Source organism: Podarcis liolepis (assembly GCF_965112155.1).
Source record: "Podarcis liolepis genome assembly, chromosome: 3".
In the NCBI taxonomy this organism is placed as follows: domain Eukaryota; kingdom Metazoa; phylum Chordata; class Lepidosauria; order Squamata; family Lacertidae; genus Podarcis; species Podarcis liolepis.
In genome coordinates, this window is record NC_139557.1 from 122,000,092 (window position 1) to 122,071,864 (window position 71,773).

The following is a 71,773-nucleotide window of genomic DNA, read 5'->3' on the forward strand; positions in this document are numbered from 1 at the left end:
TGAAACTGCTGATTGCTGAGTTACTTGAATCCGCTGATTTCAATTGGCCTGCTGTGAGCATGACTAGCATTGGATATCACCTAATGTTTCCTGGATCATTCCTTTCCATATGTTTATGAACACTCTCAAAGCACTCTAAAAAGTTAGCCAGCTACGACTTATCCTTGTGGAAGCCATGCTGCGTCTGTTTCAACAAGGCTTATTCTTCATATGCTTAGTGAGCGCTGTCTGTTAGGATATTTCCATTCCACCTTAAAAGGGAGCAGGCTTTGTGAGTCACAGAGTCTGCGTATTTCCTGTTCACAGGAAGTTTATGTTTTGTCTATTGCTTTCGTTTTGTCTCTCTGTGCCTGAGACATCAACGCAGGCAGTCATGTTTTTCTTTGTTCTGACCAACGCTGAATAAACTTGTAAATAATGCTCTCCTGAGTGCATCTTTCGCTGTGCACTATCTGCTGATAGAGCCTGCATCAGCTCTGGAATGTGGCAAGCTATTTCTGGAGCTCGTGTCGCTAATTGCTGATACTGTATCTACGGGAGATCGATGGACGTCCGGAGGCGACGTGGAGTCATGATGGACTTTGTTTCCCTGGCAGTATCCCAACACTGTCTTCCACCAGTTTTCCCAGAACAGAGAAGTTAACCTAATCAGCCTCTGATTTCCAGGATCCCTAACCAGCCTCTAATTTCCAGGATTTTAAAAATTGGCGTTAACATTGGCCACTTTCTAGTTTTCGGTGAAGAGGCTCAACTGAAGGACATTCGGGGTAACATTTTGGTCTGGGGGACACCAGTATTTTGCCAGTACAGTGGTACCTTGGGTTAAGTACTTAATTCGTTCTGGAGGTCTGTTCTTAACCTGAAACTGTTCTTAACCTGAAGCACCACTTTAGCTAATGGGACCTCCTGCTGCCGCTACGCCGTCGGAGCACGATTTCTGTTCTCATCCTGAAGCAAAGTTCTTAACCTGAAGCACTATTTCTGGGTTAGCGGAGTCTGTAACCTGAAGCGTATGTAACCTGAGGTACCACTGTACTAAATTACTCTTGGGGCCCAGTATGCCCTGACCCTTCCAGTTCTTGTGATCCTATATGGGAAATAAACAAGATGAGCTTGAGCTCTTGGTACAGCAAACTAAATATGACATAATAGGCATCACTGAAACCTGGTGGGATAAGTCCCACGATTGGAATGTAATAATGGAGGGATACAATCTATTTCAGAGAAACAGACCAGACAAGAAAGGAGGAGGAGTGGCGTTATATGTCAGGGATGTGTATATCTGTGAAGAGATCCAAGATTTAGACCCTCAAAGCCAAAGTGACAGCATTTGGGTCAAAATTAAGGGAGAGAAGAATAACAGAGACCTCATTGTGGGAGTTTACTATAGATCCCCAAGCCAAACGGAGGACATAGATGATGCCTTCCTGGAACAGATGGCCAAGCATGCAAAAGGAAGGGAGATAGTAGTAATGGGGGACTTCAATTACCCGGATATTTGTTGGATGTCAAACTCAGCCAAGAGCATAAGGTCAAACAGATTCCTCACTGGCCTTGCAGACAACTTCATTGTCCAGAAAGTGGGAGAAGCAACAAGAGGAACAGCCATTTTAGATCTGGTCCTAACCAATGTTGATGACCTGGTTAGTGGGGTAGAAGTGGAAGGATCATTAGGCGCTGTCAGGGGCTCAGGGACGGAGGCACAGGGGAGAGAGGAAATGGAGAGCGAAGGGGAAGAATCTGAGGGCAGCGTAGGGGAGTATGACAGTGATCTGAGAGATTCCATGAGTTTCTCCAGCGAATCAGGAGATTCCCAGAAGGAGGCGCTGATGGTCAGGGCAAGGGGGGTCCCAGGGGGGACACACCAGAAACAAGGGGCCAGCGGGGACTCCCAAAGCAGCAGCGGGAGATCAGGACCAGCTTCCCCACCAGAGCGTAGTGGGGGGGAAGAGTCCCATGTGTCAGGGCCAGCGTCTCCTCCAGCAGGGGGAGAAGAGGAGTCAGGACTGACCACGCCTCCATCGGAGAGTGGGGGAACGGAGGGGAGGTCAGGTCCAGCTAGCCCCCCCGAAGGGGGAAGCAGTGACAGGAGCAGTGTAACGGTCAGGAGGAAAGTTGCCGGCTGGGCGCGCGCGCCAAGTTCGAATGTACAGGCGCGTGGGACAGCAGAAAGCCCGGATCGGGAACCAGGTCCTAAAGCCCGCCGGAGGCAGGGGGAAGACTCAGGGGACTCAGCGTCAGAGGAGTCTAGGAAGGGCGAGACCCCAGCGGACAGGTGGAACCAGAGGAGGAAAGAGCAAAGGAAGAGGTGGAGCAAGGCTAGAGTCTTAAACTGGTGTCTGGGGGGAGGAGATTCAGACGGAGCTTCGGCGGTCTAGAGTTTCAGACGTAGAGCTGCACGCTACGGCTATGGAAGTGAAACTGAACTTCAATAAATACTTTTGTATAAAACAACGAACTGGCGTTGGTCCTTTGTGAGCTGGGACCTCGGGCAGCTCTGACAGGCGCGAATGATCATTCTCTTCTGAAGTTTACTATACAGCGGAAAGGAGCAGCCAAGCATACTAGGACTCAATTTCTTGACTTTAAGAAAGCTGACTTCATAAAACTTAGGGAAGTGCTGGGTGAGATCCCATGGACAGTAATACTAAAAGGAAAGGGAGTTCATGATAGCTGGGAGTTTGTTAAGAGGGACATAGTAAAAGCACAACTTCAGGCAATACCAATGAGACGGAAACATGGAAGGTGCCTAAAGAAGCCAGGGTGGCTATCTAAAGAACTTTTAACTGAGTTAAGATTTAAAAAGGATGTGTACAAAAAATGGAAAAGGGGGGAAACCACCAAAGAGGAATTCAAATTCGAAGCTGGTAAAATGCGGTCTTGACTATGCTAGCACTCAGTGGATTTGTAAGTGGCTGACTGACCGAACCCAAAGGGTGCTCATCAATGGTTCCTCTTCATCCTGGAGAAGAGTGACTAGTGGGGTGCCACAGGGTCCTGTCTTGGGCCCGGTCTTATTCAACATCTTTAACAACGACTTGGATGATGGACTCAAGGGCATCCTGATCAAATTTGCAGATGACACCAAACTGGGAAGGGTGGCTAACACCCCAGAGGACAGGATCACACTTCAAAACGACCTTGACAGATTAGAGAACTGGGCCAAAACAAGCAAGATGAACTTTAACAGGGAGAAATGTAAAGTATTGCACTTGGGCAAAAAAAATGAGAGGCAGAAATACAAGATGGGTGACACCTGGCTTGAGAGCAGTACATGTAAAAAGGATCTAGGAGTCTTGGTTGACCACAAACTTGACATGAGCCAACAGTGTGATGCGGCAGCTAAAAAAGCCAATGCAATTCTGGGCTGCATCAATAGGAGTATAGCATCTAGATCAAGGGAAGTAATAGTGCCACTGTATTCTGCTCTGGTCAAACCTCACCTGGAGTACTGTGTCCAGTTCTGGGCACCACAGTTCAAGAAGGACACTGACAAACTGGAACGTGTCCAGAGGAGGGCAACCAAAATGGTCAAAGGCCTGGAAACGATGCCTTATGAGGAACGGCTAAGGGAGCTGGGCATGTTTAGCCTGGAGAAGAGGAGGTTAAGGGGTGATATGATAGCCATGTTCAAATATATAAAAGGATGTCACATAGAGGAGGGAGAGAGGTTGTTTTCTGCTGCTCCAGAGAAGCGGACACGGAGCAATGGATCCAAACTACAAGAAAGAAGATTCCACCTAAACCTTAGGAAGAACTTCCTGACAGTAAGAGCTGTTCGACAGTGGAATTTGCTGCCAAGGAGTGTGGTGGAGTCTCCTTCTTTGGAGGTCTTTAAGCATAGGCTTGACAACCATATGTCAGGAGTGCTCTGATGGTGTTTCCTGCTTGGCAGGGGGTTGGACTCGATGGCCCTTGTGGTCTCTTCCAAATCTATGATTCTATGATTCTATGATCTGTGGAGGTAGAACCAGTCCCTTTGTCTAGGTAATAGTTTTGCCTAACTTGTTAAGCACCACAATTAGCATACCCAATAAAGTTGCTTTGTGCCGCAAAACAAATGGGTAGGTCTGTCACACCTCACCTAGCTGCCAATTAGGAGGAGATGTTTTGGGGTGTGAGCTAAGCTGAAAGCAGACTGGAAGCTGGAGACACAGAGACTTCCTTGCTCTGTGCTGGGTCCAAAGCTGTGGCTAATGGATAAACAAGATCTGTTGGGGTGTCATTGCTTGGAGCCCCTCCATCTTAGGCTGAGGTTGTAAAGGTAAAGGGACTCCTGACCTTTAGGTCCAGTCATGACTGACTCTGGGGTTGCGACGCTCATCTCGCTTTATTGGTCGAGGGAGCTGGCGTACAGCTTCCGGGTCATGTGGCCAGCATGACTAAGCCGCTTCTGGCGAACCAGAGCAGCGCACGGAAATACCGTTTACCTTCCCGCCGGAGCGGTACCTATTTATCTACTTGCACTTTGACGTGCTTTCAAACTGCTAGGTGGGCAGGAGCAGGGACCGAGCAATGGGAGCTCACCCTGTCACAGGGATTTGAACCGCTGACCTGATCGGCAAGTCCTAGGCTCTGTGGTTTAACCCACAGCGCCACCCGTGTCCCCAGGCTCAGGTTGTACATATGTGTAAATATAACCATATATCCTAAAGACACTGCAGTCTCCGCTGAGCTTCGTTCCTAGAAAGCTGAACTGTGGGCAAACTCTGGAGCCCCTGGGAGCTCTTAGAGATTGGGACAGAGAAAATTGTGTCCCACTGGCTCTTTCCATTCTGCTAGGGTTTGTCTATGCCATGGGTAGGCAAACCAAGGCCCAGGGGCCGGATCCGGCCCAATCGCCTTCTAAATCCAGCCCGCAGACGGACCGGGAATCAGTGTGTTTTTACATGAGTAGAATGTGCCCTTTCATTTAAAATGCATCTCTGGGTTATTTGTGGGGCCTGCCTGGAGTTTTTACATGAGTAGAATGTGTACTTTTATTTTAAATGCATCTCTGGGTTATTTGTGGGGCATAGGAATTTGTTCATTTCCCCCCCAAAAAATATAGTCCGGCCCACCACATGGTCTGAGGGACAGTGGACCGGCCCTCTGCTGAAAAAGTTTGTTGACCCCTGGCTTAGGGCCTGGGTAGGCAAACTAAGGGACGGAGGCTGGATCTGGCCCAATCGCCTTCTAAATCCGGCCCATGGACGGTCTGGGAATCAGCATGTTTTTACATGAGTAGAATGTGCCCTTTTATTTAAAATGCATCTCTGGGTTATTTGTGGGGCATAGGAATTCATTCATTTTTTTTTCTTTTTTCAAAATATAGTCCGGCCCCCCACAAGGGACAGTGGACCGGCCCCCTGCTGAAAAAGTTTGCTGATCCCTGGTCTATGCCCATCTTTAAATACTCCAGTTTGCCCACCTTAGCTCAGAGGCACCTGACATTATTGTATAAACACCTGTGCATGTTCTTCTTTTCAAATGTTTTTGGCACACACATTTTACCATCCTGGGCTTTGGCCTTTCTGACACCCCTCACTCGTGCCGAATTTAGTGTGCAAACACAAAGGGGCTGCAGAAACAACCCGTTAAGTCCCCTGTGCATGGAAAGCCATCCTAAATATTCCTTTGAAAGTTGGGGAGCGAGTTCGAGTGAGCCACGGGGTTGCAAGGTCTGCAACGCCAGGTCTGCGAGGCAGGCCTCTGACTCATATCTCTGCCCGAGACTTGAGCGTGTGGGGTGGCCAGGGCAGAGACAGGGGTGTGGGTGGAGAATACGCTCAGGTAGCACATTAGCGCCATGCTCATTGACGGTGTGCTGACCACAACGCTACAGTAGAAATAGAAAAGTAATTTATTAATCTTTTCTCTTTTTTTCTTTTTGCTATGTACAAGTTTAATGGAGGAATCTTGGCGTCTGCAACAATTAAAAAGAACAGGGTTTTGCGTCTCATTTCCCCTGTTTTTGAACATTCAATGGTTAACAGAAGGAGGTGCGCCCAGCTCTCGCTACATTGCTAATTTTCAGTCATGCGGTCTTTTCCGGAGACGATTGTTACCAGGCAGGGCAGAGGAAGGGGGCAACGGGAGTCTCATGGGCTCCTCACCCCTGTAATTACAAAAATACACCTTTGAAAGTGACAGCCCATAGACAGCGGCTTTGACAAAATGCATGCCATAGGGAGAGAGAGAAAGACGGAGAGGGGTGAGGAAGGGGGAACAAAATATCCACAAACACCACAGTACTGCCAATCCAAAGATGTCAACCTCGTTTGGGCAACATAATCCAGGATTTTGACTCAGTCCCAATTAAATTCTGGTGCTAAAATAAAACAAATATCAAAGTTGCAAGCCAGAAACCACAGCCTTTCTTCATTTCTAGCTATCGCAGGTGGTCAGGGATTCTTTAGTTGAGATTCTAGCACTGTAGGGGGTTGGTCTGGATGACCCCCCGGGGTCTCTTCCAACTTTACAGTTCTGTGATTCTATAAATATCCCAAGGGCGCTTGGATAGAAGTCAATAACTTGTCTACACAATCACAATGGCATTCCTAAATCTGGCGGCCCCCCCACCCCAATGTTTTAATTAATTAATTAATTACATTAAAATTATATACCGCTTGACTTAAAAATGAAATAAAACAGAAAGCAGTTTGCAAAAAAGAACAAAAACCTATTTTTTTAAAAAGGGGGAAAACAATTAAAACATTAAAAAAAATTAAAACCAGCAATAATTTTTCTTCTTCTTCTTCTTCTTAAAACAGCATTTTAGATAACCGGCAGGCTTGGCTCAACAAAAATGTTTTTAGCAGATACTGAAAAGAGTACTTTGAAGGCACCTGTTTGATCTCAATTGGCAGGGAGTTCCAAAGGTGTAGGTGCCAACACACTAAAATGTAGATTGCTTACAGATGTGGAAGGGGTGTTGTGGGTCACCTCTAACAGTGCTGGCTGGAGGTGATGGGACTCATAGACCAAAAACATCTGGAGTACAATCAATCAATCAATCAATCAATCAATCAATATAAAGCCCTACATGGCTTAGGTCCAGGCAACCTGACAGACCATATTCCCACATATGAACCTGCCCAGTCTCTGAGATCTTCAGGGGAGGCCTTTCTCTCGGTCCTGCCACCCTCACTGGCGTGCTTTGTGGGGATGTGGGACAGGGCCTTCTTGGTGGTGGCTCCTCCTCCTGGGCAACTTTGAAACTCCCACCCTAGTGAGGCTAGACAGGCTCCCTTCTCCCTGCTCTTCCACCTGCAGGTGAAGACCGTTTCATTCCAACAGGCCTTTGGGAAGTGTTTGTTCAAAAAAGGGCTTCTAATAGCACTTGGCTGTTTCCATCATCATCTCTTTCCATAGTCTTTTAATTCTGTTAGAGCTCAACTGCTTATCTCTCATATCTTTTTAGCTCTTCGCACTTTATCCACGCTGCGTATTTTCATTTGCAAGCAGGTCTGGGACGGCAAACGTGGGAACGACGATAAATAGAACGAGAACGGAAAGGGACTAAATCGGAAGCTACGGGGTTGACTTCTGAGGCTTTGGCAGACCTGAACCAATTCACTATAAGTTGGCGGTACGAGAAAAAAAACCGGAACGCCGGAAAAGGGGGGGGGAGTCCGTCCGCCTGCCTAGATCTCGTTCTGCTCTTTTGGGTCATCGGCTAGGCCATCGTACTCGACGGATCGCGGAGACATCCCCAGGTACTGCTTCAGGAACTCGCTAAACCGCTTCTGGTTGTGCCACTTCCGGGCCGATTTCCGGACCCCAATGAAGCCTCCAAACCGCTTCTGGAGCTCCTGGACTCCGGCTTCCCCTACCGGCTCGTAACCAAACGGCCCACTCAGAAAGCCGCTCACCCCTTTCGGTATGTCGAGCTGGGCCGGCAAGTCCCTCAGCAGACCTTGGACCCCGTCGCCATCTCCACCTTCCGCTTGCCGGAAGAGACCGCTCGTCTTGGACACCCCCTTCTCGCTCCCGGCCTTGTCCAGGTCCGCCGCCCGGGCCAGGCTGCCGAGGCGTTTCAGGCCCCCTCGGCTTGGCCGCAGGCCACCGTCCCACATCTCCAAGGGCCGGCTGGTGTCGTCTTCCGGGCTGTCGAGGGGCAAAGGAGCCTTGCCGCCGGTGGCTTTGCTGCACAGCCCCCAGGTGGCGCTGGAGAGCAGCTTCCCCTCGCACTCCATGACGCAGATCTGCAAGAAGGGAGGAAGGAAGAAACAATTTCAGGAGGAGCGTGTGTGTGTGCTTTTAGTTTCGGGAGTATTGCACCGGGCGTGACGTTAATCATCTTTCTCTTTGAAGGAAGAAAGCTGGGAAAGGGCTATTATTAAAAGAGCTGCAGGCTATTTTAAAATGAATCTCTCGCTTTTTAAACTTAAGAAGACTGTAAGCACTGTTACGGAAATAAAGGGGGGCACATCTTTAAAGTTGTTAAAGGTAAAGGTAAAGGGACCCCTGACCATTAGGTCCAGTCATGGCTGACTCTGGGGTTGCGGCGCTCATCTCGCTTTATTGGCCGAGGGAGCCGGCGTACAGCTTCCGGGTCATGTGGCCAGCATGACTAAGCCGCTTCTGGCGAACCAGAGCAGCACATGGAAACGCCGTTTACCTTCCCGCCAGAAGGTATTTACCTATTTATCTACTTGCACTTTGATGTGCTTTCGAACTGCTAGGTTGGCAGGAGCAGGGACAGAGCAACGGGAGCTCACCCCATCGCGGGGATTCGAACCGCCGACCTTCTGATCGGCAAGTCCCAGGCTCTGTGGTTTAACCCACAGTGCCACCCAACAATGCTACAAATATTATGACTGAATGCATCCTTTCAACGACAGCTAGATACTTAGCTTTATAAATTCGTAGAAAATCCATACTTTAACTGACTCTCCTCATTTCGATGCCATTTAACCCTTAAAGAAAGGTGAATTTGGGCTTCACCTCCCTGTGTACCTTTTTTTGCCTAGCCATGGTCTAATGCAAAGACTGGTCCCAGATAGCACGGGATGACAAGGTTGAATTGCTGGCATTGGGTCAAGTGGTGACACTTCGCTTGTATTTGAGGAGGTCCCAGTCTTGCATATATTAGCAGGTAGCCAGGAGATATTTTTCCCCCAGACCCCAAACTTTCTCTGTTCATCTCTTCTCACCCCATAACTAATTGATTGCAAACAGGTTCTTAGAGGGATCACTGACTTTCATCAGAAGTCAATTATAAGACAGTAACTTCCTTTCCCCCCTTTGCTGGAAAGGAATTGAATTCACAGCAAGGGGTCTTTGAATGCCAAGAGCGAAGAACCCAACTCTCTTTTCACGCTCAGGTTGCTAAACCGCTTACTTCTGCAATCAGGCTACTGTTTCCAAAGGCTTCCCTTCTCCACCCCCAACTTTCATTAGCAGGTGAACTGCTTGCATTTAATTCTACCCACAATATGTGTGTGTGTGTGTGTGTGTGTGTGTGTGTGTGTGTGTGTGTGTGTGTGGCGGCTTGTCTGTATTTTTTTAAAACGCTGCCCTGCAAAAGTTTAGCTGTCTATTTATTCTGCACTCAAGGAATAGCAAAGTGGGGAACTTGGACTAATTATAAGTTCTGAAGTTCCCTGGGTCTTCTGAGCAGAGAGTTCTACATTTTTTGTCCCGAATGGCTTCTTCATGCAGAAGGGAGGCCTTTTGAAATTGCTCTTGCTTTGGCAAACTCAGCCATAGCTGTCAACTTACAGATTTGAAAATAAGGGACCAGCAGCCTCGAAAATAAGGGATCAGCAGCCAAAATAAGGGATCAACAATTACTTTGATAAAATACATATTTTGTTGCGTGCAAATGGCTTTAGATACCTATTAGGACCATAAAGCATATATTCAACACAAAAAAAACAGCAACAATTTGTTGTTGACAAAGGACAGCTGGACATAGAAAGGGCCCCATTGCATTCAGTAGCTTATTTAAGGGACATCATCAATAAGGGACAGCAGCGGGACATGGCGCTCGGATAAGGGACTGTCCCGCCAAATAAGGGACACTTGACAGCTATGAACTGAGCTGAGATATTTGTTCAGCTCCGCCATGTGGCCTGACTCTACAGCTGCAAGAGACATTGCTGGTGACGGCTGATCTCATGTGGGGGCTGAACTGTGTGGGGAACCAGCATGCTGAGAGCTCACTGACCAGGCAAATTAATGCAGGGGGGAAGTTCCCAGGGCAGGGGTAGGCAAACTAAGGCTTTGGGGCCAGATGCAGCCCAATTGCCTTCTCAATCCGGCCTGTGGACGGTCTGGGAATCAGCGTGTTTTTACATGAGTAGAATGTGTGCTTTTATTTAAAATGCACCTCTGGGTTATTTGTAGGGCATAGAAAGTCGTTCATCTCCCCCCCCCCCCAAAAAAATATAGTCCAGCCCCCCACAAGGTCTGAGGGACAGTGGACTGGCCCCCTGCTGAAAAAGTTTGCTGACCCCTGCTCTAACCACTGCACCAGGCTAGCAGAGAACCTCTGCCTTCTGCAGTGCCCTTGGAGTGAGATTCAAGGTTGCACCCATTGCGTGTGTGTGTGTGTGGCTGGTGGCGAAATTGGCATTTCCCTGAAATGAGGCGGCTGACTAAATGAATCTTAATGACCTGTCCACTGCATTTTCTTAATGGGCAGGAGATTTGCCAGCACCATGCGGAGTCCAGCCGAGACAGCTGAAGCTGGCTTCGCTCCTTGGTTTGCTAATTCATTCATTCATTCATGCATGCTTTCATTCATTCATTCATTCCAATCCACAAACCGTCCAGCCATGACAGTATCAGCTGTGGAAAGGAAGCCCTCCAAGGTCAACGGCATAAGAGTCCATTGAACTTCCTATAATTTTGAGGCAAAGAATCCTGTCCATGCCTTAATTTCAGAGAAGCCCTCTTTGGTCGTTTGGCAACCAGAATGATCAAGGAGATGGAGGGACTCCTCTATGGGGGAATGAAAGATTGCAGCATTTGGGACTTTTTAATTTACATCATAGGAGTTTATAAAATCATGCATGACATTGAGAAAGTGGATAATTTTTTTCTCCCTTTCTCATAAAACTGGAAGTCGTGGACATTTGATGAAGAAGAAGAAGAAGAAGAAGAAGAAGAAGAAGAAGAAGAAGAAGAGTTTGGATTTGATATCCCGCCTTTCACTCCCTTTAAGGAGTCTCAAAGCGGCTAACATTCTCCTTTCCCTTCCTTCCCTACAACAAACACTCTGTGAGGTGAGTGGGGCTGAGAGACTTCAGATAAGTGTGACTGGCTCAAGGTCACCCAGCAACTGCATGTGGAGGAGCGGAGACGCGAACCCGGTTCCCCAGATTACGAGACTACCGCTCTTAACCACTATACCACACTGGCTCTCAAGTGGAATATTGGATGATTCATGACAGATACAGTAGAAGAAAGGACTTCTTTACAGAATCAGAGAATTATAGAATTGGATGGGTCCTCTAGAGTCATCTAGTCCAGCCCCCAAGGGCTGGCCTGGGGCACAGGACCACATAGCCCCAGGATATCTGGAAGGGACCAGATGAACAAAGACCTCTTCTGGATTCACTTTCTGTTTCAGAGATGCTTCACAGGAGTTTGGAGGGGGGGAATTATCCTAAAATAAGCTTATTGCGCAGGCAGGTGCGAATCGGCGAGACTGGAACACGCTTCCAAGGTGGGCTCAGAGGTGACCTAGATGAATGCAGACGGATGCCTTGGCGACGATCTTTCTTTAGGGCCCCACTCAATGAGAAATGGAGCCAGGGCAGGGAATGGCTGGGACATAAATTCTCATCAAATGGGAAGGAGGAAGTGCCAGAAGCGGGAGAGGGAGAGGGAAGGAGAAAAAGGCCATTGCAAAAAGTGTCACTGTTGATCAGCCGAGGAGGGAGGAAAAGCGTGGAGATGAGAACGGTGTTTAACTCTTCCTTTGAAACCTGGTGTTTGAGCTGCCAGGACTGGAGCTTGGAAGGCGGCCCAAAATCAATGCTGGCATATCAAGAACAGGCTGGCCCTAGCATTGGACAGAGTGAGGCAGGGGCCTCAGGTGGCCTGTCTTGAGGATAGGGGCAGGTGAATCTGTCAGTTTTGGTCCCTTTTTTCCAATCTTATGTTCAGTTCTCCACATTTCCACATGATGCTGTGAGGGTGGCACAGGGACGCAGGTGGCGCTGTGGGTTAAACCACAGAGCCTAGGACTTGCCGATCAGAAGGTAGGCAGTTTGAATCCCTGTGATGGGGTGAGCTCCCGTTGCTCTGTCCCTGCTCCTGCCCACCTAGCAGTTTGAAAGCACCTCAAAGTGCAAGTAGATAAAGAGGTACCACTCCGGCGGGAAGGTAAACGGCGTTTCCATGCGCTGCTCTGGTCCACCAGAAGTGGCTTAGTCATGCTGGCCACATGACCCGGAAGCTATACGCCGGTTCCCTTGGCCAGTAAAGCAAAATGAGCACCACAACCCCAGAGTCGGCCACAACTGGACCTAATGGTCCCTTTACCTTTACAGTGGTACCTTGGGTTACATATGCTTCAAGTTACATGCTCTTCAGGTTACACACTCTGCTAACCCAGAAATAGTGCTTCAGGTTAAGAACTTTGTTTCAGGATGAGAACAGAAATCGTGCTCCGGCGGCACGGCAGCAGTGGGAGTCCCCATTAGCTAAAGTGGTGCTTCAGGTTAAGAACAGTTTCAGGTTAAGAAAAGACCTCTGGAACGAATTAAGTACTTAACATGAGGTACCACTGTACCTTTACTAAAAAATCACCAGCACTTCAGTGCAAATGCATGCAATTCTGCCTAATAGACGTGTTTTTGCAAAGCAATCTCCCCTAATTTGTTCTTTGTTGCACTTCTGTACACACTACTTGGCTGGAAAACCTCATTGCAAAATTCAGAGAAGTGCAAATTTCAAAGGATGTGCATTGGTTCACAAATGATGGATCGGGTAGGTTTGCCTGGCAGTGGTAGCCATATGACCCAAGCCCGCCGCTGCTTGGACTACTCACCAGAAGGCTGAAGTCATCCTGCTGGTGGCTGTACAAATGTCTGTGGCAGTTCAGGCAGTCTCTCCGGCAGTCGCTGAGGGCGTAAGCAAGCAGGCAGAACGACAAGACGTTCCAAAGGAGGAGCCTCATGGTGTCAGCTCTCAAAAACCTGCAAAAAGGAACCGGGGAGAGTGGAATGGTCAAGAGAAGGAACTGTCCTTGCCCGTCCTCTGACTCGGGACCACCAGAAGTGGAAGAAAACTTCAACCCAGTAGGTTTTTGTGTCATTCTCACCAGTCCTGTGGTATTGCCTCCCCACAGAGGTTCATGCTTAATAATAATAATAATAATAATAATAATAATAATAATAATAAATTTTATTTATACCCCGCCGTCCCCAGCCAAGACTGGGCTCAGGGCGGCTAACACCAATATAAAAACAATTGATTGAAATACAGCTTAAAAAACAAGATTAAAATACAACATTAAAACATTAAAATGCAATCTCATTTCAGTGGACACTCAAATAAAAAACTTTGGGGGGGGGGGGGATAAAAACGTCAAGTCTTCACCAATGCTAACTATCCAGACTGGTCCTACGTGGGCCAGAAAAAAGCCAGGGAAGTCCCCAAACAGGAGTTCGATAACAGAAGGAGAAAGGAAAAAGGAAAGAGGGGGAGGGAATCAAGTTGATTCCAAGCCAAAGGCCAGGCAGAACAGCTCTGTCTTACAGGCCCTGTGGAAAGAAATCAGATCCTGCAGGGCCCTGGTCTCATGAGGCAGAGCGTTCCACCAGGCCGGGGCCAGTGTTGAAAAGGCCCTGGCTCTGGTTGAGGCTAATCTGTAAGCGGGCATATGCTTACAATCAAGGAGTATATAAATTCAAAGGATTTGCAGATAAGGGGGGTTCTGAAGAGGGATTTGAAGGACAATACAGGTGACAGCAGGGCCATGGGTGCAAGAAGATGCCCACTTCCTACTGAGCCAGGTTCAAGGCTTTTGCATTCATTTACAAATCCCTGAACAACTTAGGTCCAGGGTACCCCGGGGGTCACCTGAACCCTTACATCCCGGTAGCAGCAGAACATATGCCTGCACTGCCCAGGGCGGGCGCAGTCCCGAGGGGTGTGTGGCGTGGAGGGTGTGTTGATATTTTCACCCCTCCCATTGCAAGAATCTCCTGAGCTGCTGATTTGAGAAAGGAGGGGAACTGCTCTTCTACTCTTCCGCTCCTTCCTGACTGCCTGACTTTAGAAGAATTGATTTTAGAATGAATTGATTTTAGAATGTATTGTAATTAATTGATTGTGATTTTATGTAAACTGTTACTTTTACTGTTGTTAGCCGCTCTAAGCCCGGCTTTGGCTGGGGAGGGCGGGATATAAATAAATAATTATTATTACTATTATTATTATGATTAATATTTTTTTAAAGAGACACAGCAGTATGCAATTTTTTAAATGTAAACAAATAAACAAATGAAAAGGAAACACGGGCGGCTTTCACAAGTTGTGCAGAAAGGTCTCTTGCAGCTGACTTATCAAGGTGACGCCGAGTGCCATTTTTCTAGAAAAAGGGATGTCAGAGCAAAGCATGAACTTCTCCTTTGTTGTCTTAGAATGGCAATGGCGCCCACCTGAAAGGTGCCGGAACTGAGCTTCGGCTGGGGGGGGGGGAGCTCTGATGACGCCCTTCCCTCCATGCTGAAACAAACCCTAGCATTGCTCACTGGTGTGACAGCTCAAGCAGAACCTGTGACGGTGCAGTTACTCATTAAGTAAATTAAGAGAATCGGACCCCGAGGCAGGAGGGTACTCGAAGCCTGTCACACGGCGGCGAGTCAGGCCGAGCGCATTTTTCCACTTGTTTCCCCACCTCCTCCCTGCCTCTATTTGCGAAATTCCGGATCTGCGTTTCATCTCAGGCAGGGCGAGATAGCTCCTGACTGGCTCCAAGGTTTGCTGGCAGATGGAACAAAGAATTATGCTTCCTGGCTGGAGGGGAGCTCTATCTGTGACGCGCTTGCAACCCTCGCCTTACCTCGCCGGTGCCGGGAAAACGATGTGAGCATCGCGTACAGTTAGCATGCTTCGGAAAGCAATGTGGCTTGCTCACCCCAAGGAGGAAAGGAAAAGGAAAAGGAAAGGCCATCTCTGACCCTGGGGAGGCTAGAGATGGTGGTCGTTGGTAGATTAAATGTTGCAGCAGGTCTTGCAAAGCCACTTCCGCCCTTCGGAGGAGGTGCAGTTGCGGGCTTCACGACCCCACCATGCGAGCAGCGGCTGGAGCCCATCCCCCACGCGATTGGGGGAATCCCCGGCCGCGTCACACCCTGGCCAGCCAATTGGCTGGCTCTGGGGGCGTGGTCTGCCCTATTTAAGGCAGGCACAGACAGGGATCTCCCTCTTTCCCTGCCTGCCAGCTGTTCCTGCTTTTTCCCACCCTCCTGCCCAATAAGGTTTCCATTCCTTGACCTTGCTATGGACCTTGGTTGGCCACCGTTGAGGGGCCTGGCAGGAATTTTTCCACTTGGCAAATTGGCACCAGCCACTTGGTTTTCATCTACCTCGTAGCAAATCGTCACAACTTTGTAAAGGTTGGTGGTTAGGCATTGGAATATTGCTGGAGAAGAGGGGAGGGGAGGTAGCGCTATCACCTGCCCCACATATTGAAGGGTAGTCCGATAAAGGATTCCAGGGGGCGTGGCCCTGTCTGAAGCCTATGGAGGTGAGGGTCTAAGACACGCCCCCTATCTGTGACCCCGGGGGAGTTCCTAGTTGATGTGCATCAGCAGGACTCCCCTACTGGCGGTTAACCCTTCCTGGGCTTCTAGCGGACGGGCTGAAGTTGGATATAGTCGGTTAGGACCAATGCCTAAGCCAATACCAGTCATCACCTGTAACCAATAAAGTTGTGGCCTTTTTTAGCCCATTAACCTTAATAATTGTGTCATGTGTCTTTATTTCTACTGGGGGGACGGGACTCGCCACGCAAGCCCTCAAGTCCAAACACCCTGATTGATGCAAGAAATCAAGCTATGAGAAGATCTGCTGAGAGGGTTCAACTCTCAGGAACTTTCTTGACACGAGGGTCATACATGCTTCTGCTAGTCCAGCTGCTTTCTCCCGGGAAACTTTTCTGCTGGATCAGAACAAACATCAGTCGATTTTTCTGCGGGTTGACGTTTGTTCTGATTCAGCGGTAAACAGTGGCTTTTCCCAGAGAAAGCAGCGGGATGACTGGAAAACCTCTCAGATCTGTGCTTTCTAGACATGGAACAAGTGGAATGTGACCATAGGATGTTGAAACCTCAATTTCCCTCAAATGGAAAGTTTCCCAGAACTTGCGACTCCCTCCCTGGTATTAAATTATGTGGATTTTAACACTGTCTGAAAAAACAACAACTCGTAAGTTATGTGTTGGAGGATCATGAAAGATTCTGTTCTGTTTGACGGGATTTTATCTTCCATACAACAAATGCAGATATGCAGGACTCTCCCTCCACAACAGTACAAGGTGAAATCTGGTTTTGCTCGTGGTCTCAAGTACTCTACTTACCTGATTTAAGTATCTGCCTGATCTATTGTGCTGCTCTTTTGCTTTGTTTGGCTTCAATAAAACCATGATTCTATGAAAATAACATTTTTGGGAGGGGGGAATAAAGCAAGTGATAGAGTAGAGTGGGGAACTTCAGGCCTGGAGGCCAAGTGTGGCTCTCCAGACATCCCTATCTGGCCCTTGGACACCTCCCATGGCCTCACCCCTTTCCCAAGGCTACAGCTCTCTGTTCTCCTTGAGCTTTCTTGCCTGGCTCGGATGTGTACACAAGAACAGTTCTGCGGGGTCAAGACAATGACTCATCTACTGCAGCATTTGAGAATCACAGAATCAAAGAATTGTAGAGTTGGAAGAGATTGTCTTCCAAAACACTGTTTTAACAATGAGTCCGTAAGTGACTGTGGAGGCCAATTCTGGATCCACACGTCCTTCCACAGTGGGGACATTGGTTCCCGGGCAAGAGTTGATCACGGTGTGGATTTGCCAAGCGTGCCTTCCTCTTAGCATGTTTCTCCCTTGCATCCTGAGTTCGGGTGTCTTCAAATCCCTTGACACCTTTGGTAAAGGCTGTTCTCCAACTCTAGCGCTCGCAGGCCAGTGGTTCCCAATTGTCGGTGTTTATACTACATTTTTTTAGATTTGCCTTGAGACAGTCTTTAAACCTCTTTTGTTGACCACCAGCACTACGCTTTCCATTTTTAAGTTCGGAATAGAGTAGTTTCTTTGGGAGACGATAATTAGGCATCCGCACAACATGCCCAGTCCAACGAAGTTGATGTTGAAGAATCATTGCTTCAACACTGGTGATCTTTGCTTCTTCCAGTACACTGGCATTAGTTCGCCTGTCTTCCCAAGTGATGTGTAAAGTTTTTCAGAGACACCATTGATGGAATCTTTCGAGGAGCTGGAGATGGCGTTTATAAGTGGTCCATGTTTCACAAGAATATTGTAAGGTTGGTAGTAGAATAGCTTTGTAAACAAGCATTTTGGTTTCCCTGCGAATGTCCCGGTCCTCAAACACTCTGCACTTCAATCGGGAGAAAGCCGCACTCGCAGAGCTCAGGCAATGCTGGATTTTGGCATCAATGTTGGCCCTTGTGGAAAGAAGTACAGTGGTGCCTTGCAAGACAAAAAGAATCCGTTCTGTGATTCTCTTCATCTAGCGGTTTTTTTGTCTTGCGAAGCAAGCCCATTGACGGATTAGCGGATTAGCGCTATTAGAGGCTTTTAACGGCTTTTAGCGGCTTATCGGCTTATCAGATCAGCTGATATGCGGCTTAGCGGCTTAGCAAAAGGGGGGGAGGGAAAAAACCCGCAGGAACTCGCAAGACATTTTCGTCTTGCGAAGCAAGCCCATAGGAGATTCGTTTTGCGAAGCACCTCCAAAACGGAAAACTCTTTCGTCTAGCGAGTTTTCCGTCTTGCGAGGCATTCGTCTTGTGGGGCACCACTGTACTTTCTTGCCTCTGTCCTCTGCATGTTTCCTTAGAAGTAAGCTCCTCTTTACTCAACAAGCCTTACTCCCCACAGCGCACAAAAGTGTGCTTAGGGCTACAGCTGTATTTTTTTAAAAAAGAACTCCACCCTGCCTTTCAACAGACAACTCTCAAAGCAATTCACAGCTTGTTTTAAGAACCACCAATGGCAAAACAATTAAAACAGCAAAATAAAAAGGGGGAACAAAAGCAGTTCAGTAGCAACAAGGCCCCCAGGCCCTTTTAAATTCTACAAGCTGCTGAGAGGCACTAAAAAGCAGAGCCCTCAAACACTCATGACAGTAAAATGTTTTTACTAGGCACCTGAAGATCAGTTAGACTGGGTGCCATGGGAAGTACTGACTTTGAGGTTTCCCTGAAAGAGTAATGCTGGTGGTCAACAAAAGAGGTTCAAAGACTGTCTCAAGGCAAATCTAAAAGAATGTAGTATAAACACCGACAACTGGGAAACACTGGCCTGCGAGCGCTCCAGTTGGAGAACAGCCTTTACCAAAGGTGTCCTGCGCTTTGAAGACACTCGAATTCAGGACACAAGGGAGAAACGTGCTAAGAGGAAGGCACGCTTGGCAAATCCACACTGTGATCAACTCCCGCCCCTGGAAACCAATGTCCCCACTGTGAAAGGACGTGTGGGGCCAGAATTGGCCTCCACTGCCACTTACGGAGTCCCTGTTAAGACTGTGTTCATGGAAGACCATCTTACTTGGCTACAAGTGATCGCCAAAGAAGAAGAAGACATCACAGAGTTTTATTTTGTGTACTGTCCTTCATCCGAAGATCTCAGGGCAGTTCACAGAATAGTCCAGCATCCTGTTCTCACAGTGGCCAGCCAGAAGCCCATTACGGGGAACCCGCAAGCAGGATTTGAACACAGGAGCAACACTCTCTTCCCTCCTGTGGTTTCCAGGAACTGGGATTCAGATGTGTTGCTGCCTCCAATTGTGGCGGTGCAGAGCATAGCCAATGTGGCCCTTTCTGTGATGGCCTTGGACTCGGGCTCGGAACCAGAGGAGTCTCAGTCCACACCGGATCCTTTGCCTCAGGCAGCATCTGAACCAAGTCTGGGGTCTGATCCTGAAGAGTCCCAGTCTGCCCAGGTTTCCCTGCAACAAGCACCAGCTAGGCTGAGTCAGGGGCCTGAGCCTGCCCTGGCTCCAGATGCGGGGATGACCTCGTTGCCTCCAGCTGGGCCATAACTTACAGCTGCTCCACTACTGGTTGGGTCAGGGGAGGCTGAGGCGGCCCCTGGGTCTAGTAACCCACTGACGTCTCCTGAGCTGCAGAGACTCAGGTCTGAGAGAAAGAGAGACCTGAGTACTCGCAGGAGGAGTGCTCACCTTCGGGCGAGACAGGGAGGTGAGTCGCCAGGGGATCAGGAACGGCCGTTACCCCGACAGAGATAAAAGGCTGTCGGACCCTGCCCCAGGTTGCGGGAGCAATGTTGCTGTATGCTAGATCCTGCCTGAGATCCTGTACCTGTCCTTGCCTGGATTCCTGCCTCATGTCCTGCCTTGGCCCTGTCGGACTGACGCCTAGCGGAACGTTCGGATTCTGGACTGGACCTGGACCGCGTTTCTTGGGTTACCCTCAGCACACTCTCCTTGATGGACTTCTTAAGGAAGTGACACACCACCACCTTCTTCAAAGGGGACGGCACTTCATCCTCTTCCAGTGAAGCATTGCTTACTCTCTGGTTGCGCCCAATCCGGCCACTATGGCTAGCTCAAAGAAGCCATGATGGACAGAGGTCAAGCGAAGAGGTGGCCGGCTGCACTTCTTGACGCAGTTTGTCCACATCCTCAGACCACAATAATGGAAACTTATCCAATGTAGATGTGTTGCAGGGGGGTTGGACTAGATGACCCTCGGTTCCCTCTCCAGCTCTACAGTTCTATGATCCCATGGATCTGGAAATGCCCACGCCATCTGGAGAGAGCCAACTTGCAAAATTTCCTGCACAGACATATCTTTGCAGCCCCTTAGCAATCATTTAAGCAACTTCTGAGAAGAGGGCTTGTGGGAGACAAGTCAGAATAAAAGCCATTCCTCATGTCTGATTAGGAGTCAAGCACCATCAGTCCTTTAACGCCACTCAAGCATTTTCTTCTTTTCTCCCTTAAAAGCGACAACAAAGATACCGAGCTGTGTCATGAAAGGAAGGGCTAAAAATATCTCTCTGGTCAGAAATCTCTTAGCCAGAGTTGGGGGATTAATTTACAACTTGATTAGGGTGACGGGCGATGGGCAGATGATAGCAGGAGGAAGAGGGGGAGAAGCTGCCTTTGTTTTGGAGACGGGCTCAGGAGTTTATGGGAAGCGATGAGTCTGGGATGGATGCGATGTGCAATCAAAGAAGTGGGTGTGTGATTGAAGCGCTGATTCTCACATCAATCACCGCAGTGGGAATTTGGCCGGACTCAGAAATGATGAGGCGCTGTAAATGTCTCTTATCAAGCGCACAAGGCAAGCTCGCAAGGAGCCCATGTGGTCTGATACGGTGGTTTTTATGTGGAAAGCTCAGGGAGTCAATGGCACGGACTGCCAGCCAGCTACTGAGGTAAGTTCAAGGTGTTGGTTCAAAGAGATTCTAGACCTCCGTTTTGAAGGCTCCTTTTTCTGAAGACCTTCGCATCTCCCAAGACATCTGCCTTTCCCTTGCACCTGTTGTGAACAAAAATCTGCCCTTTTTTCCCTTATGGGGTATCCAAGAGCCCATATAGAGTCCTTACGTAGGTTCCCTATTGGTAGGAGAAAATAACAGAGGCCAACCAGAGCATATTGAGAAGCAAAGCAACTAGTAAGCCTGATCTTTATTGATCTGTTGCAATAGAGTGCTCTCCTCACACGCAGGAAAGGAGGAGGAACCCAGAACAAAGGTGTTCCTGCCCTATATAGAAATTTTAAATTCCCTGCCCTGGAGCTCAAGACCACCCCTCCATACATCATAACATCACAGAAGGGGTGTAACCTAAGACCACCCCCCAGATACATCATACCTACATCAAAGAAAAGGCGGTCTACAGCAAAAATCTGAGTGCGTTGTTTATCTCGTCTGACAGGCTACCTGTTTAATGGTCACTTGATTGGATTGCCTGGGGAGCCTGGCCAGTCTTTTGTAATGATGAATACTTAGTTCCTGAGCCAGGTCACAGGCTCACACCCTATTCATATCTTAAATGTGCCCTTAATACAGGATTTGTGGAGAAAAAGACAATATTCCCTCACACCCAGGGGTGTACAAAGGGGGGGGGCAGAGGGAGGGTGCCCCAGGACTGGTTGGGGGTAGTGACAAGATTGCCTGCTACCTCCCCCCAGCAGTAGAGCGGCGGAGGGCGCACACGCAGTGTGGGCACCGCTTGCGCCACGTCCACACGGCTGTCGCTCGAGTGGCGACCGTACCGGCTGCTGTGTGCGCGCAGTCTGTACTGGCTGCTGCGCATGCGCAGTCCGTACGGACGTTGCGCATGCATCACGAGGAGGTCAACCCTGCCCCCAGCATCCCACCCCAGGTGATGGAGAAGGTTCTTTCGCCGCTGCTCGCACCCTCACTGCTCCCGTATGAAACGTTCATATATCCTAAGGACATGAAGACATAGGGAGAGCCTGCAGGATCAGGCCAGTGGCCCAAATAGTCTAGCATCCTGTTCTCACAGTGGCAACTAGATGCCGCCATGGGAAACCTCTAATAATAATAATAATAATAATTTATTATTTGTAACCCGCCCATCTGGCTGGGTTTCCCCAGCCACTCTGGGTGGCTTCCAACAAAGATTAAAAATACATTAAAATGTCACACATTAAAAACTTCCCTGAACAGGGCTGCCTTCAGATGTCTTCTAAATGTCAGGTAGTTGTTTATTGACATCTGATGGGAGGGCGTTCCATGGGGAGGGTGCCACCACCGAGAAGGCCCTCTGCCTGGTTCCCTGTAGCTTTGCTTCTCGCAATGAGGGAACTGCCAGAAGGCCCTTGGCACTGGAACTTAGCGTCTGGGCAGAATGATGGATGTGGAGACGCTCCTTCAGGTATCCAACCAGGATCCGAGTGCAAGAACCCTCCCTCCTTTCCTGTGGTTTCTCGAAACTGGTGTTCATTGTTTCCTCTGATCGTGGAGGCAGGGCACAGCCATCATGCCTAGTAGTAGCCATTGATAGCCCTCCTCCTCCTCCATCCTCTTTTAAAGCCATCTGAATTGGTGGACATCACTGCCTCCTGTGGCAGGGAGTTCCGCTGCTTAACTTTGTGCTGCGTCAAGAAGGACTTCCTACTCTGGCTTTAGAGGTGAGCACGTGAGCAAACTGACTGTGAATACCAGTCATACCTCGGGTTACAGACGCTTCGGGTTGCGCGATTTCGGGTTGTGCACCACGCTGATCCTGGAAGTACTGGAATGGGTTACTTCTGGGTTTCGGCTACCTTTGAAGGTGACTCGGAAACTACAACTAATCCAGAATGCGGCAGCTAGACTGGTGACTGGAGGCGGCCGCCGAGACCACATAACACCGGTCTTGAAAGACCTACATTGGCTCCCAGTACGTTTCCGAGCACAATTCAAAGTGTTGGTGCTGACCTTTAAAGCCCTAAACGGCGTTGGTCCAGTATACCTGAAGGAGAGTCTCCACCCCCATCGTTCTGCCCGGACACTGAGGTCCAGCGCCGAGGGCCTTCTGGCGGTTCCCTCATTGCGAGAAGCCAAGTTACAGAGAAGCAGGCAGAGGGCCTTCTCGGTAGTGGCGCCCGCCCTGTGGAACGCCCTTCCAGCAGATGTCAAAGCGATAAACAACTACCTGACATTCAGAAGACATCTTAAGGCAGCCCTGTTTAGGGAAGTTTTTAATGTGTGATATTTTACTGTATTTTTGGTTTCTATGGAAGCCGCCCAGAGTGGCTGGGGAGGCCCAGCCAGATGGGCGGGGTATAAATAATAAATAATAATAATAATAATAATAATAATAATAATAATAATAATAATTATTATTATTATTATTATTATTATTATTATGCAGCTTTTTAAACCCCAAAATAAAGGCCATATACTCACAGCAACACTACCTGCTCTCCCGGGAGCGGGATTCGGCCGTTTGGAGGAGAGCGATTCTGTTATCCACTGAATTTTAAATAAAATACTGCCGCAACCCGAAAACGCCAGTGGCCTCCCCCTCCTTGTTTTGAGTCAGAGGGTCGCATCAGTGACTCAGGCAGAGTTTATGACCCGCTGCCTTCCCAAATGCTTCGGCTGCGGACAATTAACCCCCAAATGATATTACGCTTCTATGTGTGAGTCTCCTTCATTTCCTAGATTTCTAATTCCTTAAATCCATCTCTCCTGAATACCATTTGTGGATCTGCAGCCGGCAGCAAAATGAGGTGTGATAATGATATTCAACAATGGAGTTCGTGAGGCAAGGGGCCGGTCAGCTGTGCAGTTCCACATTTGGTCCATTGCTTGGATGAAGGCGCTAAAGACATAAGCCCATACAGTGTATGTGAGGTCCAGGGACGGCTGTACTCAGTGCTTATGGCGATCTTTAGAGTGGTTGTGCTAGAATCATGTTTTCCTTCCCTGTGGCAGCTACAGTGGAGGTTGCTTAAATCTTTCCCAATCCAAACTGAACTGTTATAGGTAAAAAATAAAGGTAAAGGACTCCTGGAAGGTTAAGTGCAGTCAAAGGCGACTATGGTATCTCGCTTTCAGGCCGAGGGAACCAGACTTTGTCCACAGACAGCTTTCTGGGTCATGTGCCCAGCAGGACTAAGCTGCTTCTGGCGCAACAGAACACCGCGACGGAAACCAGAGCGCGCAGAAACGCCGTTTACCTTCCTGCCACAGTGGTACCTCTCTTTCTACTTGCACTGGTGTGCTTTCGAACTGCCAGGTTGGCAGAAACTGGGACAGAGCAAAGGGAGCTTACCCCGTCACCAGGATTCGAACTGTCGACCTTCCGATCAGCAAGCCCAAGAGGCTCGGTGGTTTAGACCACAGCACCACCCGCGTCTGTTATATACAGGGGCTTAGGGATGGGCATTAAAGGTCAAAACCAGCACCTTAAACTTGACCCTATACTCCACCAGGAGCCAGTGCAACTGGTAAAGTACTGGGTGAATATGCTCCCATGGCAGGGACCCCGTGAGGTCCCTGTTGGGACCCGTTGGAGTTTCTGGGACAGTTTCAAGGGCAGCCCCGTGTAGAGCGAATTACAGTAGTCAAGCCTGGAGGTGACCGTCGCATGGATCACTGTGGCCAGGTCGGGGCGGGAAGGTAAGGGACCAACTGCTTAATGCGGCAAAGGTGGAAAAATGCCGCCTTGGCTGTTGCTGTAACCTGCGCCTCCGTGGAAAGGGAGGCGTCAAGGATTACACCCAAACTCCTAACGGAAGGCAATGGCACTAATTGGGCCCCCGCAAGAGAAGGGAGTTGGTCCTTCATCCCCATGCCATCCTGACCCAGCCAGAGGACCTCTGTCTTTGAAGGATTTAGTTTCAATCGGCTCCCACGAAACCATCCAGCCACAGCTTCCAAGCATCTGGTCAGGGTGGCCGTCCATCAGCAGATAGAGCTGAGTGTCATCAGCATATTGGTGACAGCCCAGCCCAAAGCTCTGGACAATCTGGGCAAGGGGGCGCATAAAGATGTTAAAAAGCATCGGGGAGAGGATTGCGCCCTGTGGCACTCCACACACCAAGGAGTGGCACGACTACATTTCCCTCCCTAGTGCCACCCTCTGTCCCCAACCAGAGATAAAAGAGCACAGCCAGTTACGGGCTATGCCCTGTATCCCCACGTCTGCGAGGCGGTGGTCCAGAAGATCATGATCGACCATGTCAAAGGCTGCTGACTAAAAGGATCAGCAGTCCTGACCCGCCTTGATCCAGTTGTCTACGGAGATCATCTGTTAGGGCGACCAGAGCCGTTTCGGTCCCAAAACCAGGATGGAAACTGGACTGAAATGGATCTAAAGCTGATGTTTCCTCCAGAAACCTACCGGGCTGTTCAGCAACCGCTCTCTCAATTACCTTACCCAGATGCAGAAGATTCGAAACTGGGCAGTAATTGGATAGATCTAAAGGATCTAGAGAAGTTTTCTTTAAGAGCGGACACACCACTGCTTCCTTCAGCTCCCCTGGGAATGTCCCCGTGCCAAGGGACAAATTGATAATTTCATCCAGGATGTTTTTGCTCTGTTTATTTCATTGTCTATCTGTCTGCCACCCTGGACTCCATGTGGCGGGAGGGTGGGGGTATAAATTCAACAAATAACCATTTCTTGCAGTGACTCCAAATTCGAGAGAGAAAAGAATGAATTTCTATCCACTCCCCCCCCCCCCAATATATTTTAATTTTGTAAACTTTTATTATGTTCCATGTTCCCTGTCTCTCATTCCACCACTCTGAGTTTTCAGGATTACTCATAGATTCAACCCCCTTAAAAAAGAGAGAGAGAGGGAAAGATCAGACGCATCACCTAATTGGAGGGAAATAATTGTGTTGGCGGAACAGAGGGGCAAAACAATTCCTAAAACCCAATAAAGGAAGAATGGTGCATCAAGTCAAGGAAATTTGTACATGACAATATTGACAATTTGTGCTGCTCAGCACCGTAAAATGGTTATGAGTTTAAATCTAGGTCATTAAAACAACAATTGCTGCAACTCCTAATTTTTAGCAAATGTGGAAAATTTTTTAATGGGGAGCAATAAAAAAGGGCTAAAAGCCCCCACAATTCTCTTTAACTGCAAAAAAATGCAGAGAGAAGCCAATAAACAGGCATATTATACACCAATAAATGAATAAACAAAATAATAGTTCCAAGCAGATTCTGGGAATTGTAAATGTGCAAGGGTCTATGATAAGCTTGAAAGATAAGACATCTTACAGGTCCAAAGAACGCCAACACTTGCATTAGCAGAGGCTTCAACTAAGCCTGAAATCATCTGAGTGTAAGTGAAGATGAAGAGGCCTTCTGGACCAGTCCAAGGGCCCATTTAGTCCAGAATCCTGTTTTCACAGTGGCCAGACCAGGTGGCCATTATGGGAAGCCAGCGTGCAGGATTCGAACACAAGAGCAGCCCTCTTTCACCTTGTGATTCCCAGCAACTGGTATTTAGGAGCAGACTGCCTTGGACAACGGAAGGAAAACATAGCTATGGAAGAATGGCAGATGAAGCTGATTGACTGTATGGGACTGGCAGAAATGACTGGCAGAATCCGTGACCAGGGAGAAGAGTCGGCAGAAGAAGACTGGAAAAAATTTAAGGACTATCTACAAAAATATTGTAAAATTAAGGAATGTTGAATGGTGTTGGATTGAACTTAAGGGGTTTCAAGCTGTAATTATGATAAAATGACTTTCTTTTTGTAAGTAAAAATTTAAAGCTACAACAATTTAAGATGTTGAAATAAGGATTTGCTGTATAAACAACTCAAACTGGGTATACAAGAAGGGGAGGTACGAGGAGGTCGGGGAAATAAGTTACAAGAAAATAAGTTGTGAAATTTATGTGTTTTTAATATTGTTATGTTTGTTTTTTCTTTTTGTTTGTTAAAAATGGGAAACTTTAATAAATATATTTAAAAAAAGAAAAAGAAAACATAGCTGTTGCGCAGGACCTGCCCAAGACATTTTGACACCTGAGGCCAGCCAAAAAATATGGCACCTCCCCTCCCCACCGGGGAAGAAGGGATGGGTGAAGATCTACATCAGGAATAAAGATCTCCATCGGGATCTGTTGCCCTGTGGTTCCTGCTGCCTGAAATGGTCGCCTCACCTTGCCTCATGGGTGGGCCGGCCCTACCATTGTGGCTAGTGTTAAGTATAATTGCTTTAATTGACACTGAAATGGGAAAGGCCCAATGTGTATTGGTGGAAAGGTTTAGCGTGAGGAGATTCCATTGAAGCTGAAGAACAACAAGAAGAGTGCTCTCTGAGTTTAACTCGCTGACAGTTAACTATTGTTGTTTCCTGCTGGCTAACAGGTGGGTTTTGTAACCTTAGTTCAGGTGGCAAAGGTATTTGGCTGCAAATCTGCCTTGGAGTCGCCTTTGTGCATGTGCAGGCAAACTAAGGCCGGGGGCCGGATCCGGCCCAATCGCCTTCTAAATGCAGCCCTTGGATGGTCCGGGAATTAGCATGTTTTTACATGAGTAGAGGGACACGGGTGGCGTTGTGGGTTAAACCACAGAGCCTAGGACTTGCTGATCAGAAGTTCGGTGGTTCGAATCCCCGCGACGGGGTGAGTTCCCGTTGCTCGGTCCCTGCTCCTTCCAACCTAGCAGTTCAAAGGCACGTCAAAATGCAAGTAGATAAATAGGTACCGCTCTGGCGGGAAGGTAAACGGCATTTCCGTGCGCTGCTCTGGTTCGCCAGAAGCGGCTTAGTCATGCTGGCCACACGACCCGGAAGCTGTAAGCCGGCTCCCTCGGCCAATGAAGCGAGATGAGCACCGCAACCCCAGAGTCGTTCGTGACTGGACCTAACGGTCAGGGGTCCTTTTACCTTTACCTTACATGAGTAGAATGTGCGTTTTTATTTAAAATGCATCTCCGGGTTATTTGTGGGGCATAGGAATTCGTTCATCCCCCCCCAAAAAAAATATATAGTCAGGCCCCCCACAAGGTCTGAGGGACAGGGGACCAGCCCCCTGATGAAAAAGTTTGCTGACCCCTGCCTTTGAGTCTTCTGTCTCAAGACTCTGTGGAGAGAAGATGTAAATGAAGCTCTCAAAAGCGCCAGGCGTAATGTTATAGGTCTGTTTGGGTTATTTCATATTTTCTAAGATGTTGAACTTATGCTGGACAGCACAAGATATTGTATGGATAATTTTGGATTTTTCATGTGAGGTTTTGATTTTGTTTTGATACTTGTCCCGCAAGTAAAAGTTTGAACAATATTTCTATGGGTCCAGACGATGGTTTCTTCCAAAAGGAGTCAGTGCTTCTGTTTCCAGTCGCTTCAGACTGCACAATATTAATATCTGCAATAGCTAGTAGCTGATGATTGGATAGTCTTATTCCCATGAATTTGCCTAACCCCCTTTTGAAGTTTTGTTAAGGAAATAGGAAGGCAATCCCCACAGCCGCACAACACTTTGACTACACTCCTCCTAAGCAGCCTTTGTCAATGTGACAGCCTTCAAATGCTTTGAACTGCAACTGCCTTCAACCGTTATGTACTGAGTTGAATAGGATCCAAATTGCAGCAGTCTGATTGGTCCTAGAACAATAGGATTCAGAATGCAGCAGTCTGATTGGTCCTAGAACAATAGGGTCCAGACTGCAGCAGTCTGATTGGCCCTAGAACAATAGGGTCCAGAATGCAGCAGTCTGGTTGGTCCTAAAACAATAGGGTCCAGAATGCAGCATTCTGATTGGTCCTAGAACAATAGGGTCCAGAATGCAGCATTCTGATTGGTCCTAGAACAATAGGGTCCATAATGCAGCTGTCTGATTGGTCCTAGAACAATAGGGTCCAGACTGCAGCAGTCTGATTGGCCCTAGAACAATAGGATTCAGAATGCAGCAGTCTGATTGGTCCTAGAACAATAGGGTCCAGAATGCAGCAGTCTGATTGGTCCACAGGAGCCACCCAATCCAGCTCCAGGTGGGAAGTGAATCCGCAACCTGATTGGCCTACAGGAGAATCCTGGAATTAGTCAATCATGTGGGGCCATTGTGTAAATAATGTATATAAAGCAGACATTCTGGGGGAACTTCCATTCCTCCTCCTCACCACTATGAGCTGAATAAAGAGCATGAAATCCACTCTCGACTCCGAGTATATTTCACTGGCGACGAAGGTGGGATCCCGCTGAGCTGACCGCAGCACCGCCACCTGCCGCACCGCTGCCTCGCACCGTGTATCCAGGCTTCAGCTCTGCAGCTCACCTGTCCTGGCTGGGAATGATGGGAGTTGTAGTCCCCAGCGTACAGTTGTCGCCTGTTGGCAAAGTCTTACGTGCAATAAACAAGAGCTTCCCTACGTTGCATTCACTGGTTTGCTTAAAGACTAGCCTGGTGAAGAGCTCTGGTTTACTCAAAAGCTTGCGAAGCAATTCTTGGGCTTGTTGACATCTTGGGTGGCCGTCATAATTTCAAAATGAAAGTGGCAATTTAACCTTTAGCCCTCCCAGATGCCAGTTTAACCTGTTCCTTCCTCTGCTCAGCATCTTCGACGGGTTCCTCTCCGAGAAAATTTTATTTATTCAGCATCCTGAGGTTTGACAAACAGCTGCTGGGAAATGAGAGTCAACGCTTTGTCCCTGCCTGGCCCCGCTCCACTGCACCAGTGGGCTAAGAGTGATGTTGAATCACTGGCATGACTAACACATCGCCACCCGTGCCAAGACTCTGGGAAGAATAAAGGAACCGTAGAGCTGGGAGAAACCCTGAGGGTCATCTAGTCCAACCCCCTGCAATGCAGGGATCTTTTTTTTCCAGCGTGGGACTCAAACCCGCAACCCTGAGAGTTTCCTGTTCCACCTTCTCTATGAGGCTGTAAAGGTAAAGGGACCCCTGACCATTAGGTCCAGTCGTGATTGACTCTGGGGTTGCGGCGCTCATCTCGCTTTATTGGCCGAGGGAGCCGGCGTACAGCTTCTGGGTCATGTGGCCAGCATGACTAAGCTGCTTCTGGCGAGCCAGAGCAACGCACGGAAACGCCGTTTACCTTCCCGCTGGAGTGGTACCTATTTATCTATTTGCACTTTGACGTGCCTTCGAACTGCTAGGTTGGCAGGAGCAGGGACTGAGCAATGGGAGCTCACCCCATCGCGGGGATTCGAACCACTGACCTTCTGATTGGCAAGCCCTAGGCTCTGTGGTTTAACCCACAGTGCCACCCGCATCCCTACGAGGCTGTAAGGATGAACTAATTCAGCAATAAAGGTAAAAAAAAAGATAAAGGACCCCGGATGGTTAAGTCCAGTCAAAGGCAACTCTGGGGTTGTGGTGCTCATCTCGCTTTTCAGGTTGAGGGAGCCGGCGTTTATCCATAGACAGTTTTTCCGGGTCATGTGGCCAGCAGTACTAAACCACTTCTGGCGCAACGGAACACCGTGACTAAAGTCAGAGCGCATGGAAACGCCGTTTACCTTCCCACTGCAGAGGTACCTATTTATCTACTTGCACTGGTATGCTTTCGAACTGCTAGGTTGGCAGGAGCTGGGAGAGAGCAACGGGAGCTCACCACCATTGTGGGGATTCGAACCGCCGACCTTCTTTTTTTAAAAAAAAACGATATTTATTAAGGGTTTGAAGGTTACAGAAAAAGAAAAAGAACAATAGAAAATTAAACAAAACAATACCTTACAATATATAAAAAACAAAAAACAAAAACAAAAAACAAAAAAACAATACAGTAAAACAACAAAGAAAAAAGAACGAAAACATTTAAAAATACATCCAACCGTTCCATGTCTTTACCTTTCATATACTTGTTTCATCGACCTCCTCACACCTCCCTTTTTTGTATTCTAGTTCAATTAGCTATTTCAGCAAGTCCTTTCCATCTTTCTTTCATTCTAAAATTTAACTTAAGACAGTCTAACCTTAAATTTTCCACTTTGGTCCATTAACAATCTATTTTTACTTAATTCTTTATAACATTTCTGCTAAAGCCATATAACTTCATTCCAGCATCCTTCTAACATTCCTTGATTTTGCAATATTTCTGTAAATATACTTTAAATTTTTTCCAATCTTCTTCCACCAACTCTTCTCCCTGGTCTTGGATTCTGCCAGTCATTTCCGCCAATTCCATGTAGTCCATCAGCTTCATCTGCCATTCTTCCCGGGTGGGTAGATCTTGTGTCTTCCACGAACCGCCGACCTTCTGATCAGCAAACCCAAGACACAATAACCACTCCAAGCACACAACTCTGTCATCCTTCTCCCAGCAAGACAGAGAATACACCAGGTAGCCATGTCTTGCTGACGAGGTATTTGTTCCAGTAGGGCAGCCTTTACTGCCTATGCAGCACTTCAATTAATTAAGTATTTAGTTTAGTTTAATTAAGTATTTAAAGGACTGTTTTTCTCCCGGAGGGTAAAAGGGAAATCCCATCTCAGACAGGCTTGGATCTCTTCCCTTTTTCTCCTCCTCCTTCTCCTTGACGCTTTCTAATGAAATCTCTGCCCCTGCACATCACAAACAGAAGAAGTGGTCTCAGTATTGTCTACACTGATTGGCCGCTACTATCCAGGTTTTGGATTCGTGTTTTACTCAGCCCTATCTGGGTCTGAACTGGGGGTGGGTTGGCTTCTGCAGATGTTCTGGCACTGAGCTATATCAAACAGTTCCATGTGTCAGACTTAGCCCTCTTTTCTGATGGCCTATTGAGTCGTTCATAAAATCACAGAATTGTAGAGTTGTAAGGGACCCATATGGGACGTGGGTGGCGCTGTGGGTTAAACCACAGAGCCTAGGACTTGCCGATCAGAAGGTCGGCGGTTCAAATCCCCGCGATGGGGTGAGCTCCCATTGCTCGGTCCCTGCTCATGCCAACCTAGCAGTTTGAAAGCACGTCAAAACGCAAGTAGATAAATAGGTACCGCTCTGGCGGGAAGGTAAACGGTGTTTCCATGCGTTGCTCTGGTTCGCCAGAAGCGGCTTAGTCATGCTGGCCACATGATCCGGAAGCTGTACGCCGGCTCCCTCGGCCAATAAAGCGAGATGAGCGTCGCAACCCCAGAGTCGGCCACGACTGGACCTAATGGTCAGGGGTCCCTTTACCCTTTACCCTTTAAGGGACCCATTTGACCAAACTGCGGGAGGCAGTGGAAGACAGGAGTGCCTGGCGTGCTCTGGTCCAGGGGGTCACGAAGAGGCGGACACAACTAAACAACAACAAACAACAACAAGGGACCCGTGGGGTCATCTAGTCCAACCCCCTGCAAAGCAGTAATCACAGCTCAAGAATCCCTGACAGATGGCCACCAAACCTCTCCCATGATGGAGAGTCCACCACCTTCTGTTCCACAGTCAAACAGCTCTTGCCATCAGATAGTTCTTCCTAATGTTTTGCCAAAATCTCCCTTCTTTTAACTTGAATCCATTGGTTCTTCTGGAGCATCAGGAAACAAGCTCGCTCCATCTTCCATGTGACAGCCCTTCACATATGTGAACCACAGAATCATAGAATCAAAGACTTGTAGAGTTGGACGGGACCGTCTAGGAATATGCAGCCATCCCATACGGGGATTGAACCTGCAACCTTGGCGTCATCAGCACCACGCTCTAAAATGGCTATCATATCACATTGCACCATGCCTTTCCTATGGGGACATGCAATTTGAGGGACACTCATCTGAATGGAGGTTGCCAGATCAAGATGATGGAATCTCATTGCCAAGGTAAAGGTAAAGGACCCCTGGACGGTTAAGTCCAGTCAAAGGCGACCCTGGGGTTGTGGCGCTCATCTCGCTTTCACACCGGGGGAACAGGTGTTTGTCCACAGAGAGTTTTCCCAGTCATGTGGCCAGCAGGACTAAACCACTTCTGGTGCAACGGGACACCATGACAGAAGCCAGAGCGCATGGAAATGCTGTTTACCTTCCCGCCACAGTGGTACCTATTTATCTACTTGCACCGGTGTGCTTTCAAACTGCTAGATTGGCAGGAGCTGGGACAGAGCAACAGGAGCTCCCCCTGGCGCGGGATTCAAGCCGCCGACCTTCTGATCGGCAAGCCCAAGAGGCTCAGTGGTTTAGACCACATGCCACCCGCATGCCTCGCTGCTACCAAAACCCCTGGCTCCCCTATAGGACTCTGACCACTCTGACCACAATGGCTTTTATGCTCTAGCCATCATAATTCTGGCGCATTGCAGGAGGTGCATGTGGCGAAGCAAGCTGTTTCCTCCTGGAGCTCATGTCACAGGCTGAGCTGATACATGAAGGTGTTTTTGTTTTTTTTGCAGGAGACACCACTTCAAGAAAACATTTCCCTGAACCATGCAGTGCAAGTTGTGGCCCAAAGGGTAGGCAGTGGATATGCTGAACATTTGCTTGGCATCTCGCTGTCAGGGCTGGGTTGAAGGCCACATGGATGGAAATATACTTCACAACATAATTTCCCTGTAAGGGCGGCCGACGTCAAACAAAAGAGGAGACAGTCCTCTGGTGAGATTCTCCTTTGCCCCTTCCCATTCCATTCAACAGATCTTGTGCAAGAGAACTTCCCCCCTCCCAGCAAGTCTGTCCTGTTTTCCATGCAAAGCTGTCGGAACGGCGCAAAGAACACTCCCCTCTCCCCCCCCCCATCCAACGTTCATAAATATTTCATGACCGGTCGCGGGAAAAGACAGCATTTTGGGGGATAATGCGCCGTGAAATGTAATGTTCTCTCCCCCACCCCTAGTTACCAAGAGACGGAGCGTGGCTGCGGTCACAGCCCGTATTTTAAATACATCTCATCAGCCAACCTGATGCAGGCAGAGCGAACGCAGCAAGCAGACAGCTTGTTCTCTTGCTCCCCGCTTTTGGGAGTAATAATAATAATAATAATAATAATAATAATAATAATAATAGGAAAAGCACGCAGGGATTCAGCCGGACCAAGGCTGGGAGCACGTGGGTGGTTTATTTGCAGCACCCACCAGCTACTTAGGACCTGGAGAGGAGAAACTGAGGCACAGGAACTGGGCTGAAACAGATGGACTTCTTCCCAGCTCCCACAATCCCAAAAGGGTAGCAAACTAGGAAGAATTTGGAAGAAAGGGGTGATGGAGTATCCATGTAGTAAATAGGTATGTTGGGAAGTACAAAAACTCCTGGAGGCTCAGCCTAGAGGAGGCTGCTCTAAGGTTGTCCTAAACTTTCATTTTTATATATACAGAATTATTTTTACTGGTTTTTACATTTTCCCCAAAATGACAACAGTGTTGTATAACAAAATAAACAACATTTGGCTAATAAGCCTGATACTTCCCTCCACACCCACCCACACACCAGCTAATGGTTTTCAAACTTATTCCCTGCTCCTGCATTTGATTATCTTTTCTTCTTATCAAATCCAATCCTTTAAAAAAAACACATTATTTTTTAAATCACTCTTAATAACAAATGATACTTTTATCCTTACAAAACTTCTTGTAACCCTGCTAATGATGTCGGCTGTCAGCAGTTGTCTGTCAAATACAACATAAATTTATTCCAATCTTTCAGAAAAGTCTGGTCCTGGTTCCGTATTTCCCCAGCCAATTTTGCCAATTTGGCATAATCCCAGTACGTTTCCGAGCACAATTCAAAGTGTTGGTGCTGACCTTTAAAGCCCTAAACGGCCTCGGTCCAGTATACCTGAAGGAGCATCTCCACCCCCATCGTTCAGCCCGGACACTGAGGTCCAGCGCCAAGGGCCTTCTGGCCGTTCCCTCGCTGCGAGAAGCCAAGTTACAGGGAACCAGGCAGAGGGCCTTCTTAGTGGTGGCACCCGCCCTGTGGAACGCCCTCCCACCAGATGTCAAAGAGAACAACAACTACCAGACTTTTAGAAGACATCTGAAGGCAGCCCTGTTTAGGGAAGCTTTTAATGTTTAATAGATTATTGTATTTTAGTGTTTTGTTGGAAGCCGCCCAGAGTGGCTGGGGAAACCCAGCCAGATGGGCGGGGTATAAATAATAAATAAATTATTATTATTATTATTATTATTATTATTATTATTATTATTATTATTATTACAATAATTTCATCTGCCGCTCTTCTTTTGTTGCTAGTCCTTCCATCTTTGGGCTAACTCCTAAACACACTTTCTGGAGAGTAAGTCCCATTGAGCCTGTGGGGTGAGGGTCAACACAGGCCTCTTCCCTTGAGCAGCATCCTGCAACCTTTGTGGAGTTTTACTTGGGAGAAGAGCCAAGCAAACCTGTCCATTTCTCTGTTTCTCATCCCCCACCCTCAACCGTAAGTTTAATGCTTCACATTCTGACATTAGCTTGTGATTTTTTTTCATCTCTGAAGCCCTTGTGGAAATCCATCAGAATTTCTGACGCTACACACTTTGGTGTGCAATCTCGCCTAATTGATATGCTTTTGCAAAGCACTTTCCCCTTAACAGAATGCACATTTTCACTAATAGATACATTTCAAGCATAAGACACTGACGGTTTTATTTGCTCTCAGAGCCTTTTACATGTTCTTCTACTGCTGTTTTATCGGTCTCTGGGTGCCTTTTCGTTTCAATGGCAATGTTTGCTTTTTGCATTATTTTTGTATCACAGAGATTTTTTTTAAAAAAAATTAAACGGTTGACGAACGCTTTTAACCAAATAACGAAAATAAATTCATATGCACCCTTCTAGCCTAGTAAATGAGCTTCTTTTCATACACGAGTTACTTGGCTGCAAAATTCGGAGAAGTGCAAATCTCAAAGGCTGGCAGTCTTTCGGTTTGAATCTTCTTCTGGAAAACGCAGATTATAAGAGCAGAAGGAGAACACGCAGGATCAGGCCAATGTCCCATCTAATCTAATGCCTCCAAGGGAAGCCCACAATCAGGATCCGATCACAAGAGCTCTCTCTCTTTTCAGCAGTGGCTGTTCAGAAGCATGACTGCCTTCAGTCGTGAAGGCATGAATTTGTCTAATCCTAGGTTGCTGAGCACCACTGTCTCCTGTTGTTGCAGGAATTTATGTACGGGTTGGGGGGGGGTTGCCCCTCCAGCAGATATCATGCACATGCAGCCCACTCCCAAAATCAGCACGATCACTTTTGTGATTTGTCCCCACAAAACACTTCATTGCAGTTTCTGCCTATCTATTCAAAGGGCCTCTGCTGCATGATACCAAATGTAAGAATTCACTGATAAATGTATCTATGTACAGTGGTGCCCCGCAAGACGAATGCCTCGCAAGACGGAAAACTCACAAGACGAAAGAGTTTTCTGTTTTGGAGGTGCTTCGCAAAACGAATTTCCTATGGGCTTGCTTCGCAAGACGACAATGTCTTGTGAGTTCCTGCTGGGTTTTTTTCCTCCCCCCCTTTTTCTAAGCCGCTAAGCTGCTTATCAGCTGATCCGATCAGCAGATAAGCCTCTAAAAGCCGCTAAAAGCCGCTAATAGCGCTAATCCGCTAATCCGTCAATGGGCTTGCTTCGCAAGACGAAAAAACCACTAGACGAAGAGAATCACAGAACGGATTCTTTTCGTCTTGCGAGGTACCACTGTACTGGCTCACAGGGAAAACTTCAGAAATTCATCTAGACATGTGAGCTCAGCTACTCAGCAGCCCCTCTGTCTGAGTGATAATTCCTGGCATCCGGATACCTGAGTGCCAGACAGTAGTCATTCTAGAAAGAACAAACCCAGATGGAGACAAAAGGGTGTGATTAACTTGGCTGGGAAACTGGGAAATGTAAATATCTCTTTTGGTACACTTGATGGGTGTTTGGTGGAGGGCAAGGGGAACCATGGGGCAGGATCCAGGATGCTCAGATTGCTGCCACCAGACCTCCCCTTTCATGATGTAACCGTGATGTAAGAGTGATGTAGTTTGGGGGTGTAACATGGGGATTAGCAGCTAATAAAAGTTTGGGTTCTCTTTTGTTCGGGGCTTCCATCTTGTTCCACCTGGTGGCAGGTGGGAGTCCTGTTGCGACAGTCTTCAATAAGGACCAAGCCTACTGGCTGCTGTTTTACTCTGGTATTCCTGGCTGGTGTCCTTGTTTTTTGCCCAAGGGAGCCCTCAGATTTTTCCGTTAACAGTGTGGCAGGGAGTTCCATAGTTCAACTTTGTGCTGGATGAAGAAGTTCTCTTTTTTACCTGTTCTGAACCTTCCAACATTTGTTTACATTTATATACTTGCTAGTTCTCATGAGAAGGAGCCCTGCCCACAGAGCTGTATCGCTGATAGGCAGATACTCAGACCAGAGAAATGCAATTGCTAGAGAGGGCTCTGTGTGATGTCATTTCCTCTCTCCTGGAGAGGAAGGAGCATATAGTACTTCCTCTTCCTCTCTCTCTCTTCCTTTGACCAGCCCTGAGCAGTGCCGGATTTACGTATAAGCTAAACAAGCTATAGCTTAGGGCACCACTCTCTAGGGTGCCCCCCAAAAAAATTAAAGGAAAAAAACCCTGAATGTATATTTCCAAAATATAAGATCTAAAACATAATAAAACCTACATACAGCAAAAGTGTTTTGTGTTGTGTAGGCTCCTGTGATGTAAGTACAGTGGTGCCTCGCAAGACAAAATTAATTCGTTCCGTGAGTTTTGTCGTCTTGCGATTTGTTTCGTCTTGCGAAGCACGGTGTCGGAAAAGTTTTGGAAAAGCTTCAAAAATCACCAAAGTCTTCAAAAACCTCAAAAAAGGCTACCATACCGCGTGCTATGAGTCGCTCCTCGAAGTCAAGTCGCAACTGTATTAACGGTTTTAAGAAAAAGGAAACAAACTTGCAAGACGTTCCCGTCTTGCGAAGCAAGCCCATAGGGAAAATCGTCTTGTGAAGCAGCTCAAAAAACAAAAAACCCTTTCGTCTTGTGAGTTTTCCGTCTTGCGAGGCATTCGTCTTGCGAGGTACCACTGTAATGGGCCCCGCCTGCTAGCCTGCTCCCTAAAATATCACTGGTTTGCTTATTTCTATATATAGGGTGCCTACATTCTGCATGGACTGGTTGCACAACAACATGTGCAAATGGCTTCAGATACCTGTTAGGTCCATCAATTACCAGATAGCATATATTCAGCACAAAAAACAGTGACAATTGGTTGCTGACAAAGGACAGCTGAACATATAAAGGGCCCCATTACCTTCAGGAGCTCAGGGCCTCATCCAGCCTATATCCGGCCCTGATCCTGAGGGCAGCTGTGCCCTGTTGTTGCTATAGTTCCAGGCACATGCCTGAAGCTGGTCATACTGTAAATATAAATATTTTGCCTGCATGGATTTTACTGCTGTCATTGCTGTGAATCAATGCAAGAATGTAAGCGATTAAATTATATTTTTAAACTTGCTTCCCAAGCTGTTGCCTGATTCTTTGTTAAGCGGGGCAAGAAGGGGAAAGCCCTACTTTGTAGCCACACTTTCTGAAAACAAGGTTTCGCAGCCTGATTGCTTCGCTTTTAATTTTGCAGCCCAGGAGGGGAGTTTGAAACTCTGTTCAGCCCACACACGTGGGTGCCCAGAGAGATAAATTGTAATGAATATACCCTCTCCTATCCAGTCAAACCCATCCCACAAGGAGAGAGGGATGAAGACTTTGCTCTGTTGACTTTCTCCATGCTGTGCTTTGTTGCAAACAAAATCTGCCCTTATTCCCTTATGGGGAACACAAGAGCCCTTATAGAGTCCTTTGTAGGTTCTCCATCAGTAGGAGAAAATAAGAGAGGCCAACCAGAAAATATTGAAAAACAAAGCTAGTAAGCCTGATCTTTTTTGAACTGTTGCAACAGGGTGCTCCCCTCACACGCAGGAAAGGAGGAGGACCCAGAACCAAGGTGTGCCTGAGCTTATATAGACATTTTAAATTGCCTTTCCTGGAGCTCAAGTCCACCCCTCCATACATTATACCTACATCACAGAAAAGGCGGTCTACAACAGAAATTTGAATGTTTTAGTTTTTCCTGTCTGCCAGGTTATCTGATAACGCCTTATCTGATTGCCTTTCCTGGTAGTCTGGCCATTCCTTTGAGATGGTGATTACCCAATTCCTGAGACTATGGGAAGGTTCCCTCATCCCCTCCCTCCTTGCAGAGAAACATTTGGTCAGCTTGGGAGTCAAAATGGTTTCAGGACGGTCTTCCTGTGCTGCTCCAGATGTGTGGTCCACATATCTATGTACGTGCTTGTTTGGTACATTTATGAACATTTATTATACATAAAAGACATTTTTTTATTATTATTTCAGCTTCATGTTATAAACTTCAACCATGAGGATAATCCAGTTCATCAGTGCAATCCTGAGCATGTTTATTTTCTGGAAATAACTCCTACTGTGTTCAATTTGGCTTACTCTCCAGGAAGTGAGGTCTGTGGGTATAGGGCAGTCTATAAATTCTATTATTATTATTATTATTATTATTATTATGGATTGCAACCTGTGCCACCTTTAGCTCTTTGGTGATCAGGAATAAGCTGAGATGGGACGTTAATTGTGTGCCACATTCCCCCCCCCCAAAAAAAATCTGGGGTGGGGTGAGCAGGAAATGATTAAAAGCTTCCCAACACAACCGTTTCTTATTTCAAGTTGGGAGGCAGCCTGGGGGCAACGTTTAAGCCTTGCTTATGGCGAAAAATACGGTACTTAATTCTTGAGAGCATTTATTTACTTATTGTTGCCTTTGTATCTCACGTTTTCTCCAACGAGCTCAAGGTGGAGTACAAATCTCTCCCTCCCACACCTTGCTGCTCCATGTGTGGTAAATTACATTTTTCAGGATTCTGTAGGGTGGTTGTTATGAAATGGATGGTGGTGGACACACAGCCAACATCATGGAAACAAGCGTATTAAAGTATAATCAAAAGAAACCCACAGAAAGAGCTGACATTCGAAGCAACAACTCAGATATAAAAGCTCCAGTTTGTTTCTCCTGTCTTCATCACTAGACACCTAAAGCATCGACGGAACGGGAAGGGTGGATTTTCAAAGGGGGGGGGGTGGGCATTGGTAAAAGTTCCACATCTGGGAAAGGATGGTTTTACAAGAACGCGGGTGGCGCTGTAGGTTAAACAACAGAGCCTAGGACTCGCCGATCAGAAGGTCGTGGTTCGAATCCCTGTGACAGGGTGAGCTCCCGTTGCTCGGTCCCTGCTCCTGCCAACCTAGCAGTTCGAAAGCACGTCAAAGTGCAAGTAGATAAATAGGTACCGCTCCTGCGGGAAGGTAAACGGCGTTTCCGTGCGCTGCTCTGGTTCGCCAGAAGCGGCTTAGTCATGCTGGCCACATGACCCAGAAGCTGTACTCCGGCTCCCTCGGCCAATAAAGCGAGATGAGCGCCGCAACCCCAGAGTCGGCCACGACTGGACCTAATGGTCAGGGGTCCCTTGACCTTTAAGGAGAGCCCTGGAGTTTGATCCAGCTCAGCATCTTGTTGTTGCCATGTTCAAAAAGATGCACAGGCAGGTTCTGAGTGCGTAAAAACGTAAGGAGAGATCTTCCTGGATTAGGCCAATGGCCCCATCTAGTCCAGCATCCTGATCTCACAGCGGCCGCCAACCAGATTGCCTGTGGGCAGGGCCGGCCCAAGACATTTTGGCAACTGAGGCGAATGGCAAAATGGTCTCCCCCTCTCTCCCCACCAGGGAATAATGGGTGAATGAAGATCTACATCAGGAACAAGGGAATGGGAATGAATATCTACATCTGGTTCTGGTTATTTATGTGCGCCACTACAGCAGCAAGAATGTTGATTGCACAAAATTGGAAGACTGGAGGAATGCCAACTAAAGAACAACGGCAAGAGAAGTTGAAGAACTATGCAGAACTGGCAAAAATGACAGAAAGACTAAGAGAAAAAGACAACAGAGACTTTGAAAAAGAGCGGGAACCATTCATGTTATATTTGCAGAAACAAAGAAAGGCAATAGACCTGGTGTCAGGATTTAAATAAACATCCACATTATTAGCATCAGAAAATGTTTGGAAGATAGTGAAATAAGATGATGTATTTAATTTTATTTTTATGTTTTTAAGGTTTGGTGTTATGTTATTAATAACTTTTCCTGCTGTGAGATAGCAAAGCTGGTGAAAATAGAAACAAACCAGAAACGCAAGTTGGGGGAAGTCTTGGAGGGGAGGGAGGGAGGAATATATAGCAAATGTTAAGAATTTGAGATGTATGTGATATTAAAGAATATCTACATCTGGTTCTGCAGCCCCTGTGGATCCTGCCGCCTGAGGGAGTTGCCGGAGCTGCTTGTGGGAATCAGAGCACAATTCCAACGCTCTCCTCTCCTGTGGCTTCCAGCAATCAGCATTCAGAAGCATTGCTTCTGCATAACTCTGTTCTCTGCGTGAGTTAGACCATTTGCTCCCCAAGCTCAGTACTGCATACCCTCCAACATTTATCCAATGAAAATAGGGATATTCTATTTAATCATCATCATCATCATCATCATCATCATCCACCCATCTGACTGGGCTGCCCCAGCCACTCTGAGTGGTTTCCAACAAATATAAAATCATAATAAAACATTAAACATTTTAAAAACTTCCCTGGGCAGGGCTGCCTTCAGACGTCTTCTAAAGGTTGTATGTTTACTTATCTCATGGGTCGTATAATTCCCTACCCTCCAACATTTCTCTGATGAAAATAGTGATATCCCAAGGAAAAGCTTTTGAATTCTGGTGCTGGAGGAGACTCTTGAGAGTCCCATGGACTGCAAGAAGATCAAACCTCTCCATTCTGAAGGAAATCAGCCCTGAGTGCTCACTGGAAGGACAGATCCTGAAGCTGAGGCTCCAAGACTTTGGCCACATCGTGAGAAGAGAAGACTCCCTGGAAAAGACCCTGATGTTGGGAAAGATGGAGGGCACAAGGAGAAGGGGACGGCAGAGGACGAGGTGGTGGGACAGTGTTCTCGAAGCTACCAGCATGAGTTTGACCAAACTGCGGGAGGCAGTGGAGGACAGGAGTGCCTGGCATGCTCTGGTCCAGGGGGTCACGAAGAGGCGGACATGACTGAACGACTAAACAACAACAACAAAGGAAATGCAGGACATTCTGGGATCAAAGCAAAAACCGGGACGGCTTCTGTGAATCCAGGACTGTCCCTGCGAAATAAGGACACTTGGAAGGACTGGTATTGCCTGCACTGCCTGGGAGTGGATTTCCAGGTTTCCAAACAGCAAGATGCCCCTGGGTACCGAATGAAATGGATCCTGTTAATGACTTGCATGGCCAGAGTACAGTCAGGTTTTGCCACCAGGGAGCTTTTACGAGAGAGGGAGGCGACTAAATTGCCCGGCCTTTGCGTATTACTTGTAGCAGATGCTGAGTGGGCAGATCAGGTTCACCAAAGCGAGCCAGGGCTTAGGAGCAAGCCTCTTAAGAAGGGAGTCTGCAGCATTTGGGTGGCGCTGTGGTCTAAACCACTGAGCCTGGGGCTTGCTGATCAGAAGGTTGGCAATTCGAATCCCCGTGACAGGGTGAGCTCCCATTGCTCTGTCCCAGCTCCTGCCAACCTAGCAGTCTTGTTTGTGTGTGTGGTTTGGGAGCTGCACGGTCAGGGAAAAAACAATGCTGTCCAGGGTTGTAAAGACTGCAGAGAGAATAATTGGGTGCACTCTTCCCACCTTGGATCAAATCTATGCATCCGGGTGCCATAAGAAAGCTGCAGAGATAGCGCAGGATAGTGCGCACCCCGGAAGTGATCTCTTTCAGCTTCTGCCTTCTGGAAGAAGGTACAGGGTTATAAAGACTAGGACTAGCCGCCTGAGAAACAGTTTCTACCGAAATGCGATTTTGGTTTTAAACGCATTGTAAGGAGTCTGTATGGGAGGATATTGTATCTATAAATGGGTATCAGAGTTTTTAGGGGGCTAACCAGGTTGGGATAGCTGTGATAGCAGGCTTGTTGGTTTTTGAATGTCTTATGTAGATTTTTCAATTTCATTCTGTATGGGACAATGACAATAAAGATTATCATATTGTATCGTATTGTATCGTATCGTGCAAGTAGATAAATAGGTACCACTCCGGTGGGAAGGTAAACGGTGTTTCCGTGCGCTCCTCTGGTTCGCCAGAAGCAGCTTAGTCATGCTGGCCACATGACCTGGAAGCTGTACGCCGGCTCCCTCGGCCTATAGAGCGAGATGAGCGCACAAACCCCGAGTCATTCACAACTGGACTTAATGTTTAGGGGGTATCTTTACCTTTACTTTAGTTCAGAGAGAAGGCAAGGTAACCTGCTGGGAGTTTTTTAAAAAGAGAAAGTTGAGAGAGAGAAAGGTTTTCCTCCTCTTCTCAACATGTGGGCATCTCATGAAGCTGAATGCTGGAAGAGTCGGGGGCGGCAAATTAAAGTCCTTTATCCTTCACACGGTGCATAGTTTAACTATGGAACTCCTTGCCACAGGAGGCAGTCATGGCCACTGACCTAGATGGCTTTAAAAGAGGACTGGAGAAATTATTGAAGGACAGGGCTATGGGTGGCTCCTACTAGCCATAGTTGGAGGAAGAAATGCAAAGCAGTAGCTGGGAGCTCCAGGAGTGGCGAATGCTCTTCTGCTTGGCTTCTGCTTGTGGGTTTCCCTTGGGGCTGGCCTTCCCTGAGGTTGCTTCCAGACAAGCACTTGGTCCACAATTTGTTCTGATTTGTTTGTGCGAGGCAGGCAGGGAGGTTATGCAACGCAGTAGCAAACAGTTGCTATTTCACATTTTCCAATTACATTTTCCTATTACTTTCCTTACCAAAAAAATTCTTTAAAAATTTTTAAATAATAATAATAATAATAATAATAATAATAATAATATATAATAATATATGATCATTTGAGTCCAGCAAATGGATTCTACCTTAACAAGGTGTTGGACTAGATGATGATGATGATGATGATGATGATGATGATAATAATAATAATAATAATAATAATAATAATAATAATAATAATAATTTATTTATACCCCACACTCCCCGGTTCTCAGGGCAGCTAACAACAAATTTAAAACACTTTGAAACACTTAATTATAAAACCCTCAGGGTCCCTTCCCACTTTACAATTCTACAGGAAAGGCGGAGGGGAAGATGGCAAAGGCTATTCTTCAGTGGTAGCCCCTCTGCGTTGCAAGGAGAGGGTCTTGCGTTCAATTCCCAGTGCCAATCAGTGTAGACAGTACTGGTGTCAGGCTCTTGTCTGGCTAAGTGCTGAAGCTTTTATTCTAAAAATCACTGTGCAACCTCAACACGGACCAAGCTGCAGGTTACACGATCCTGTGCTTCAGAACAGAGCTCTAAGTTTGACCACTGCAGCGCTAGATATCCCCTGGGTCCCTTCTATGATAAGCTGGTAGGCACAAACTAAGTCTATGGGCAGAGCCGCGCATTTAAAGCGCACAACTCCTCACCCCCCAATACTGGGAACTGTAGTTTCTCAAAGGCGCCGGGAACTTTAGCTCTTTGCCCTCTGCACATGGCTTCTCTAAAGCATCCCAGGAACCACAGTTTCTGCTGCAAAGAGCTAAAGTTCCCAGCACCTTCGAGAAACTACAGTTCCCAGTATTGGGGGGTGGAGGGAGTTGTGCGCTTTAAATGTGTGGCTCTTAAGGGAGTGCAGCCGGTTCAGTCACACTGGGCATGGAGTCCTGGGGGTGCAAGAACTATTACTTAGAATGGAGTAAGAGAAGTGGGGGAGCCAAATTTTGATGTCACCCGGAGCACCGCTGAAATCTGAGACCCCAGGGTCTGCCACTGCCGCATGCTCTGCCCTCTGTCCCAGCACCTGACACGCCCCCTCGGCCCTCATTTTGGAGAGTTGGGTGGGCCCAGACATTTGCACATTTCGGGTCCTGAGAGAGAGCGCTGGGCAGGCAAGCGAGGACTCCTGCGAGCAGACAGAGGGAAACGAGGGGAGTTCTGTAGCTCCGTGGTAGAGCATCTGCCTTGCGCACAGAGGGTTGTGGGTTCAAACCCCCAGCGCATCTCTGGGTATGGCTGGGGAAGACCCATCCTGGCTGAAATCTTGGAGAGCAGTTGCCAGCCAGTGTAGACCAGGGGTCAGCAACTTTTTTCAGCAGGGGGCCAGTCCACTCTCCCTCAAACCTTGTTGGGGGCCGGACTATATTTTTTTTTTGGGGGGGATGAACAAATTCCTGTGCCACACAAATAACCCAGAGATGCATTTTAAACAAAAGCACACATTCTACTCATGTAAAAAGTAGAGACATCACCTTGCCAACAAACGTCCGTATAGTAAAAGCTATGGTTTTCCCAGTAGTGCTGTATGGAAGTGAGAGCTGGACCATAAAGAAGGCTGATCGCCGGAAGAATGGATGCTTTTGAATTATGGTGCTGGAGGAGACTCTTGAGAGTCCCATGGACTGCAAGAAGATCAAACCGATCCATTCTGAAGGAAATCAGCCCTGAGTGCTCACTGGAAGGACAGATCCTGAAGCTGAGGCTCCAATCCTTTGGCCACCTCAGGAGAAGAGAAGACTCCCTGGAAAAGACCCTGATGTTGGGAAAGATGGAGGGCACAAGGAGAAGGGGACGACAGAGGACGAGATGGTGGGACAGTGTTCTCGAAGCTACATACATGAGTTTGACCAAACTGCGGGAGGCAGTGGAGGACAGGAGGGCCTGGCGTGCTCTGGTCCAGGGGGTCACGAAGAGTCAGACATAACTAAACGACTAAACAACAACAACAACACTCATGTAAAAACACAATTCGCAGACTGTCCACAGGCCGGATTGAGAAGGCGATTGGGCCGCATCCAGCCCCTGGGCCTTAGGTTACCTACCCCTGGTGTAGACGATGCTGAGGTCATTGGCCCACAGGCCTGAGGCCACAAGGCAGCTCCCTGTGTCCCTAAGAGCATAGAAGCAGCAACTAGAATGCTCCAGGGACCAGAGCAACTTCCAAAAGAGAAGGCAACGGTTTGGAGCATTTTTCATTTGGAAGAAATATGGGTGAGAGAAGATGCAACAGAGGTGCAGGAAATTATGCTCATTGTAGGTAGAGAGAAGCTTTTCACCAGAACACTAAAAGGCAGGGACCATCCAGCAAAGTGGAAGGCTGGAAGATTCAGGAAGAGACCAATGGAAGGACTCCTTCAGCTACAGCATGGGATACCACAACGTAGTCATCAGCAACTTCACTGGGAGATAAGGTGAACAATGACTATCAGTTGTAATGCATTTGCAGAGCCTCCAGGGTCAGGAATAGTCTACCTCTAAACACCTGCCAGTAGTGATGTATGGAAGTGAGAGCTGGACCATAAAGAAGGCTGATTGCCGAAGAATGGATGCTTTTGAATTCTGGTGCTGGAGGAGACTCTTGAGAGTCCCGTGGACTGCAAGAAGATCAACCCTACCCATTCTTAAGGAAATCAGCCCTGAGTGCTCACTGGAAGGACAGATCATGAAGCTGAGGCTCCAAGACTTTGGCCAGCTCGTGAGAAGAGAAGACTCCCTGGAAAAGACCCTGATGTTGGGAAAGATGGAGGGCACAAGGAGAAGGGGACGACAGAGGACGAGATGGTGGGACAGTGTTCTCAAAGCTACCAACATGAGTTTGACCAAACTGCGGGAGGCAGTGGAAGACAGAAGTGCCTGGCGTGCTCTGGTCCAGGGGGTCATGAAGAGGCGGACACGACTAAATGACTAAACAACAACAAACACCTGCTGCTGGAGACCACAAGTGGGAGAGTCCCATTACACTCCATTCCTGTTTGTGGGCTTCCCAGATAACCCAAGGAGATGCTGGATCAGCACCTTCCAACCAAATGCCTCTATTGGGAAACCCGCAAACAGGATCGGAACAATTCTCCCCTCCTGTGGTTTCCAGGAACTGGGATTCAGAAGTGCTGCTGCCTCTAACTGTGGTCTGAGCAAACACACCTTCTCTGACGGAAGAGTTAAGGATGTGGGCATCTCTTGCCCAGCTGTAGCCTGGTTGTGTGATTTTAGCGATGGGAGAGAGGCGGAAGGCAGCTCAGAGACCGGTGCGCTTGGGAGCCAAGTCTCTGTGCTTCCAATGGGAATCGGTTCCCAGTAAAACTGCATCTTTAGCGAAGGTTTCCTAAACCTAAAATTGCCCATCAAATGCATATATATGTGTTTGTCTTCCTTTCTTTTTTTTAATGATCCAAAACATTGCTTTCTGCTGTCAACACCAGGTTAACTAGCAGATAAAGCATGTGGTGGACACGAAGGTCTTGGGAGAAAAGCAATGACAAACCTAGACAGCATCTTAAAAAGCAGAGACATCACCTTGCCAACAAAGGTCCGTCTAGTTCAAGCTATGGTTTTCCCAGTAGTGATGTATGGAGGTGAGAGCTGGACCATAAAGAAGGCTGACTGCTGAAGAATTGACGCTTTTGAATTATGGTGCTGGAGGAGACTCTTGAGAGTCCCATGGACTGCAAGAAGATCGAACCTATCCATTCTGAAGGAAATCAGCCCTGAGTGCTCACTGGAAGGACAGATCCTGAAGCTAAGGCTCCAATCCTTTGGCCACCTCATGAGAAGAGAAGACTTCCTGGAAAAGACCCTGATGTTGGGAAAGATGGAGGGCACAAGGAGAAGGGGACGACAGAGGACGAGATGGTTGGACAGTGTTCTTGAAGCTTTGACCAAACTGCGGCAGGCAGTGGAAGACAGGAGTGCCTGGCGTGCTCTGGTCCAGGGGGTCACGAAGAGTCGGACACGACTAAACAACAACGGACACGAAGGAGAACCCTGGGAACAGGGAACCGCTGACCAGCAGTGTTCTTTAGAGCAGTGTTTCCCAACCGGTGTTCCGCGGCACACTACTGTGCCGTGAGACATCGGCTGGTGTGCCGTGGGAGGGAGGCGGGCGAGAGGCGGCGGCGGCGAGGATCCGGCGGGGGTGGGGGGAGCGGGGGCCGTCGCGCGCAACCGAACTCACTTGGCGCGCTGCCGGCTTGTCCTCCTTCAACCCGGGTCGGGCCAGGCCTGCTCACGTCCCCGGATCCCCTAGCAGCAGCCGCACGCTCTCCAAAAGCGCAACGCTGCGCGCAACCGCTCGGCCAGCTGGTGCTCTGCGACTCCGCCCTTTCCCCTCCCAGCGCCGGAGGGTTCACGCGACCGCAGCTGTTCCCTTTCGCAGCGCGCGGGAAACAATTCCAGGCCGATTGCCTTGTGCCGAAAAGCACCGCCTCTCCTTCCAGCTCAGGCCCGGGCCGCCGGCTCCCCGAATGACGTCACGGGGGCGGGGCTTTAATGGTGGTGTGCCGCGAGATTTTTTTCCGGTAAACAGGTGTGCCGTTGCCCAAAAACGTTTGGGAAACACTGCTTTAGAGGATACAGTTAAACCCTCCTTGCGTTTCACCCCCCCTCCTCTCTCTTACGGAATTAGCAATTAGCTTTCCTGCATGTCAGAGAACCGGCGCCAAATGTCAACACATCTAGTGGGAAGCAGGTGCCGCCGATTTAACTGAGATACTCGTAATGGGAAAGCACATTAACCTCGTTCTAAAAAAAAAACCCCAGAGCAAACTGTAATCATGGGCGCGCTGCATTTCATCATGAGGGCATCTGGAACTTTGATAGTATTTTAATGCAGTTCTGAGATAGGAGAGGCGCGCTCCTTTGTCAACGTGGCAGGCGCACCACATTCTGTCCATAGACCTACCTGCCTATTCTTTGCAAGAACTGCCCCCCCTCAAAAAAAAACCTCACAGTGGAGCTGCATTTGCTACAGATCTCCCTGGTCTATCGGATGCCTGCAGAGGCGCAAGTGGCGCAATGTGCATCCTATCGTAAAATTGACTATAATCGGCTGAATTATACGGTGCGGAGAAAGCGGCAGACAAAGACTCCAAAATTCAGCAGCAGAAATGCGAACCCGGAGAGGCTGCCGAGCAGAAGCGGAAGAAGTTGGTTTTGGGGGTTCAAATTTGTCCTCAGGACACAGCTTAGAACATTTATCTCTCTGTGTGTGGCCCAAAAAGCATTGTTCTTCAAACAGTCGCTTCTGGGAATAAAGCTTTAAGATAAAGTTCCAAAGTTTTTCAGGGCTTTTTAAAAATCCTTTTTCTTTTTGTTCAGAAATTGAGTTTTAAAATACCTGCTGTGGGGATTCTGGAAGACTGAGCGTGGAATCCTATGTATGGCTACTCGGAAGTAACTCCTGCGCCCTTCACCGCAGCTTGCTCCCAGGTAAGCGCGCATAGAACTGAAGCCTAAAGGAACTTGGATTCTAAGTTGGAGAGATTTCCGTAGGAAATGCGCAGTTGTCTTTGAAGGGATTATTCCCTTTGCAAGACAATAGGTGCGGGGAGAGCAGAAAAATTGAGAGCACGGTGTGTGCTCTTTGATCCCAAGGGACAGGTCTCCTGTTAACGAAATAGTTCTAAAACAAACCTTTCAGAGCCGGCTGCAGAGAAATACCCACAGGAAGGAAAAGGGGGAAAAGCAAACATTGCGACAAATATTTTTTTTCTATCTTTTTTTTTAAAAAAAGCAATATATGCATTATTTGCAAAATGCCACTAATACATTTCAATACATAGAGGAATTTCCGCCCGCCCTTCTCTCTCAAATTGGGTGATTTTTTTCTGTGTCCTCCACCACCCAAAAGCGTTTTTTCTTTAAAAGGGAACAAAAAGTAGCTAGTTTATCAAAAGACAAATCCTCCTTCAAGGAACCCGGTTCCAAACAATCCCTGTTCAAAGAGAAGGCGTGCTTTTGGTCCTCTCTGCTGGCGGACCAAAAACAAATGTTTAAGCGGCTGATCTCCTTGAAGGAGAGGTTAAGGCGGAGAAGGAGGTTCGCCACTGGAGAACCATAAAGCCCCCCTCCCTCCCCCCAGGTCCGACCCCCCCCCAGGTCCTTCCCACCCCAAGCCTGCCAGTTCCAAAGCTCTGGGTTGGTTTCGAGAGCATGCAAAGCCAGGAACTCACAAGCCCCGCCAAGACAAAGAGGAGAGGCTGGCAAATCACAGCTAGCAGACGCCTACCTGCCCGGGTGTGATGCCTGGGTTGCACTGTTCCGTCTGATGTTCGAGCCTTGCACTGTGTTCTCTGCCGGAGTGGCCCCCTCTATATGTACACGCAGGCACACACACACACACACACACGCACAAACCTTGCCAGCCCATTAACATGTGGATCGGTGAGTCCAACCCTCTGAAGGAGCCACCTGACTGAGCCACTGCCTTAGCAGCTGCGCGCCCCTCGGAGAAACCTTCCCGGAAAGTGTTTTGTCACACTCCAGGAAGCTGGAACAATGGCACAGGGGCATCACCGGCAGCCCTAAAAGTGAGGCTTCCGATGGGCTTGGGCTTCTCTGGCTCTGCGATGCTGCTCGCTCAGGCATCGCTGGTGAGGTTCCCTGGGAGTCTCGTGCTTCCAGACCTCACCGGGCGCTGCCTTGTGGCGGCTCTGGTTATTTGCCCATTGGGGCCAGAGTTGCCTGCTCAGGCTGGCAGCAGCTGCGGGAGGAGGGCTGCAGAGGAGGGTCCCAGAGTCAATTCTGGTGTCTCCAGGTAGGGCTGCGAGAGACTCCTCGACTGAAATCCTGGACAGCTGCTGCCGGTTGGTGCAGACGATACCACACAGATGAGCAAATAGTCTGGTGCAGTCAATGGAAGCTTTTTCTGTCCCTTTCTCCATCATCTGAGGCACCCGCTGCCCTCCATCACCTGCTTCCTGAGCCTTCTGACTGGGAGACACTAAGCACAGGAAGCTGGAGGCTTCTGCATTCAAAGCATAGGTTCTGCCACTTAGTTCCTGTCCCCCGCCTAAGAGCCAACAGGGTGGAGTGGTTAGGGGTCTGCGGGTGGGAAGCCCTGAGTTCAAATCCCACTGCTGCCACCAGTTTATAAGGTGGACTCAGACAAGATTCTGTGACTCAGTGCTCCCCATATGTCATAAAGCAAAGGTGTGTGTGTGTGGGGGGGAACCTGTGGCTCTCCACGTGCCTTTGGACTCCACCTCCCATCAGCATGGCAAATGGTCAGGGATTATGGGTGTTGTAGCCCTGAAATATCTGGGGACCCACAGTGGCCCGATGCCAGCAATAAAGGTCTTGAGGCCTTGCCATAGCCACCTGGTTGGCCACTGTGAGCACAGGCTGCTGAATTTTAACAGGGAGAAATGTAAAGTATTGCACTTGGGCAAAAAAAATGAGAGGCACAAATACAAGATGGGTGACACCTGGCTTGAGAGCAGTACATGTGAAAAGGATCTAGGAGTCTTGGTTGACCACAAACTTGACATGAGCCAACAGTGTGACGCGGCAGCTAAAAAAGCCAATGCAATTCTGGGCTGCATCAATAGGAGTATAGCATCTAGATCAAGGGAAGTAATAGTGCCGCTGTATTCTGCTCTGGTCAGACCTCACCTGGAGTACTGTGTCCAGTTCTGGGCACCACAGTTCAAGAAGGACACGGACAAACTGGAACGTGTCCAGAGGAGGGCAACCAAAATGGTCAAAGGCCTGGAAACGATGCCTTATGAGGAACGGCTAAGGGAGCTGGGCATGTTTAGCCTGGAGAAGAGGAGGATAAGGGGTGATATGATAGCCATGTTCAAATATATAAAAGGATGTCACATAGAGGAGGGAGAAAGGTTGTTTTCTGCTGCTCCAGACAAGCGTACACGGAGCAATGGATCCAAACTACAAGAAAGAAGATTCCACCTAAACATTAGGAAGAACTTCCTGACAGTAAGAGCTGTTTGACAGTGGAATTTGCTGCCAAGGAGTGTGGTGGAGTCTCCTGCTTTGGAGGTCTTTAAGCAGAGGCTTGACAACCATATGTCGGGAGTGCTCTGATGGTGTTTCCTGCTTGGCAGGGGGTTGGACTCGATGGCCCTTGTGGTCACTTCCAACTATGATTCTATGATTCTATGAAATAATAATAATAATAATAATAATAATAATAATAATAATAATAATAATTTATTATTTATACCCCGCCCATCTGGCTGGGTTTTCCCATGGGCCTGATCCAGCTGCCAAGACTCCCTTGTTCTTAAGTGATAATACTACTGAGCTACAGTGTATGGGTTGTTGGGGAGGGTTAGTACCTCGGGGGGGGGGGGGAGGAACCATCATGCTCCTTCTGTGGTTGTTTGTTGACCTTTGGTCCCCCATCCTGCGCTCAGCTCTCACTTGTGGCTCCTAGAAGCCGTCAGCAGGCGACAGCAGATGGCCAGCTAAACGAGGTGAATCTGGGACTTCCCCTGCTTGTGAAGACAGGCTCAGCAGATGAGCAAATGAGACCAAGAGTGAGTCCAATGAATAATAATAATAATAATAATAATAATAATAATAATAATAATAATTTATTTATACCTTGCCCACTCTGGGCGGCTTCCAACAAAATATCTGTGGGAATGCTCAGGGATGCAGAAGAGGATATATTGTCTGATTATAGCCTTTCCAACTTGTGTTAACAAGTTCATAATTTAGCAGATTAACATTCCCCTTTTTAAACTCACAGCGGATGCGTTTGCTCAGGCTCGCTAAAGCCTCTATAATAACTGTTTTGGTTTCCCCCTTATTACCTCATAAAAGATAAGACACGACACAGTCTTCTATAAAAGTATAAAAAGGTTTACTCACACAACATTCTGTTCACAATTGGATCCCAGAAGGCAGACTTAGCTTAGAAAAGTAACGTACACCTGGAAACTACCTCATAAGGAGACAGTCCCTTTGTCCTCTCTTGCCTGCCCTGTGCTTTTGTCGTTACCTGCACAGGTGAGGCCACACCCACCTCTAGTCACATGCAGAGGAAGTCTGTCCCAGCCGAGAAGGACACAGGAAGTTTACCTTCTGGCTAGACAAACATTCCTCCCCATGTGTAAACATGTTCACTCTAGGAATGTTTACTTGACTGCTCTTGTGTTTCACATCCCACAATATTAAAATACAGTAATGCATCAAACATTAAAAGCTTCCCTAAATAGGGCTGCCTTCAGATATATAAAAGTCTGGTAGTTGTTTATCGCCTTGACATCTTGTGGGAGGGCGTTCCACAGGGAGGGCGCCACCACTGAGAAGGCCCTCTGCCTGGTTCCCTGTAACTTGGCTTCTCGCAGGGAGGGAACTGCCAGAAGGCCCTCGGTGCTGGACCTCAGTGTCTGGGCAGAATGATGGGGGTGGAGACGCTCCTTCAGATATCCACTCAAGAAACTGATCAAGAAGTCGGTTTCTGCACATGCGTGAGGGGCAGGTGGGGTTCATCAACCTGGGAAGGAAGCCCATCTAGGAGTAGGAAAACTCTGATCCTGAACCTCCACCACCTTGCTGGTTCAAATCAGAACCAGTGAAGGCGGTGAAGGTCCTGCGTGAGTGTCTGGAGGCGGTTGGAGGATGGATGGCGGCTAATGGATTGAAGTTGAATCCTGACAAGACAGAAGTACTGTTTTTGGGGGACAGGGGGCGGGCTGGTGTGGAGGACTCCCTGGTCCTGAATGGGGTAACTGTGCCTCTGAAGGACCAGGTGTGTAGCCTGGGAGTCATTTTGGACTCACAGCTGTCCATGGAGGCGCAGGTCAATTCTGTGTCCAGGGCAGCTGTCTCCCAGCAGGCTGAGACCCTACCTGCCTGCGGACTGTCACGCCAGAGTGGTGCATGCTCTAGTTATCTCCCGCTTGGACTACTGCAATGCGCTCTACGTGGGGCTACCTTTGAAGGTGACTCGGAAACTACAGCTAATCCAGAATGCGGCAGCTAGACTGGGGACTGGGAGTGGCTACCGGGACCACATAACACCGGTCTTGAAAGACCTACATTGGCTCCCCGTACGTTTCTGAGCGCAATTCAAAGTGCTGGTGTTGACCTTTAAAGCCCTAAACAGCCTCGGCCCAGTATACCTGAAGGAGCGTCTCCACCCCCACCATTCTGCCCGGACGCTGAGGTCCAGCACCGAGCGCCTTCTGGCGGTTCCCTCATTGCAAGAAGCAAAGCTACAGGGAACCAGGCAGAGGGCCTTCTCGGTAGTGGCACCCGCCCTGTGGAACGCCCTTCCAGCAGATGTCAAAGCGATAAACAACTACCTGACATTCAGAAGACATCTTAAGGCAGCCCTGTTTAGGGAAGTTTTTAATGTATGATATTTTAGTGTTTTTTTGGTTTCTATGGAAGCCGCCCAGAGTGGCTGGGGAAACCCAGCCAGATGGGCGGGGTACAAATAATAAATTATTATGATTACTATTATTATTATTATTATTATTATTATTATTATTATTATTATTATTATTATATCTTCAGGAGAAGAAAAGGCTCAGGAGGAAACTCTATGCAAATCCAGAGTGGAGTCCCTAAGACTCTTGGATGGCGCCTTGTACATCTCCTTCCGGCAACTCCTGCAGCCAAACTGGTGCCAAATGTATTGCTCTCCTTTCCTTTGGACCACATCAGCGAGAATGAGAGGGTGGTCTTGTCTTCTGGGCAGCCCGGGACCTCCAGACACAGTGCCCAGGCTTGCGCCCCAGAGAGGTCACTTTGGTTCTGCTGGCACAGCAGTTTGGTTTCACCCCCAGAGGCATACTCCATTGCCTCCCAAGTCAAACAGGTGCCAACAACTGCTAAAAGGTTTGGAAAAGGGCAACTAAGATTACCAAGGAGATGGAACGACTCCGCTATGAGAAAAGGGTTCAGAATTTGAGAAATAGGAGGTGACATGGTGAAGGAAGGGAGGGTTTAGCCCTGTCACAATATAGATTGCTTAAACAGGTTTGGCTTGTGATAGATTGCAATATAGATTGCCTGAGCAGCTTTGGCTTTAGATTCCAATATAGATTGCTTAAACAGGTTTGGCTTGTGACACTGGTCAAGTAGATGAGAAGCCACGTAGGCACAAGGAAAAGGCTTACCAAATAAGACAAGGAAATAGGTGAGGAACTTGCTTAACGTGATTATCCCCTTAAGGTAAAATGCTTGGTTGGCGAGTGGTGATTGGTGAAGGGAAAGGTGTACCTTCAGTATAAGAATGCCTGCCAAATGCCATGTATTGCGGTCAGTCTTTGGAAATGATTCCACTGGCAGCCTCTGCGCAGATCTCAATAAACTCTTTTCTCCGAAGAGGAAGTTGCTTCTTTGGTGCTCTTGTGCTCTTCTCGGTCCAGGGCAAGCGGGCAAATGAATCCCCCCTAAACTAAGGCTTCAATGGAAGAAGTTAATACATTATTCCTGGCATGGCGCAACTTGCAGGCCCAGACAGAGGGGGGGGGCCCTATGGGCCACTTGGCCTGGGCCTCCGATTCCAAAGGGGGCCTCGGTCAGCATACAGTGGTACCTCAGGTTAAGTACTTAATTAGTTCTGGAGGTCCGTTCTTAACCTGAAACTGTTCTTAACCTGAAGCACCACTTTAGCTAATGGGGCCTCCCACTACCGCTGCGCCGCCGGAACCCGATTTCTGTTCTCATCCTGAAGCAAAGTTCTTAACCTGAAGGACTATTTCTGGGTTAGCAGAGTCTGTAACCTGAAGCGTATGTAACCCGAGGTAGCACTGTATTCACAATCGCTAGGAAAGCATTCTTAAATGTAAATACTTAAAACAATCCTTTTCCCTATGTGTTTTTTAAAAGCACTATTGTATAGCTAGCCAGTAGTGATGTATGGAAGTGAGAGCTGGACCATAAAGAAGGCTGATCGCCAAAGAATTGATGCTTTTGAATTATGGTGCTGGAGGAGACTCTTGAGAGTCCCATGGACTGCAAGAAGATCAAACATCTCCATTCTGAAGGAAATCGGCCCTGAGTGCTCACCGGAAGGACAGATCCTGAAGCTGAGGCTCCAAGACTTTGGCCACCTCATGAGAATAGAAGACTCCCTGGAAAAGACCCTGATGTTGGGAAAGATGGAGGGCACAAGGAGAAGGGGACGACAGAGGACGAGAGGGTTGGACAGTGTTCTCAAAGCTACCAGCATGAGTTTCACCAAACTGCGGGAGGCAGTGGAAGACAGGAGTGCCTGGCGTCCTCTGGTCCATGGGGCCACGAAGAGTCGGACACGACTAAATGGCTAAACAACAACAACAACAATTGTATATTTATATTTTCCTTTTTGTCTTTATATGCAGATACGGTTCAAGCCTTGAAATAAAATTATTTGTCTGCATAACTTTTGTGAAAATTATTTATATATTTACTTATTTATAAGTCTTATCCACAGGGTTAAAAAAAGGGGGGGAGGCCACATTATCTACCTGGCCCAGGCCTCTGTCTGGCTCTGCAAGGCCCTGGGTGCAAGTGGACACAGAGAGGTTTTTCTCCAACTTCCATGAAACTAAAACTTGTGGACCTCCAACGAAGCTGAGTGTTGGAAGATTCAGAACAGATAAACGAAAATCCTTCCTCGTGGAATGTAGGACTTTGTAAGCTCCCACCACCCCCCCCCAATACTCACGGTGTTGCCAGCTAAGACTTCTCCAGTCGAGTGAAGTATGAGGCTGCGTGAAGGGATCTGGCACGTCGGGGTCACCAGATGTAGGAATGAAAAATCACGGGAGACGAGAGAGGCAGGTGCAACATGAGGCGTCTGTCTGGGCGGACCCTGAGAGCCTCTTTTATTGAATATTACAAGCATTGCCACAGGTGGGCCTGTGGCTGATTGGTTGATACATACACACAAAGAAACTTGTGATTGGTTAACATAAGTACTAAGGCGGGAATTACATGTGAGAGGTGGGGATTACATGTGATCATTTATCATCGATGGAGTAAAGGCTGGGAATCGAAGCTGGAACCAGACAGGCCTGAAGCCTCCTAATTAAATTGTAACTAGAGATTAATATGGCACGAAACAATATCACAATCAAGTTCTGTAGATGTGGTCAGCTAGGCATGGAGAGCAGGTCATGTTGTTTTCCATGCGCTTAGGATGACTGAACAAGGAAAAGAATGTCCTGGTGTTTGGAACAGTTTTGTACAGTTTGTGCAGAAGCAGATTGTAAGCAAGACTTTCCAGAATTGCAAGAAAAGAGGAGCAAGGCTTCCCCATAATGCAGCAGTTTTGTGCAGAAGGAGAACTAACAGTTATATGCAGAAAGAGGACTTCCCTTTATCTCCCCCTTTCTTTTCTTGTTTGCGAGGCGTTCTGGGTAAATAAGGCAAAAATATTTCAGGATTAGTGGTGTGCCAGCAAATGCCCAAAATAAGTTCGCCAGGGTCGATGGGACAAAAATATTTCGGGATACGTGGTTTGCCAACGCATGCCCAAAATAAGCCCGTCCACATCTCACCTTAGGTTTACTGTTGGTGTTGCCATTTCGCAAAGTAGGCAGCAAGGAGTTTATTGGGTGGTTGAGGGGGAGAGAGAAGGCGAGAGAAAAGACTTATGAGGCCAGGAACACATTGAAGGAAGCAACATAACAAAATTAAGATGCATATAATGACAAGGGCATATTGAAAGAGATTACGAAGCCAAGTAAGATTAGGTAGCCAAGCAGTAAGCCACTGGGTGAAAGAATCCCAGAGGCCAGAAAAACCAACGTCCTGTTTAATGTGATGTGTAAGATTTTGCAAATGAGAGATCTGCCTTTGAATGGCTTTAGAATTATCAATAATATTAAAACATCACATGTTGTCAACTTGTTCACATCTATAATGATGAAGCATCAATAGATAATCAATAGCACAATTTTGTAAAAGTCCATTATGTAGTCCACTCTGTTCTTTATTCAAAAGGTGAAGAGCTTCCGAAGTAAAATTCAGGGCTTTTTCTGCAGAATAAGCTAAAGAATTAATGTTCATACGATTCCGTACAGCCAATCCAGGGACTCCTAAGAGAGAAACAACTAAAGAGATATATTCAGACCTACTGGGAAGAGAGACAAAAGCATCACAATCATTAGTCAATTTCACAGAGTGGCGATATCGAGAGCAGGATAAATGATGCTTCTTGGGTAAAATGATGGACAAACGGCTTAAACAGCAAGGTGTGCCATGGCTGATGTTTACTGGAATGTAATTAAACGTATAGCCAGGACACGACCAAAAGAGTTCCAGTTGAGGGGAAGTGCAAGCTTACTCATTAAATTGAATGGTAGCTTGTAATTGTTGCAGTAAATCTCTTCCCCACAGGTTGAGCTGGATTTTCAGCACACAGGGCTGGATGTATGCAATGGTTTCAGAACTATCAGGCAGAGAAACAGGCAGCCACTGTACGCTTTTAGAAGAATTTTGGGGGCCACCCACACCCCAGACTGCAGAGGCAGACTCAAGGGGCCACGTGGGGTCCCAGCAATCACTGGAAATTACAGAAATGTCTGCGCCCGTGTCAATCAAGCCTTCCAGAACTTTTCCATTGATCTTGTACTTACGAAGAAGTTTCTGATGACCAATCCGCTGGATTACAGCTAATAGCTGTGGAGAATGAGGAGAGAGCTCATGCAAATTACTATCAATAATAGAAGCAGTAGGATTAGAAGGGAGCACCACCAAATGTGCCCAAGACTCACCCTTTTTTAACTGCATGGGCATATGGCTCCAAAATTGAACCATTATTGTGCCTACATAGTCAGGATCCAGAACACCAGGAATAACCTGGATCCTTTCTTTCGCCGCAGAAAATTTTGGTAAAATTAAACCTGCGACTTTAGGAGGTAGTGGACCTGCCAATTGGGAAGGCATGAGCACAATTTCACCAGGTAAAACAGTGTCTTTGTTCTCTTGATTTATCAAATCAATGGCAAATTCAGAAGGTGTATGTTTAGAAAGTTTTTCAGCAGCGGAAACTAAAGGCGGAAAACTCTCTAATTGTCCTGGCCCGAGAGTGGGGCCGCAATGGAGTTTCCCGGACTCCTGCATTGATTAGCCCAATGATAGCCTTTACCGCATTTCGGGCATTTTTTGGAGGGTCTGGTTCTGTTGGTAGCAGTGTCTTTGCATGCGCCCCCGCCGGGGGCTCTGCATTGCTTAGCAAAATGGCCAGGGCGCTTGCAGTTAAAGCAATTACCTGTAGGCCTATTGGAAGCTTGGATCGCGCCAGCAAGCAAGGACATCGCATGACTCTGGCTTCCAACATCTGCACAGGCTTTAATCATATCAGCAAGGACTTCCGGGTTGGTGCGAACAGCTAATGGCGGATTCCCTCCGAGCTCCGGAGGGAATCGGCTCCGCTGGGGACAGGTCTTGCCGCGACGGCGACGCGGAGACCCTTAAAAACTGCAGGCGCGGATGCCTGCGGACCTGGTGACTCGGTGGGCACCTTAAGCGCCCCCGACCCACGAAGAGCCTTTTTAAAGGCTACGGAGAGGGTACGGAGAGCGGCGTGGTGCTGAGAGTAGACCGCTATCCCAGCGGAGCGAAGCCGTGTGCCATGGCTGAAGAGCGCTGACTTTCTTCCTTAAATTCGGACCCGAAAAAGAAGCAACCCGTGAGTAGATCGGAATTCGGACTCTAAAATATATATTTGCGAATTTGGTACGACCGGGGGATGTGTTAAAGGGAAGTCCGCACCCCCCCTCCTGCAGACGATCTAAAGCAATAGCAGGAGAACTAAGTTGGAGAGCCTACCCTTTTGGGGTGAGTTAAAAAGACATTAACTTTCACGATTTGATAAAAGAAGTGTGGAGCTGGAGTGTAAGAGTGGATTTTCAGAAGTTTCTCTCTCGTTGTATGCAAACCCCCCTCCCGGGCCCGGGAGCGCCCTGTCTTTGAGCCTGTTGAAGAGGAAAGGAGTTTGACAGCTGTCAAAAGCTGTCAAACGGGCAACTTAAAGTGAAAAAGCTTGTTATTTAAGATCTCTCTGGACTAAATGTGATACAATTGAACTAAAGTGGTTGGAAACAAAGAAACAAATAACAAGGTAAAGGACTGTTGGGAAAAGACTACTAAGTAACTAGATTCCCCCTAGGGGGAACTCTGAGACATTACAATGGCTGCGGATGGAAATTTACTAGCTGAGATAGAAAGAACATTTTACCTTGTGGGAATCCTACAAGAGCAGAGTCTGGCAATGAATAAACAACTTATGACCTTGACTTCTGGAATAAGCAGCTCTGCTGAATGTACTGAGGAATTGAATGAGAAAAAATCTGCAGCTGAACTGGAAGAGATATCGCAAGAAGTGAAGGAGACAAAACAAGCAAAGGAGAGAGCACAGATGGAAAGTACCAACCAGAAGCCTACACAAGTGGATTATAAACAAGAAGACTATTGGATTACATGGATTATAAATCTGCAAAAGAAGCGAAAGATGAAGGAGGAGGCCCCTGGAATACTTGGAATTCAAGAACTTAAAAGAAAGAAGAAACATGATTGGGGCCTCCATTCTGACTCCGAATATGAAGGATTGGTGGAACTTTTGCAGCAGTTGACTTTAAGTTCTCTTGTGGGAAGAAAATTTGGCTTGATTGGGACAGAACTCCTTCGAGATCCGAAGACCAACATGAAGGACTACCAACAAAACCGGCGGAGAGGGACTGAAAGAGACTTGAAGGCCTCGGATGTGAGGAATCCAGGCTAAGAACTGTTATTTTGGACATATATTTGGAAGGGACGGAAACCGGGGATGGGAGGGGGGAAAACAGAATTTTAAAAATACTTATGTCTTTTGGGTTCAGTCAATATGTTTATGTTTCATAAAAATTGGGAAATCGATGGAAGGGAATCTGAGTCCAACTTAGGAAAAGAATTTAATTTTTTATAAAAGATGTAATATTAACATGGTAAGAAGGGAAAATAATAACTTGCTGACACAATTACGGGAATTGGGATGTATGAAGGGGGGGGTGGGGGGAGGTCAAGGACCAAAGTTAAGAAAGTAAGATCTTTGAAATTATACATGTTTTTGTCTTTGTCTTTTATGTGTGTGTTATGTCTTTATAAAATGTGAAAAACCAATAAAAATTTTATATATAAAAAAAAGAAACTAAAGGCGGAAAACTCTCTAATTGTCCTGGCCTGAGAGTGGGGCCGCAATGGAGTTTCCCGGACTCCTGCATTGATTAGCCCAATGATAGCCTTTACCGCATTTCGGGCATTTTTTGGAGGGTCTGGTTCTGTTGGTAGCAGTGTCTTTGCATGCGCCCCCGCCGGGGGCTCTGCATTGCTTAGCAAAATGGCCAGGGCGCTTGCAGTTAAAGCAATTACCTGTAGGCCTATTGGAAGCTTGGATCGCGCCAGCAAGCAAGGACATCGCATGACTCTGGCTTCCAACATCTGCACAGGCTTTAATCATATCAGCAAGGTCATATTTAACGCGATGTATGACTGACTGCAAAGCCTTTTTGCAATCCGTGTTAGCATTCTCAAAAGCCAATTTTTTCATCAACTCATTCTGAGCCGTGGTGTTATCAATCTGCCGGGTAACCGATTCTTTTAATCTATCTATAAATTGATGGTAAGGCTCCGAATGCTGTTGCTTAATATTGACAAAGGAGCTCTGTAACACTTCCCATACTTCCCATACTGTTTATACAATCAATACAACCTCAAAGTGTGGGGTTTTTCAAATCCCTGACTTCCCTCCATGGTTCCATTATTTTCGTTATTAATTCATGCATGTCCAAATTCTATTATCCATCTATTTGTATCTAACTCTGTCTTTCGTTAAAACACTGAAAATGTTTTTTTTAAGACTCCTGCTGATGTATCAACCTGTATACAATGCTATGATATATGCAATATATATTTCCCATTCATTTTTAAAGTGGTTATTGTCCTGTTTCCTGAGTCTTCCTGTTACCTTTGCCATTTCTGCATATTCCATTAATTTCATTTGCCAGTCTTTTTTTGTGGGTATTTCCCCCCTCTTTCCAACATTGGGCTATCAATATTCGTGTGGCCGATGGTTGCCGTTTGTTAATCACTCATTTCTTCTGCTCTGGGACTACTTTTGGACGTGAAATTATAGGATGATTTATGCATAAGAACATAAGAACTGCTGGATGAGGTCAATGACCCAACTAGTCTAGCATCCTTGTTCTCACAGTGGCCAACCAGATGCCTGTGCGAAACCTGCAAACAGGATTCAAACACAGAACCCCCTTCGCCAGTGCTTTCCAGTAACTGGTAGAATATGGGGACAGAGCATAGCCATCCTGGCTAGTAGCCATCAGAAGTGTTCTCCTCCAAGAATTTGCCTAATCCTCTTTTAAAGCCATCCAAATTGTTGGCCATCGCTGCCTACTGTGGCAGGGAGTTCCATAGTTTAACCATGTGCTATGTGATGAAGAAGTTCATTTTATCCACCCTGACTCTTCCAGCATTCTTGGATGTCGATGAGTTCTAGTATTAGGAGAGAGCTTTGTGCCCCTTAATTTTTCGATATATTTTAAGACGAATTGCTAGTTGCTGACTAGTTAACCGCAATGATATTATACCACCGTGGTTATGGCATGAATGCATTTAGCTTATTTCCCACGAACCTCTTTGAGCACAAAAAACAATTGTGGAAAATGGAGTGTATAGATGAATTGACTGTTTGTGTATCCTAGCAATGCCAGAAAGCGTCTTTCCATCCAAAAATTTTAGGGCCAAGGAAAACGCAAGAGACACAGCTTATGCCATAGGGCCCTGAAGCTGACTTGCGGAATCAATTTGCAGTGATTAGCGTACCAATTGCATGTGGCTGAGTCTTTTCAGGAGGTGAATTTAGCAGCCAAGCACGTTGACCCCTCGGGTGCTATACTTCAGCTCTCAAATTTTGCAGCCAGGAATGCCAATATCACATGCTGTTCTGCCTATGTTTAGTTGGATACAATGATGGACAGCTACATACAGCCCTTAATCTTGTTCTAGCCTTCTGAGCAACAGCTATCGCTTTAGGACTGACTTTGCCATGTTCTTGGAATGCTGGAGTCTGAGCAGAGACTTTGCAGTCTCTGCCTCCAGCATCTCCTGCTAACAAACCTTGAGAGCGGCTCACGTGAAACAGATCTAGGGGTCTTAGCAGACCACAAGCTTAGCTTGGGTCAACAGTGTGATGCAGCAGCAAAAACTATTCTAGGTAATGCTAATGGTATTCTAGGCTGCATCAACAGGAATACAGTGTCTGGCTCAAAGGAAGTCATGTTGTTGTTGTTGAGTCGTTTAGTCGTGTCCGCCTCTTCGTGACTCCATGGACCAGAGCATGCCAGGCACTCCTGTCTTCCACAGCCTCCCGCAGTTTGGTCAAACTCATGCTGGTAGCTTCGAGAACACTGTCCCACCATCTTGTCCTATGTCGTCCCCTTCTCCTTGTGCCCTCCATCTTTCCCAACATCAGGGTCTTTTCCAGGGAGTCTTCTCTTCTCATGAGGTGGCCAAAGGATTGGAGCCTCAGCTTCAGGATCTGTCCTTCCAGTGAGCACTCAGGGCTGGTTTCCTTCAGAATGGAGAGGTTGGATCTTCTTGCAGTCCATGGGACTCTCAAGAGTCTCCTCCAGCACCAGAATTCAAAAGCATCCATTCTTCGGCGATCAGCCTTCTTTATGGTCCAGCTCTCACTTCCATACATCACTACTGGGAAAACCATAGCTTTAACTATAAGGACCTTTGTTGGCAGGAAGCCAGGTTTGGGTGGTTTTATTTCAGGAGGCCTTTGCAACATAAATGCTGCTTGTTTTATGCTTTGGTGTTTTGAATTTTGCCTTTTGCACATTTTTGTTTTTTGCAAGGCCCAGATGTGGGGAAAAACATGACCTTTTTTTGGAAAGAAAAAAAAAACCCTAAGCAAATTGAAGCTGGGGCCTTCTGCAATGCTCCTCTCCTGCTGAGCTGTGGATCTTCCCTGAACCACAGGCTGAATGGTGCCCTTAATGGTGTGTGATTATTTCCCTCTTTAGCCATCTGCTCCTGGAGACTTTGACCTTCTCCTCCTCCCAAGTCACATTTTCACTGGACCAAATTGATAATATCTGCAGTTCCCTTCATTTGGACTCCCCCCCCCCTTTTAATTTTTTTTAAAAAAGAGCCATTTTCATTTTAATCACTTCTTTATCGCCACCACTTAGCCAGCTCCACATTTAGTTAACTTTCTGCAAGGTTACCGTGCATTGATCTCGAGCCATAATTACAGTGTGGTTTAAGGTTTCCATAAACCCTCCACGCTTTTTAAAAGCTTATTAACCTCAGTTTAAAAGGAAAAAGAGAGAGAGAAAAGAACACCGTCCCTTTAATTTTCTGTTCTCAATTTTTTCCTAGGCTTGTAGTGTGTGATGGGCGCCCCAGAGGTCATCTGGCCCAACCCCAACTCCAGCGCAGGAATTCTCTTTGATTTTAAATGGAAGATGAGAGGATCAATAGGGAGCAAACAAAGAACAAAAACAAGCAGAAACAAGCCCATATATCATATAACGGTGAGAGCCAGTGAGGGGCAGCAAGGAACCTTTTCCAGCCCGAGGGCCATATTTCCTTCTGGGTGACCTTCCAGGGGCCACATAGCAGCGGTGGGTGGGGCCAGAGACAAATGTGGGTGGAGCTACAGTTGTCAATCGACACACTCACCAACCCAACTCTCCATCCTTCAGTCAGGGAGACAAGGGGCATGATCAGTGTCAGGGCCAGAAGTGGGTGTGGCAAGAGAAGGGCGTGGCCTGTGGAGAATCCAGAGGGCCGCACAGAGATGCTTGAAGGGCCACATATAGGTCTGGGGTTCCTCACCCCTGGCGTGGCGGCTGAGTGTCGTACGACGTCCGGGACAATTACCATTTAAATCTCCCCTCAGCCACGAAGATTTCTGAGTGACCCAAAGCCAGCTGTTCTCTTTCTTCTTTTTTTTCCATTTTTTAAAATTAATTTTCCAAATTTATAACAAACATAAACAGACAAAAACAAACAAACAAACAAAAATCTTAACTGTAATATTTCCACTTTTGTTAACATGGTTGGGTGACTTCCTTGAATCCCCCTGGCTGAATTTGTATGTATATCAGTGTTTCCCAACCTTTTTTGGGCAAAGGCACACTTGTTTGATGAAAAAAATCTCGAGGCACACCACCATTACAGCCCCGTGACATCAGCGCGCAGCGTCACTTGAGCTCCTTCTCCTGCTCGTTCAGGGCCGCAGTGGCGTAGCGTGGGTTGTCAGCACCCGGGGCAATGCAAGTAATTTGCGCCCCCTAACCCGTGGATTTGCGCCCCCTAACACTAACCCCCAGATGTTGCGCCCGGTGTGGCCGGCCCCCCCTGCACCCCCCACGCTAGGCCACTGATCCATAGCTAAAAGCAGAAGTCGACAAATGTGTCCTGTTTTTTGCTCTTCAAAATATGGCAACCCGAAGACCCCCAGGGACCGTCCAACCAGCCTAGGAAGTGCGCTCTGGTCGCGGGGGAGGAGACACGAGGCATTGCCATCCACACCTGGAATTGAGGAGGAGCTGGAAAGGTCCTTTGGTTTCACACCCAGGACCCATTTTTTCTCTCTTCTTTTGAGAAAGGGGTGGGAAACGGGATTTGGAGGGCGCATGTGTGCGCGTAGCTGAGCTCCAGTTGCTCTGGGCATTTCTGGACGGCGCCGGTAGCGTCTCTCCTAACCCCTCCCCACCCCGGTCTCCAGCCCCCCCCCGCCCAAAGGCTTCCCCCTACCTGGCCAAAGTTCCACCCGAAGCTGGAGATGCGGTTCGCGCTGCCCACGAAGAGGACGCCGAACTCGGAGAGGACGTATTCGTTGCGCTCAGCGCAGCAGCGCAACTAGCCGCTCAGGGGCCCGGGGCGGCGCGCGCGTCCTGCAGCCAGGGGCGAGTGCCATGGGGGCGAGCCATGGCAGGGCGTGCTGCGTGGAGCCTCGCTGCAGCCTCCCCCTCAGCTGTAGGGAGGCTGAGGCGGTGGGCAGAGGCCAGAGCGGAGCTTGCGGGCAGTTCGCCCGCAGACGCATGGCTCAGGCACGCTGCAGGCGCCGAGGTGTGGCGCCCAGTGCCCCCCGCCTCGCCTAGCTACCAGTGGCATAGGAAGGGGTCTGCGGTGGGTGCGGGGCTGAAAGGACAGACAAGGCTCCAGCAACCACCCCCACCGCCAAGTCCGCCGGTCCTGCAATCCCTTGCACGCTGACTTGGAAGTACAGTGGTACCTCGGGTTACATACGCTTCAGGTTACAGACTCCGCTAACCCAGAAATAGTACCTCGGGAGGGGCAGAGAGCTGCGAGTGCGCCCCCCGCAGATGTTGCGCCCGGTGCGCCCGGCCCCCCCTGCACCCCCCACGCTACGCCACTGCAGGGCCGGGTCGCCGTCGTGAGGGAAGGGCGCCGGGGAGCTGCTGCTGCTGCTGCTGCCGCCGCCGCTCCCGGCATGCATGGGCCCAGCTGAGGCGGCGGCGGCTGTTGTGGTGGTGGCGGCGATAGCGGGCGGAGGAGGGGGCGGCGGCGGGGCCGAGGTGGCCGGCGGCGGCGGGGGAGGCGGCGGCGGGTGGAGCAGGAGGGCGGCCGAGGCCAGTGAGGGAGTAGGGTTGCCCGGGGCTTGAGGAGCCGTCGCCGGGAGTTGCTGCTGCTGTTGTTGCTGCTGCTGCCCGGACATGCCGGCCTCCTCCTCGTCCGCTGTCTCGCACTCCTCCCTTTTGCGCGCGCTGCCCCGCCTCCGCCCCATTGGCCGGGTCCTGTCAGCTGATCCTGTGTTATTTCCTGTGTGTGTGTGTGAGGGGAGAATGGAGAGAGAAACCTCGGCACCACCACCGCGGAGCCGCCCCCGGCTCAACGCGGATCCTCGCCGCCGCCGCCCCGCCTCTCGCCGCCCGACTCGCCCGCCTCCCTCCCACGGCACACCAGGCAATCTCTCGCGGCACACTAGTGTGCCGCGGAACACCGGTTGGGAAACACTGATGTATATCATACCTGAAGGAGCGTCTCCACCCCCATTGTTCTGCCCGGACACTGATATCCAGCGCCAAGGGCCTTTTGGCGGTTCCCTCCTTGCGAGAGGCCAAGTTACAGGGAACCAGGCAGAGGGCCTGCCTGTGGAACGCCCTCCCATCAGATGTCAAAGAGATAAACAACTACCTGACATTCAGAAGACATCTTAAGGCAGCCCTGTTCAGGGACGTTTTTAATATGTAATGCTGTACTGTTTTTAACACTTGATTGGGAGCCGCCCAGAGTGGCTGGGGAAACTCAGCCAGATGGGCGGGGTATAAATAATAAATTATTATTATTATCATTGTAACAGTTTTCCAAAACTATTTTCACTAAAATTTACTTAGTCAATTAACATCTTTCTTTCTTTTCATTTTATCTTGAAACATATTATTCTATAACATCACATATTTAAATCCTAGGCCAATCTGGTATTTGCAAGTATATCTACTTAGATTATCTTAGCATATTTAACTAAATAGTCTTTAAATTTCTTCCATTAAGCCAGCTGCTCTCTTTCAGCCTTTCTGCAAAGGATTAAGATGGAAGAATCATGTCTGGCAATCCGCACACCTTACAAACCAGGGGAGATAAAAATGTAGTCCTGCCCAGGTGATTATTGTTCTTTTTGCAAATTGGTTCTCTTTCCTGCCCCAAAATGTATGTTGTGACCTACGTTTTATGCGGTGGGGATTACAGCAAACTCCATTTGCCTCCAAAGATACCACTTTGAGAAGAAGTTGGGCTTCTGCCTGATCCTTTAGGCTCTCCTCCTTTTCTTGGATATATTGTATTCACAACAGGTTAGCTACATTTCCCCGTTAAGCGTTAGTTTTGACCAGTGCTATTCTTCTGGAAAAAGAGGTGCCAGAACTCACCATGAATGCTCTCCTTGTTGGAACTGTGCTGAAACTGAGTTCCGGCTGAAAAGGAAAAGTCCTGATTTTGACAGCTGGGAGAAAAGCAATGACAAACCTAGACAGCATCTTAAAAAGCAGAGACATCACCTTGCCGACAAAGGTCCGTCTAGTTCAAGCTATGGTTTTCCCAGTAGTGATGTATGGAAGTGGGAGCTGGACCATAAAGAAGGCTGACTGCTGAAGAATTGACGCTTTTGAATTCTGGTGCTGGAGGAGACTCTTGAGAGTCCCATGGACTGCAAGAAGATCAAACCTCTCCATTCTGAAGGAAATCAGCCCTGAGTGCTCACTGGAAGGACAGATCCTGAAGCTGAGGCTCCAAGACTTTGGCCACCTCATGAGAAGAGAAGACTCCCTGGAAAAGACCCTGATGTTGGGAAAGATGGAGGGCACAAGGAGAAGGGGACGACGGAGGACGAGATGGTGGGACAGTGTTCTCGAAGCTACCGACATGAGTTTGACCAAACTGCGGGAGGCAGTGGAAGACAGGAGTGCCTGGCGTGCTCTGGTCCAGGGGGCCATGAAGAGTCGGACACGACTAAACGACTAAACAACAACAAGTCCAGATCTCTGTGTATTCCCAAGTTTTGGAAAGGCCAGGCCTCACAGATCTTGCAACCCGGAGTCTTTTGGAGGCAAGGAAAGGCATTCGTGTGGTTGTGGCTTCCTTGCTCACTCCTGTCAACAACAGCCGCAGCCGCATCTTCGGAGTTCACAAAGGGCGGCTATGAATTAGCTGCCTATTAAAAGCCCCCAGCCCTTTTGCCAATACATCAATGTCAAAACACTCATTTGTTCCAAAGTGCCCAAGATTTGGTCCGAAAAGAAAGGAGCAGATGGTTAGGAAATGGCTTCTACAGCTCAGTATGTGAAATTGGACAATAAAATCCCTGCCAGCGGAGAGATTTTTATCTCTACCATTTCTTAGAACAATACCCAGGAAAAGTGTAGGTATATAGATTTGCAAGAAGCAGAAGCCTCTTGCAAGAGGTACATTGTTTTGCTGGCGACATAATTGGGATTTTATGCTTTGAATGACTGCTGCCCAATAAATCTTTCCCCAAGAAGATCAAACTAACTAAATGACTTCTGTTGAAGCTGTGGGTGAAAAGTTGTGGGGAAGAAAGTGATGGGCAGGAGACAGAGGCTGGACATGACACAACGACTTTATACATATCTATTGTGCAACCTAGGGACGCGGGTGGCGCTGTGGGTTAAACCACAGAGCCTAGGACTTGCCAATCAGAAGGTCGGCGGTTCAAATCCCTGCGACGGGGTGAGCTCCGTCCCTGCTCCTGCCAACCTAGCAGTTTGAAAGCACATCAAAGTGCAAGTAGATAAATAGGTACCACTCCTGTGGGAAGGTAAACAGCGTTTCTGTGCGCTGCTCTGGTTCGCCAGAAACGGCTTAGTCATGCTAGCCACATGACCCAGAAGCTGTACGCCAGCTCCCTCGGCCAATAAAGCAAGATGAGCACCGCAACCCCAGAGTCGGCCACAACTGGACCTAATGGTCAGAGGTCCCTTTACCTTTACCTTTATTGTGCAACCTCATTTGGGTTATTTTGTACAGGGCCAGTCACTTCGCCTCAAAAAGGGAGTTGGAAAAGGTTCAGAAATATGAGTAAAAACTGGGTTACCTATGGGAAATTGTTGGGGGGGGGGAGGAAATAAATGGAAAATAAAACCCTATGAGGAGGTTAAAGAGTATGTGAATAATTGGTTGCACTATCACCAAGTCAATGAAATGTATAAACAAGATTTTAAGGAAAAAGGATTTGATGATAAGAAAATCAAAATTTGAAACAAAAATATTAAATAATGAATGCAAAATAATGTATAAAATACTGTTGGAATGGCATTTGAAAGATGAGGAAGTGAAATCGGTAATGATACATTGGGCAAAAGACTTTGGATATTACATACAGCTTATAGATTGGGAAAGGTTGTGGAATGAAAGGATAAAATTTACAGCCTGTAATGCTTTTAAAGAGAATATGATGAAAATGATGTATAGATGGTATATTACACCAGTGAAATTAGCTAAAATGTATAAGACAAATAATAAATGTTGGAAATGTAAAGAAAAAGAAGGAACATTTTATCATATGTTGTGGGAATTTAAAAAAGTAAAGAACTTCTGGGAAATGATATATAATGAGATGGAAAAAATGTTGAAATATACATTCTTTAAAAAATCAGAAACATTTTTACTTGGTATTATAGGTCAAGATATTAATAGGCAAGATGTTAAATTGTTTTTATATGCAACAACAGCGGCAAGAGCATTGTTAGCCCAGAAATGGAAACAAGAAGAAATTCTGACAAAAGAAGAATGGCAGACGAAATGAATGGACTACGCAGAATTGGACAAAATGACAGGAAGGATTCGAAACCTGCAGGACCAGAGATTTACAGAAGATTGGAAGAAATATACAAACTATCTGAAGAGCAACTGTAATCAACAAATTACGCTAGTAGGACTACAAGAGGTTTTATAGGGAGAAATATATGAAGTGCTACAAAGTAGATAAAGAATAGAGATATTGGTTATGAGTTTGAAATGTAATAGGGGAAATAAGAAATGTATATTAAGAGATTAGATTGGAAAGTTTTCAGACTGGACTGATGGAAGTCAAAATATTGAATAAGATGTAAAAATATGTTTAATTACTTTTGAAAATGGTATGTTAAAACACACACACACACACACACACACACACACACATATATATATATATATATGGGAAAAGTTTCAGAAACAGGAAACCGCAATGACCGAGGGGATGATGGAACAGCTTCCTTGTAATGAGCGGTTGCAATTTGTGGGTCTTTTTAATTTAGAGAGAAGGCAAGTAAGAAGAGGCATGATGGAAGTTTAGAGAATTTTGCATGGCATGGAGAAAGGGGTGGACAGAAAAGTTTTCCTCCCTCTCTCCTAAGACTAGAATTTGTGGGCATCCAGCAAATGTGGGAAGATTTAGGACAGACCAAACAAAAGACTTATTCACAGTTAAACTATGGAACTCCCTCCCACAGGAAGCTGTGATGGCCTCCCACTGGATGGCAGCTGTCTGTCTTGGGAGACAATGAAAGAGTACACCTTTGTGGGTGAAGTCAAACGGCTGAACGGTTACAGCGCCTGCTGTGGCAGGAGAGACATGTTTTGTTGCAGCCGGGGCAGAGGAAGGTGTCCAGTTGTGCTGCTGAAGGTGCACCAGGGCATTTTGTCACTCTGCAATCCACATGTTCTCATGAACATGAACACCACAGGGATGCATACTCAGTCCGCTCCTTTATATTCTCTACACGTACGATTGTGTCGCTACTCACCCTAGTAATAGGGTTGTCAAATTTGCAGATGACACAACTGTGATTGGGCTCATCCCTGAAAGGGAGGGTGAAACGGATTATAGAGATGAGGTGGAGCAGTTGATAGAGTGGTGCAGAGCTAACAACTTGCTCATAAATACAAGGAAGACAAAGGAGCTTGTGGTGGACTTCAGGAGACAGAAGAGCAACGTCCAGCCACTTTTGCTTGATGGGGTCTGTGTGGAGAGGGTAACAACGTTCAGATTTTTGGGCATTGAATTACAAGAGGATCTGTCCTGGAGTGTCAACACAAGGGGGCTTGTGAAGAAGGCGCAGCAGAGACTGTACTTTTTGAGAATACTAAGGAAAAACCATCTTCCGCAGAAACTGCTGCTTGCCTTCTATCACTGTGCCATTGAGAGCGTGCTCACTTATGGCTTATGTGTGTGGTACGGAAGCTGCACTACCCAGGACAGGATGGGGTTGTGCAGGGTTGTTAAGGCAGCAGAGAGCATTGTTGGCTGCCCACTCTCCACCTTAGAGCAGATTTATGCCACAAGGTGCCATAGGAAGGCACTGGACATAGTAAAAGATCCATCGCATCCTGGTCACTGTCTCTTCGAGCTCTTGCCGTCGGGACGGAGATACAGGTCGATGAAGACAAGAACGAGCCGTCTTAAGAACAGCTTCTTCTCCAGAGCGATCTTGGCCCTGAATGGGAAGCCCGGACTTTGAAAGTCATCTAATCTCCCTTGCTGTATTATACTGTATTGTTTAATTAGTGTTTTTATGGAGCAGTCAAGTAATTTCGTTGTCCCCGAAGGGGGCAATGACAATAAAGATATTATTATTATTATTATTATTATTATTATTATTATTATTATTATTATTATTATTATTATTATTTAATGGATCTGGTTGGCAACCATGAGAGCAGGGGGCTGGACTAGATCCTTGTGGCCGGATCCTGCACCCAGGCTCCATTTAGCTTCTTCCGTCATTGGACCTTCTTTGCACAAAAGGTCTTTGCTCTATTGCCCAGTCCTGGTGGTAACCGGTCCCGTTTTTTGTTTGCATTATTTTTAAAAATTGCAACCCAGCTAAAAATCCTGCCCCAAACAGACAAGGCCAAGGCATCAGCCCCATCGCCAAGCAACGCTTAATTCCGGTACTCTCCCCAGATCCCTCTTGGC

General features: G+C 47.6%; 1 protein-coding gene across 1 annotated transcript; it reads right to left on the bottom strand.

Moving 5' to 3' along the window:
- Window positions 1-5,824: 5,824 nt before the first annotated feature.
- On the bottom strand, window positions 5,825-49,784 carry PNOC (prepronociceptin). The gene is made up of 3 exons (XM_083494851.1): window positions 49,586-49,784; window positions 12,986-13,133; window positions 5,825-8,186 (listed from the first exon to the last, which is right to left on the bottom strand). The coding sequence occupies exons 2-3, from the start codon at window positions 13,112-13,114 to the stop codon at window positions 7,626-7,628; spliced, it is 690 nt and encodes a 229-aa protein (XP_083350977.1). The 5' UTR covers window positions 13,115-13,133; window positions 49,586-49,784; the 3' UTR covers window positions 5,825-7,625.
- Between the last annotated feature and the right edge of the window lie 21,989 nt (window positions 49,785-71,773).

What these genes read in the sequence shown, in the direction of transcription:
- PNOC (XM_083494851.1), bottom strand. Translation starts at nt 13,114, where the DNA reads ATGAGGCTCCTCCTTTGGAACGTCTTGTCGTTCTGCCTGCTTGCTTAC. An exon ending in AGGATGACTTCAGCCTTCTG is followed by an intron (nt 8,187 to 12,985) that starts GTGAGTAGTCCA and finishes CCCTTCTTGCAG; the next exon opens with ATCTGCGTCATGGAGTGCGA.